Below are 72,089 nucleotides of genomic sequence, written 5' to 3' on the forward strand. Positions count from 1 at the left end.
ACTATGTCTCATTCGAGAGAAGATGATGAGAGGGGAAGCTAAGGTGGTTGTCCTTGATTCTGATGGTATCTTGCAGATTGGAGGCGAGATTTGTGTGCCCAATGGGGGTGAGTTGAATAGACTAGTTCTTGAGGAGGCCCATTTTTCTTGATATCACATCCATCCGGGTGTGGAAAATATGTATCATAACCTAAACCAGCACTATTGGCATTGTTGTATAAAGTGGGATATTGCAGATTTTCTTTTGAGGTGTTTGACTTGTCAACAGGTGTAACGACCCGAGAGCACCCCCTAGCCATTACATGCGTATTCGACCTCTCAGAGGTCTTATACAAGCCTTAGCATTCATTCATTGCATAGATCATAAAAATCACTAAGAATTTAAAACTTTTATTCAATAAAACCATAAGAATTCAAGAGTCATTAACATTTGAAAACATCAATACGCAAGTGGAACTACTAAGTCTCTTTAGCCAATCTTAGACAAGAACTTAAAATGTACTAAGGGACACGGCCCTTTACAAATGAATTGAAACTTAAGTGTCTATTACAATGACTAAGAAACTTCTAAACATAGTCCTCGAATCATGAGGACATACCAAAGACTTGGAAGAGTGAAGCAACTCCAAAGCACAATCTCGTCCTAGTTACCACAACCTACACTTGTAGTAAAATAGAAGAAAGGGGTTAGTACAACATACGTACTAAGCATGAGGGTATGCAAAACATGCTAAAAAGGACATTTGTTTGGAAGTTATTGTTTCATGCCATATTGATAAAATCTCATGAACATCAACATAATAAGCACCTTACAAGTCACAACCAACAATACAAAGTCATACGCTTCACAATACATCATAAACATACATAGCCCATTTACCATTACCTTCTTGCCTTGGACTCCACCTTAAGTAACCCTTAAGCAATACCTTTGTGCAATGTATGGGCAATGTCCCATACAATCACCCACACTAAGGCACTACCTTAAGGTCACATAAAGTGCACTTACCATGCATACCTCAACCTTCACCAATTAATCACATAAGACATATAAGCACATAAGCCAACAATTCACTTCATAAAACTAGAACACTCATCAAATGTCATCCCAAGACTCACCTAAGTAAGACATGGTGAGGCAGCCCATACTACCTCTCCATACCACACCCAAGTGATCCTTAAGGCTACACAAGACAAGCTCCATTAACATCTCAACATAAATTGCTCATTCAACTAAATGCATTTAGACAACTTCATTCATTAACGACATAAGATCATCACATACATTCAATTCACCATAAGCACTTACATTCAATTCTTTATGACTCACTTTCACATTAGCATGCTCAAAGACCTACGCTTTCATTAATTAGACCAATAAGACTCATTCATTCATTATCATTACTAAGACATACCAAGATCTCCCTTAAATGTCTACTTGTGCAATGTCTGGATGATGTCCCATTCCACCACCTATCCTAAGTAGTACACCCTTAAGAGACCTTTAGTTCATTCATTCATTAATGTGGGGGAAGAGCCTTAACCGACATAGACCATGGAGCTTGACATGGAATCCCGGTAGTAACCCTTACCGGATGAAGGATCCCCACTTGCCTAAGGTAGGGTCATTATTTTTGCCTTTACGTGGTTGAGACCACTAACTAGTCCTATGTGGGCACATAGTTAAGGGATAGAAGGATTGCTTCTAAGTACTCTCATCTCAACTCAAGAAGGAGCACCCATCTTAAGGGTTGCTACTAAATACTCACATCTCAACTAACAAAGGAGTATCCACATATCTTCATATCCTCTCGGTGCTAGACATTACTCCCCCACGGAGTTGGACATTTTTTTAATTCATTCATTTAGGGATAAGGATGGCTAATAATTATTCTCATCTCAACTCATGAAGAAGTACCCATCCTTGCCCAACATTCATTCATTTAGGGATAAGGATTGCTACTAAGTACTCTCATCTCAACTCACGAAGGAGTACCCATCCTAGCCCAACATTCATTCATTTAGGAAGCTCTTGGATTCAAAGATGAGAAAACCTTTCATCTAGGAACCCCATTCATTGAAAGGAATACTTTATGAGACTATCCTTACAATAGACCCAACTTTCATTCTTTAACATTAACTCCATTCTTTTCATTCATTCACACATTCTTTCATTCATTCTTCACTAGGTGTGAGAATAGGTAAACATAGTCTATCCTAGCCTCACCTTCATTATAAGTCATTCAAAGAAGACAACAACCAAGCATAACACATAAAGTCTCTACACAAGGTCACCTTTCATGCTCTTAGACCTTTCACAAATTCACATCATATCACACTACCTTCACATAATCAACATTACTCAAAACAACAATCATCCAACTTTGCCTACAAGGCCATGATCACAACATGCTTATAAAGTAAACACCTCCCTGCTTTCAAAGGGATCAAACCTTACAATTCTAACATCTACAATATATATATATATATAATACTACAATAAATAATCTATTCACAACTTCATCATCATCACCATAAACCTTAGGTCACAATTGCCCATTCAAGGACAGCATCCAATATAACACAATTGACCATAAATTCCTTATAATTCAATATAAAACAATACATAAATCAATAGCCCATAAAAATCTACACATTAATATTACATTATTAGCTCATAATCAATAGACCCACTTTAGACCCAAATATTAGGATTTCAAGATATGCAAGGGTTCATGGAGTTTTTGATCTTAAAACCATCAATATTAACATAATCATCATTTGAAATACTTTCATGCAAGAACCCAAGTGTAGAATTGAAATTGGGGTTTTTGGTGTTTTTGAAAAAGCATTGAAATCACTTTGATTTGGCTCTTTGATGGAAAGGACAATCAAAGATAAAAATCCCCATACCTTTGTGATTAATTTCCTTAGGAATTTGAAGGAGAAATCAGTACGAACCTATCCCCTAGCTTGAAGCTTCATCAATGTCTTCCATGGAGTTCTAGAGAGAGAATTTATTTGAGAGGGAAGGTTCAATTTGGATAATGAGGTCTAATTCTAGGTTTTGGGGTTTTAACCAACTTAAAATACCCTAAAATAGGTAGAATAACCGTTTATAATAATTCTCCAAAGTACCCAAACTACCCCTTACTTAGTTCGACCTTTTAAAACAAGTCAAACTTGAGATTTATTTCCGCACGTTTCGTCGGGAAACAAGTCCGCAACGTGGGGGTGTTCCCACAAATTTCTAGAAATTATATTTCGAGACAGTAGAGTCTGCGGTGTCTCCGCAATGCGGAGCCACTTTTTGGCCATTGGTGGAGCAGGTCCGCAATGCGGAGCCACTTTTTGGCCATTGGTGGAGCAGGTCCGCAATGCGGAGCCACTCCCTACATGAACAACTTCAAGCTACCTTGGCAGCTTGTTTGGCCAAGGGTTGGGGTCCTCCTCGGAAACCTTAGGGTGGTCCCGAGGGGTCGTACCCAAACGTTTTGACCCTAAAAACATTTATTAAGACACTAGGGTCACCTCCACTGATTTTGGACTCCAAACAACACATAAAAACATGAACAACATACTAGAACACACCAACACGTAAAAGACTAGTTTATGAACGTCTTGGTCGTCCCATGACGTTTGACTTCCAAACTCTTTAAAACTGACTAAAAAGGCTATTCTTCATTATTTTAACAAGTTATTAATGCATAAAACCCATGTGAGGATCTACTTTATCCTACTTCATTTTGAGGGGTGTTGCAATATCCCCCACTTAGGAACATTCGTCCTCGAATGACACTTAAAACATTTCCGAGGACTCAATGACCCAACTAGCAGCTCACAACAAGCATGTAATATCATTACTACGGCACACATCAAGGAGGAAACATCAACTCCACATAAGAAGCATTACAACAAGACTTTCATGCAAATTCAAGGAAGTAGGAATAACATCTACCACTCAATATGCACCAAACTTTACCATTTCTCATTTCTTTGGAGGAACTTCCTTCTCCAAAGCATATCATGCTCATTACTACATCTATAGGCTCACCATACAATTTCTCTCAAAAGCATAATCATACAACATCAAGATCACATCAAGGCATGCTCAACTAAGAATCTCATGGAGCAATTTAAGCAATTCTTCATAAATGCATATAAATCATGAGGGACATAATCATGAAAGCTCATTTATTTATTTAAACAAGAATTCAACTAAAATATGCTCATCATAAGGAGAATATGGAAACTCAATTCACATAAGACTCCAACATACAACATGCTACTAAGAACTCTTTGTTTCAAGTTTGAATTAGAATAGAAGGAAAAGATAAGGATATCAACAACTTACTACTCAACTCATCATCTCCCACTTGGGGTAAACCCATCTAAGGTTATCATCAAACAACAAAGAAATTTACTTACCTTCATTTGTTCCCTTATCCTTGTTAGGTTGAAGCATATAGAAATGGTTCCTCTTAGGAGCATTTGGATCCGGGCCATCATGAGCAACTTGATTGGTTTCTTTCCCTTTTGCCTTAAGTGTAGGGCAATCTCTCATCTTATGACACTTACTCCAACATCCAAAGCATCCATCCGTACCGGCAAGACACTTGCCCAAATGATGTTTTCCACAAGTAGCACACCTAGGCCTCTCAAAAGTAGAACCACCTCCATTCCCTATTTGAGGTTTAGGGTTAGACACCCTATCATTGTTGACCATTGAAGAATCTTGGTTATAGAACCTCTTCTTAGACCTAGATTGGTTTTGTTCATCCGGCCTAGCCTTCTTCATATCTCTATTCATCTTCCTAAGCTTCGTCTCCTCAAGTTGTTGAGCATAAACCATAAGCCTAGAGATATCCATATCATGATGGAGCATGGTCGTACGACACTCTTCTTCAACCAAACCGGAAACCCCTATCACAAACTTATTCATTCTAGCCCTAGAATTTGCTACCAAGGTAGGAGCATACTTAGAGAGTTGGGTAAACTTGAGAGAGTATTCCTTCACACTCATATTCCCTTGACGTAGGTTCATGAACTCAATCAACTTTTGCTCCCTCAACTCTAAGGGGAAAAACCTATCAAGAAAGGCCATCTTAAACACTACCCAATCTATTGGTTCAGCCCCTATAGGTGTCTCATCCCTCCATTTCTCAAACCACACTTGAGCAACATCCTTGAGTTAGTAGGAAGCCAACTCAGTCTTCTCCCTAGGAGTCACTCCCATTGCATCCACTATCTTAAACACCTCATCTATAAAGTTTTGTGGGTTCTCATCTACCTTAGAACCAAAGAAGGTAGGAGGGTTCATCCTTGTGAAATCTCTTAACCTAGAGGCCACGGTACTCTCAATAGCATTCACCCTAGGCCTCACATCTCTATTTGCTTGAGTAGTCATTGCACGGGCCAGGGAGAGAAAAGCCTCTCTAATCTCCCCATTAGTCATATCCGAGGGAACCACCGGAACCACATTCTCTTGCCCACCTAAGGGAGCTTGGCCACTTTGTACTCCTTGGGGAGGAACTCCCCCATCATCTATATCTTCTTCCGCTGTCCTTCGGTTAGCCCTCGTATCCATATCCTATAAACACAAAAGATGGATTAGGAAAAGGACACTTATAGACCAAACTCTAAGGCACAACATCAAGAATAATGAAAGAAAGTGAAACTTCTATCGTCCTATAGCCTCTCGCTCATAGATGTGTCGCAACTCACACCGATGAACAAAACTCTACTAGCCGTGGCTTTCGAGACTTTGAACCTAAAAGTAATCTTTAAAACCTTATTCTCTGATACCAAGTTTGTAACGACACGAGAGCTCCCCCTAGCTGTTACATGTGTATTCGACCTCTCAGAGGTCTTATACAAGCCTTAGCATTCATTCATTGCATAGATCATAAAAATCACTAAGAATTTAAAACTTTTATTCAATAAAACCATAAGACTTCAAGAGTCATTAACATTTGAAAACATCAATACGCAAGCGGAACTACTAAGTCTTTTTAGCCAATCTTAGACAAGAACTTAAAATGTACTAAGGGACACAGCCCTTTACAAATGAAATGAAACTTAAGTGTCTATTACAATGACTAAGAAACTACTAAACATAGTGCTTGAATCTTGAGAACATACCAAAGACTTGGAAGAGTGAAGCAACTCCAAAGCACAATCTCGTCCTAGTTACCACAACCTACACTTGTAGTAAAATAGAAGAAAGGGGTTAGTACAAACACGTACTAAGCATGAGGGTATGCAAAACATGCTAAAAAGGACATTTGTTTGGAAGCTATACTTTCATGCCATTTTTACAAAATCTCATGAACATCAACATAATAGGCACCTTAAAAGTCACAACCAACAATACAAAGTCATATGCTTCACAATACATCATAAACATACATAACCCATTTACCATTACCTTCTTGCCTTGGACTCCACCTTAAGCAACCCGTAAGCAATACCTTTGTGCAATGTATGGGCACGTCCCATACCATTACCCACACTAAGGCACTACCTTAAGGTCACACAAAGTGCACTTTCCATGCATACCTCAACCTTCACCAATTAATCACATAAGACATATAAGCACATAATCCAACAAGTCACTTCATAAAACTAGAACACTCATCAAATGTCATCCCAAGACTCACCTAAGTAAGACATGGTGAGGCAGCCCATACAAACTCTCCATACCACACCTAACTGATCCTTAAGGCTACACAAGACAAGCTCCATTCACATCTCAACATAAATCGTTCATTCAACTAAATGCATTTAGACAACTTCATTCATTAATGACATAAGATCATAACATACATTCAATTCACCATAAGCACTTACATTCAATTCTTTATGACTCGCTTTCACATTAGCATGCTCAAAGACCAACATTTTCATTAATTAGACCAATAAGACTCATTCATTCATTATCATTACTAAGACATACCAAGATCTCCCTTAATGTCTACTTGTGCAATGTCTAGATGATGTCCCATTCCACCACCTATCCTAAGTAGTACACCTTTAAGAGACCTTAGTTCATTCATTAATTAATGTGGGGGAATAACTTTAACCGACATAGACCATGGAGCTTGACATGTAATCCCGGTAATAACCCTTACTGGATGAGGGATCCTCACTTGCCTAAGGTAGGGTCATTCTTTTAGCCTTTACGTGGTAGAGACCACTAGCTAGTCCTATGTGGGCATATAGTTAAGGGATAGAAGGATTGCTTCTAAGTACTCTCATCTCAACTTACGAAGGAGCACCCATCTTAAGGGTTGCTACTCATCTCTACTAACGAAGGAGTATCCACCTATCTTCATATCCTCTCGGTGCTAGACATTACTCCCCCACAGAGTTGGACGTTTATTTTATTCATTCATTTAGGGATAAAGATTGCTACTAAGTACTCTCATCTCAACTCACAAAGGAGTACCCATCCTAGCCCAACATTCATTCATTTAGGGATAAGGATTGCTACTATGTACTCTCATCTCAACTCACGAAGGAGTACCCATCCTAGCCCAACATTCATTCATTTAGGAAGCTCTTGAATTATAAGATGAGAAAACCTTTCATCTAGGAACCCCATTCATTTAAAGGAGTACTTTATGAGACTATCCTTACAATAGACCCAACTTTCATTCATTAGCATTAACTCCCATTATTTTCATTAATTCACACATTTTTTCATTCATTCTTCACTAGGTGTGAGAGTAGGTAAACATAGTCTATCCTAGCCTCACCTTCATTATAAGTCATTCAAAGAAGACAACAACCAAGCATAACACATAAAGTCTCTACACAAGGTCACCTTTCATGCTCTTAGACCATTCACAAATTCACAACATATCACATTACCATCACATAATCAACATTACTCAAAACAACAATCATCCAACTTTGCCCACAAGGCCATAATCACAACATGCTTATAAAGTAAACACCTCCCCACTTTCAAAGGGATCAAACCTTACAATTCTAATATATAGATATATATATATATATAGATATATATATATATATATAGATATATATAGATATATATATATATATATATAAAATACTAGAATCAATAATCTATTCACAACTTCATCATCTTCATAAACCTTAGGTCACAATTGCCCATTCAAGGACAACATCCAATATAACACAATTGACCATCAATTCCTCATAATTCAATATACAACAATACATAAATCAATAGCCCATAAAAATCTACACATTAATATCACATTATTAGCTCATAATCAATAGACCCACTTTAGACCCAAAAATGAGGATTTCAAGATATGCAAGGGTTCATGGATTTTTTTATCTTAAAACCATCGAACCCAAGCTTAGAATTGAAATTGGGGTTTTTAGTGTTTTTGAAAAGCGTTGAAATCACTTTGATTTGGCTCTTTGATTGAAAGGAGAATCAAAGATAAAATCCTTATACCTTTGTGATTAATTTGCTTAGAAATTTGAAGGAGAAATCAGTAAGAACCCATCCCCTAGCTTGAAGCTTCATCAAGGTCTTCCATGGAGTTCTAGAGAGAGAATTTATTTGAGAGGGAAGGTTCAATTTGGATAATGAGGTCTAATTCTAGGTTTTGGGATATTAACAAACTTAAAATACCCTAAAATAGGTAGAATAACCGTTTAAAAAAATTCCCCAAACTACCCCTCACTTAGTTGGACCTTTTAAAACAAGTCAAAATTGAGTTTTATTTTCGCAGGTTTCGTCGGGAAACAAGTCCGCGACGCGGGGCTGTTCCCACAAGTTTCTGGAAATTAAATTTTGAGACAGTAGAGTCCGCGGTGTCTCCGCGACGCGGAGCCACTTTTTGGCCATAGGTGGAGCAGGTCCACGACGCGCAGCCACTCCCTCCATGAACAACTTCAAGCTGCCTTGGCAGCTTGTTTGGCCAAGGGTTGGGGTCCTCTTCGGGAACCCTTAGGGTGGTCCCGAGGGGTCGTACCCGAACATTTTGACCATAAAAACATTTATTAAGACATTAGCGTCACCTCCACTGATTTTGGAATCCAAACAAGACACAAAAACATGAACAACATACTAGAACACACCAACATGTAAAAGACTAGTTTCCGAACGTCATGGTCGTCCCTTGACGTTTGACTTCCAAACTCTTTAAAACTAACTAAAAAGTTTATTCTTCATTATTTTAACAAGTTATTAATGCATAAAACCCATGTGAAGCTCTACTTTATCCTACTTCATTTTGAGGGGTGTTACAGTAGGTCAAGTGTGACCACCAGCGGCTGGAGGAATATCTCAGATGATGCCTATTCCTTCTTGGAAGTGGGAGCGGATCATTATGGACTTTGTTATGGGACTACCTTCCACTATGGCTGGTTATGACTCTATTTGAGTGGTTGTTGATAAGTTGACCAAGTCTGCCCATTTAATCCCAGTTCGAGTGAAGTATACGGCGGAGAAGTTAGCCGAGCTTTAGATCAGCCAGATTGTGCGACTACATAGGGTCCCTATTACTATTGTATTTGATCGATCTTTCTTGTTCATTTCCCATGCATCACGAAGGTGAGCTGGTGAACGAAGGGTGATTCTCCGAGTGAGTTAGGCGAGCCCAACTAATGTTGCCCAGTTGGTTGTGAAGTGGATTTTTGGGCCAAATTTTGGGAAAATATAAATAGCCCACTGGTTAGAGTTTTAAAGGAGTTGGATAAGAGTGTTGAACAACTGAGTTCAACAAAAAGTTTTGAGAGAGAACATTTTACTTTTTAGAACACGTTTTCTAGTCTTCTTAAGGTTTTACAATTTAGATCTTGAGTTTGATAATTTGAAGTAAAATCCAAATTAGGTTTATTCTTAATTCCTTGATTTCAAGTTACCCATGGTTGTTGTAATGGAAGGTATACTTTCTTTACTTTTTGTGATGGGTGGCTAAACCCTAAGATCTAGGGATGCTCTAATGGGGTTAGGTGTTACTTTAATGTAGTGGGTATTGTGTTATGCTCTGTTTTGTTATTGTTGTTACATGAGTTTGGTCTAATTATCGTGGGGTTAACTTAAGGGTTAAGATTGCAACTTAATTCCTACTTTTGATCTCCTGTTTATCCTCGAAAAAGAATAATTAGAATGGGTAATTAGTTCAATACTAGCCATTTAGCTTTGATGTCCTTGACTTGCTCGAAAGAGAGTTTATCGCACAGATCTATTTGCCTTATTCTTGAAAGAAGAGACAGAGTAAGGTATTGGGTTGTTAAGAATTAGCATTAGATGAGACATAAATGTGATTCTAGGCGTAGACGATTTGAGATCGAAAGATGATTAGCATCATTTAAGATTATTTAGCCTACTCATGTATGAACATTACTATAGAGCAGCACATTTACTCCTTTATGATATTGATTTCAAATCCCCACACCCCTAGATTGCTTGTATATTCTTGATTTCGTTTAAATCTTAGTTTAATTTCTATAATTGATAACAAAAGCTTTATATTAAGTTGGTGGCATTATCCACCCATTCGTTCTTACTATTCCAAATGAGCTAATTTAAAATCCTAACATTTCAATAAAAAATTCTCTATGATACACCAATCCCTGTGGGATTCAACCCGACTCTTCGTTGAGTTTTTTACTAGCTATGATCGCTCACCTTTTTAATTGGTTTTGAAGGGTGATTTGAGTGTTATCACTTATCCTATTCATATTGTTCAACACTATAGAGCACCACGATTATCCATATGTGAGATAGATTTCCAGTCCCCGTACCCCTAGATTGGTTGTTAACTCTTGATCGTCTAATTGGGGTAATCGATAACCAAATCTTCATATTAATTTGGTAGTATCATCCACCCAATTATTCTTACTATTACAAATGAGCGAAATTAAAGTCAAAATTTCTTGATAAAGAATTATCCACGATATATCATTCCCTGTGGGATTCGACCCCAACTCTTCGTTGAGTTTTTTACTGACTACGATCGCTCACCATTTTAATAGGCTTTGGAGGGTGATTTGAGTGTTATCACTTCATGAAAGGTGTGTATCAACGATGAGAACTCGTACTATGATCTATAGGGTACAAAAGCCTAGTATCAGTACCAAACAAGTGGTACTTAGTAGGCATAGGTTAACTGAGCTGTAAAGACAATGTGCATGCATAAACAACATGCACAGGAGGATTATCAAGACAATGCTTGTTATATCCAGCATCCAAACAAAGAGTATCTAACTAACCAAATGAACATAACTGGAATTACTATGCTCCTAGATCATAGTAAACTAACATGGAATCCAACTGGTCCTCGATCAAAGCCTCAAGCCCAACAATATACCAAAATACGCAAAAACAAATATCATAACTGATCACTAAGGCAACAAAGAACCAAATATCATAACTGATCACTAAGGCAACAAAGAACCAAATATAAAGAATCAACAACTGGAAAAGTAACTCAATGATCTCAATCAAAGTACAAATCCCTACAATGAACATCAGAAGTTAATCACAATGCCAAAAGCTAACCTATCATCCCGAAACATGGCATATAGCCACCAATTACACGAAGTATTTTTACCCTATCATCTAGATAAACCTTATAAGCAGATTTTCATTCTCCAACATGGGCTAAAGTTTTGAAGCAGTCAATGAATGCCAAATATCATAACCCAAATCAAAAGGCAAACCTCGCAAGCTATTGACACAAATGTTGAGGAACATAGGCAAAACCAAGGCATAAGAAATAGTCACCACAATTCAAAGTAGTCCTGCTCGTAACGTAAAATATGCTCATATCTTAAATTTTTGAATAACGATTCAAAACACCAAGACCATCATAAAGGACAAATTAAGTAGGCTAAAAGAAAAAAAACCTCAACTTTACTACCATAGAAACTGAGAATAGGATTTAGGCACATGGAAGAATCAACGAGCTGGAACATAAGCAAAATAATAGAAGGCTAAACCTCATTCACACAACGCTCTCATCAACCAACTTCTCACAAACTATCTAAGCCAAGAGAACGAGAATATTATAAACGAATACTTACTAGGTAATACTATTCTAGCCATCTATCAAGCAAGGTTGGACAACTATAGCAAAAGCATGTAGTAAAGGTGGCAAAAGAGAAAGTCAACCAGTCTAACTATATGATCATAACAAAGCTACCAAGTTTAAAGCTATGGGGAGTTACTCAACCACTACTCCCAAAATAGAAACAAAGATAATTCCCTATTAAATGAAATCATCTATGGGGATAAACACATACACATAACCCCAAATAGGCATTTCACAATAACCAAAGATAGACAACAAGGTAACCAGGCACATATAGGTATGAAGACCCTAATCAACACAACATAAGCAATAAAGAATAAAATAATAAAGTCACACGTCTACCAACTATACCTAGAGCCTCGACCCTCTGCCTAATTGTTGAAGTACACAACTACTCGCATATGATCCCAAGTTGTGCATCCAAACTACCACCTGCAATACTAATGGCAGCACTCCGGACTGAAGGTTCCACAAACCCAAGATACTGACCATACTAAGACAACATAATCATGGTCTCACGTTGGGGACACTCTCTAGTCAAGTGCCTAAACTCCCCATGATCATATCAACACATATGGGTTAAGGTTTGGTGTAAAGAATGGGATAACCTGCCCTGGCTACCTCTGCAAGAAAAAAGACTATCTCCAACACCCTAGGAAAACTCCTAGCCAATTTTACTGGAGCCTTAGGGAACTGAACCTACCAAGTATGTCTCATGTGATGTGTGAACGTAGGAAAATATCTAGGAATTTGGCCCCATATGCCACAATAATAATTGACCTACCAGAAGCAACATATTGAGATGACTCGGCTAAAATAGAATTGACCCTAATACTTGAATACCCAGGATGCAAATCATGAGAAGCCTGACCTGAACTGTGTCCACTGTGGAGACCAAACTTGCCTTAGAACCACTTGGAACCAGAGGTGCTACTACTATGGGTCGGATAGGTCAAGAGTGAGGATGAACCCTATTGAGATGATGCCTACCTCAAAGTGACATATTGTCATTGTCATATTGATGGTGAGGCCTCTTACCACTTCCCATGTAAGTCTCAAGACACACCTACTCTATAACCCTCACATGAATAACAACCTTAGGGGAGGTAGACTCACCTTCTATCAAGTGCTTTGATGCTAGACGAAGTGGTAAAGCCAAACCTCTAATGAACCCCTCACTAAAATCATGCTTGATAGAGAACATTGCGGGAGTATGCCTGGCCCACCAGATGAATTGGATTTTGTACTAAGAAACTGATAAGCAACCTTCATGGAGACCTACAAATCCAACTCTGTGTTGAGAACCACTTGACGCACCCAATACTACACCAACCTATGGCATATCCTCGAAGAGATTTAGAACCCCGAATACTAAAATATGAAGAGTCAAGGTAGTCACAAATCCTAACAGAGCATGAGTTGCCCCTAGACCCTCTAGTTGTTGTTGAACATCCCTAGCCTCAAGGTCTACCCATAGTAAAGGCTTTCAATCCTAACAATTCACCAAAATCATATTAATCTGTGATGATCCTGTCCACATCCATTGAATACTTCATGTTATCTATCTACTAGGCACTTGCTCTCGTACCAACTATGTCGGTGACCCTAGGCTCTGAAACAAATTTATCATAACGTAAAATCTTAGGTCATGATGACATGTACTATTATCCCACCAGTAGGTAAGCAAAACACATAGCCTGAAACCAGAGGTAATGGGCTATCACGGGGAAGAGAAGAATGCTAATAGAAAAGAACAAATACTAGAAGTAAGAGAGGAAGAGAGAATCAAAATATATAATCAAACATCCTCAGAACCTGGTATCAGTCGGTAGTCGAATTACTAATCAAAACAGAAGTACAAGGTCAATGCAAATATATATAGAAGTCTTCGAATACAAGGTAAAGATTAGTCCATCCAAATTGAAGGAAATGGAAAACTCTATATGCCAGGAGCTAACCCCAAGTCTTCGATCCACAACTTCTTTGCACAAGGTGCGTGTCAACGAGGAGAACTCATATTATTATATATGGGGTACAAAAGTTTAGTATGAGTGCCAAGCAAGTGGCACTCAATAGGCATCAGATGACTAAGCTCCAATGTAAATGCAAGCATAAACAACATGTAAAAAAGGAGTATGAACGCAATGGATGTCATCACCATCACCAATATACAAACAATGAGTATCTAATCAACCAAATGTACATAATTGGAATTGTTGTGCTCCCAGAGCATAGTAAACTAACCTGGAATCCAACTGGTCCTCGACCAAGGCCTCGGGCCCTACAATATATCAATATACACAACAAAAATATCATAATTGATCACTATTACTCATGCAACGAAGAACCAAATATGAAGAATCAACAACTAGAAGAGTAACTCAAGCATTTCAAACAGAACCCAAATCCCTACAACAAACATCGTAAGTTAATCACAATGCCAAAAGCTAACATTTCATCCTGAAATACGAAATATAGTCCACAAGTAAATTTCCATTCTCTCTCCGGGGCTAATGTTTAGAAAACGTCAACGAATGCCAAAACTCATAATCCAAATCAAAAGTCTAACATCACGAGCAATTGGTACAACTGGTGAGGAACAAATGCAAAACCAAGGCATAAAAAAGAGTCATCGCAAATGAGAGTAGTCCTGCTTTGTAACATAGAACATGCTCACATCTCAAATTTCGAATAACGATAGCAAAACACCATCATAAAGGACAAATCAAGTAGGCTGAAATAGAATAACCTCAACTTTGCAACCTTAGAAACTTAGAATAGTATTTAGGTAAAGGTAAGAATCAATGAGCTGGAACTGTAGCAAAACCATAAAAGGCTAAACCTTCTTTCACACGACGCTCTCATCAACTAACAGAAAGACGATGAGCAATGAAAGTAGTTGTCTAATACAAGCGAACCATAATATCATAAACCAATACTAACCAATTAATACTAGTCTAAGTCGTCTATCAAGCAAGGTTGGACAACTATAGCAACAGTATGTAGTAAAGGTGGCAAAAGAAAAAGTTAACCAACACAACTATATGATCATAATAAAGCCACATAGTCGAAAGATATTGGGAGTTACTCAACCACTACTCCCAAAATACAAACAATGTCAAGGCAATCCACTACTAAAGGAAATCATCTATGGGGGATAAACACATACACATAACCCCAAATAAGGATTTCACAATGACCAGAAGATAGACAACAAAGTAAGCAGGCACACATGGGTATGAAAACCCCAAATCAACACAACATAAGAATAAAGGATAAAAGAATAAAGTCACACCTATACCAGAGATATTTTGAGCCTCGGCCCTAGGCGTGCTTGTTGAAGTACACAACTGCTTGTGTATGATCCCAAGTTGTGCATCTGAACTACCACCTGCAATACTAAGGGCACCACTCCTGAATCTTCCACAATACCAAGAGACTAAACTAACAACTCCTGACTGAATCTTCCACACTCCCAAGAGATTAAACTAACTAAGTTGATTGCACCATGGTCCCACGTCGGGGACACTCTCTAGACAAGTGGCTAATCTCCCCACAATCATATCAACCCATATGGGCTAAGGTCCGGTGTGAAGAATGTGATGAGCTGCCTTGGCTACCTCTTCCAGAAGGAGGACCATCTCCAACACCCTAGGGGACCACTCCGATGACTGAACTATCCGTCTCAGCAAGTCATAAATGACTTGGAGCCGCTACAAAAAAGGTATTAACGCAAACGTTAGAAAACGAAGAAAATGACCTACAGGGTTATTACAAAAAGTGTCCATAACGAAATATGAATGAATCGTATTGCTTTGGACAATCTTTGAATTTATCATTGTCTATTAAGAATACACTATCATTTAATATACTATAACTTCATAAACAAACTAAAAATATAAAAAATTACTTCAATTCAAAGAAAATTTACCTCAGCAATAATCAACACTATTGGGACTTCACGTTAAAGAATCTAAAATATCAGATTCTTTTATAAAATTGTTCATCTCTTTTTTATTGTAAACATTTTTTAATTTCAAATTCAAGTAAATTAATATAAGTAACATTAATTGGTAAAAGAATTCTAAACCTAATGTTATATAATATTGAATTCTAAACCATTTTTTTTCTATGTAGTCTGTGCCACTTTGATGAAAGAATTCTAATTGAACACTAAATCTAAACAAAGAAAGACACAAAGCTAGTGATTATTATTACTAAACCTAAAAAGGAATTTTAAACCTACACAAGTCACAATGTTATTGATATTTATTACTCCGAAAAAAGGAATGCTAAAAATTTACTGTCTCCGTCCACTTTTAGTTGTCATATTTTTCGTTTTTAGTGTCAAACTATAATAACTTTGACTAACATTTTACGATGTATTTTTTCATTATATTAATATGTAAAAAATTGCAAATTATAATACTTTTCGTATGGTTTTTGAATATCTAAATGTTTTGGTTAAAATACCTAATTAATCTAATCCAATTTAACTTTGAAAATTAGTCAATTTGACTTTCGAAAAAATACAACATGACAAATAAAAGTGGACAGAGGGAGTATTGAACTAATTTTAAAAAATAATAACTGACAATTTCATCTATTCTAGAGTTTTTTAACAAAAACAAAAATTTTAATCAATATTTCTAAAGTATGTTATTATTATTGTTGATTTATTTAAATAAAATAATACACGAACTTATGATCAAGCAAGTTCAACCGTTATATAATATATAGTAGATATAGATATAAAGATATAAATAAATGATTTACAGTTTACTTATTAATGCACTTAATGAATAAATTTTAATTTTAAAATGATCATTGGATGATAACTTTAAACTCCCCAATTTTGTCTTACCAGTGACTTTTTGACATGATTGTTTGCATCTTTATGCTCCATTCGTTACTAGTTATATGTCGTTTTTATTAAAAATAAATATTATTTAATACTTGTCATTTTCACAAAATCAATACATAAGTAACATTATTATTTCTATATTATATTTGAGAGTTATTAGAAAGTATGAATTTGACCAACATAAGAAAATTAAATGATTAATTTATGTTTATTGGTTAATTTAATTAATAAAATAAATTAATTTATATTCATTTATTGAAAACATGACTTCAAGGTAACACTAAATAAGGATACAATGTTAAACTTAGATAATTTCTTAAGAAATGTAAAATTGAAAATAATGACATATAAATAGAAATCAAGAGAGTGTTATCCATGTTCGGATGTCGGTGTCGGTGCGGGTGTGTGTGGGGTTGGGAGTCTCTTTGTGCCTTTACTTTTCAACTGCGTGACTCCAAAATAATGCAAGGAAAGATGAGCAGAGTCACTAACATAAAGATAGTCAACCTTGGCGGTTAGACTATTTCAGCCAATGTTTTCTATTTGTCCAACTTGTATTTTTTATGTTAGTGATGAGAAGTAGTCGTGGAGCTAGAAATTTCATGAAGAGTATTTAAAAGCTCAAGTGAATTTGTTCTTTTTAGAAAGTGAAAAAAAAATTGTTATTAGTAAGATTCAAACAAACGAACATTTTAACTTTGTGGGTCTTTATTCTTTTAAGGTGTCTAAAAGCCTACATCATATTGTTATTTCAAGAGTGCCCAAAATAAGTTATTTAGTCATTTTGTTTATCATTTTACTTGTATATATGGTATAATTTTACTACGAAGGATTGGACACCTGACATAAGAATAGCTATGCCACTGGTGAGAAGGCAGATATTTTCGAGCCATGTGTCACTAAGATAAATATGGCACTATCACCATCTCCAATCCAATATTATTTTTTACATCAAATTCTATTTTGATGTAAAATTTAGTGTTTAGGGGCCCCAATCAAACACTATTTTAGTGTGTGAATAGTGCTACATCAAATTTGATGTAATACTATTCATCAACACTAAATAACTTTTTCACTATTTAATTGTTATTTGTATTATATAATATTTTTAAAATATAAATGAAATAAAAACAATGATATAATATTGAAGAGGAAGAAGAATATAAAGAAAATAATGTTTTTTAAGTGTAAAATTTAATGTAGTGAATTAGAGTTGAATTACACTAAAATGATGTTGACACTATTTTAGTGTAAAATTTGATGTTAGACCATCTCGAATCCAACCAACACCAAATCTTGTTTTGATATAAAATTTGATATTTTTGGGGTTCGACTAAACACTATTATAGTGGGTAAATAATGTCACGTCAAATTTAATAGGACACTATAGTCTATTCACAGTAACGTTCACATTTTTTTTGACAGTAGAAAGATATGTATTATTAATTAGAAAAGGAAATGATGACTATAGAGCTTCTTTGACTTTTCTTTAAGACTACAATACAACGTGGCAATAATTGCACATTGGCCTACTCCAAGACTTCACAAGTCAAGACTGCACATTTCCTCTCCCGTCTTAGTGTTACTCTTTTGATTTCAAACTTATATTTTGTTGCTCTTTTGAAAATTAAATTCATTATTTTTTTGCTCTTTTGACTCGAAACTCCAATAATAACTGCACATTGGCCTACTCCAAGACTCAGTATTATTGGGCTTTTATTGTCCAGTTTCGCTGCAATTTCTTTGATGGTTGACAGACTATTCCGCTTCAAAATGTTTGTTTATCGCACTTGTAATTCTAACAATCAATTGAACATGTTTCTCTCTCAGTTATTCATTCTCTTATTGTGTATTCAAACAATCATCATATCTACTGCAACTAACATTCATGAAAACGTTGCCATATCATGTGGTGCCTCTGGCAATTACCCTGCACCAGATGGACGATTATGGATTGGAGATTCAACTTTCACTTCCTCATTTCTACACTTAACTGGAAAATCTATTAATTCAAGAGCACCTCACCAAGCTGCCTTGTCCGATCCAGTTCCTTATAACTCTGCTCGATCGTCTCGCCATCAGTTTACCTACAAATTTTCAGTGAAACCGGGACACAAGCTCATACGCCTGCACTTCAAACCAGCTTTATACAATGGTTTCTACAAGTCCAAAGCCATTTTTACTGTCAAAACTGATCAGCATACCCTGCTCAGTGACTTCATACCTACCCTTGCTGCAGGTATGAACTATTTCAAAAAGGAATTTTGCATCAATGTACAAGAAAGTGAAACATTAAGCATAACATTCATACCATCTCGAAAATCAAGCTTTTCAGAAGACACTTATGCTTTTGTTAATGCAATCGAGATTGTTTCCATGCCCACTGGTCTGTATTTCACACCTGATGGCGATCAGGGAGTCCCTGTTGTTCGACGAAATTACAGATTCTACATTGACAACAGCACAGCACTGGAGACAATTCAGCGAATAAATGTTGGCGGAAACTCTATTTCATCCTTGGAAGATGCAACCATGTTCCGGGAATGGGAAGATGACACTAATTACCTGATTCAAGTAGGAGCCTTTTCGATCAACAGAGCCATTGATATCAGATATGCATCCTCAGCAACTCACGTTGCACCAAAAGAAGTTTACCTGGCGGCCAGGTCAGTGGGTGCGCACTGCCATTTGAATTTCTGTAATCTCACATGGAACATTCCACTTGATTTGGGATTCAGATACCTTGTTAGGCTTCACTTTTGTGAAATTGAACCTATGATCACATATGAGGGCCAAAGGAATTTCACTATTGTTATAAACAATCAGAATGCTGAAGATGATGCTAATGTGATCAAATGGAGTGGGGGGAATGGAATTTCTGTATACAGGGACTATGTTGCCATTATGGAGGGTGATAGAAGGGAAGGGAAGCGTAACCTTACTATAGTTTTGCAGCCAAAGTTTCCTTCAATCAGTAAACATGCTAATGCCATCTTAAATGGGATAGAAGTCTTCAAGATAAGCAATCCTGACAACAATCTTGGTAGTGTGAGCCCTGTGCATCCTGCTACTAGTTCAACACCAGAAAAATCAGAGGAATCTGTGCTGTTCTATACAAAGAATCAAATTGCAACTGTACTGACATTTATGGTCACTTTGGTCAATGTTGCTGTTTATTACATTAGGTGTATTTCAGAGATGAACTCTGGAAAGACGAACAATAGAATATCTTCAGGAGAGCATCAGTGTCGTCAATTCTCATTGGATGAGATGGAAAGATCAACGAACAATTTTGATCCTCAGCTTGTCATTGGTAGCGGTGGATATGGCCCAGTATATAAAGGAGATATTGATGGTGGAAAAACCACTGTAGCAGTTAAGCGATTGAAACGAGGATCTAGCCAGGGGGAGAAAGAGTTTTGGATGGAAATCAATATGTTATCTACGCACCGCCATGAGAACCTTCTCTCCCTAATTGGTTACTGCACTGAAGGTCATGAGATGTTATTAGTTTATGATTATATGCCTCGGGGATCACTTGCTGACAACCTCTACAAAATGGACAGAAATAGCTCATCTCTCTCTTGGGAACGGAGACTCAAGATTGCTATAGGTGCTGCACGTGGACTGGATTTCCTTCATACATCTCAAAATAGGGTGATACATCGTGATATCAAAAGCTCAAACATTCTGCTGGATGAAAACTGGGAAAGTAAGATTTCAGATTTTGGGTTGTCCAAAATGGGGCCTGGAAATGAATCAGCTACTCATGTTAGTACACAAGTCAAAGGCACAATTGGGTACCTCGATCCTGAGTACTTCCAGACTAATAGATTGACATGGAAAGCTGATGTGTATGCTTTTGGAGTAGTACTATTTGAATTGCTCTCAGGAAGACCTGCAGTCGATATGGGCCTGCCTGAGGAGCAGCATGGACTTGTAGCATGGGCCAAGCAATGCATCAGGGAAGGAGAAGTTAATAAGCTTATTGACCTGAATCTGGCAGGGCCTATCTCAGCAACTTGTTTGAAGGTGTTCGTAGGAATTGCAGAAAAATGCTTGGATGATAATCCATGTGAACGGCCTCCAATGTCTAAAGTGGTGAAAAGTCTGGAATTAGCATTAGTATTTCAGCAGAGTGCAGGTGAAGGCATCATTTCATTTGATGACACATCAACATCTCTGTCAAAGGCTGAAGCAGAAAGGGCATCCATCAAAGAGGGTTGTAATGGCATTGATATAGCAAAAAGGAGTGTCATTTCACGGAGATGGTGGGATTTTTTTGGTCTTTTTCCAAAAACACCACCAAAGCCAATAGCTTTACCAACACCGCCACAAGTACTTTACCACTTCCCCCTCAATGAGATGCTAAAGGCTACAAAAGATTTCAATGAGAGCCTGAAAATAGGTTTTCTAGGATCGGACAATGCATACGTTGGCTTCATAAATGGTCGACGTGTTGCCATCAGACGTTCACACACTGCAGAGTCAAGACTTCACATGGTTAGTGAGTTGCAAGCTAAAAGAGAAATGAGTCCCTTGCCTAGCCACATCAACATGGTGTCACTGATTGGGTTTTGCAGAAATGTTACAGAGATGATCCTTGTGTATGATTATGCAGCTAGAGGGACCCTACATGATTATCTCCGTGACCCTGATAGGAATCCTCTCTCATGGAAGAAGAGGCTTGAGATCTGCATTGGTGCTGCAGAGGGTTTGAACTATCTTCGGTCCATACTGAAGATAACAGTTCTCCATTGCATTTTCAACTCCTCCTATATTTTTTTGGATGAGAATTTGGTAGCCAAAGTTTCAGAAGTTAGCTGGTCAAAAACAAAAGGGATCAATACAGCGGGGGTAATTCATGAAGGGGGATATTTGGATTCAGACTACTTACGAGATAAAAGTGTGACAGAAAAATCATACGCATACTCATTTGGCTTGGTGTTATTTGAGATGCTATGTGCCAATGAAGCATTGAAACATTGGCTGAATCAGGGACAGGTCAGTCTAGCCAAATGGATTAAAACATGTTTTATGACTGTGACGTCCCATTCGATTCACCCATGCTTGGTTGGAAGAATATCACCTGACTGCTTTGAGCTGTTTGTAGATACTGCAATTAACTGCCTGCACGATGAGGGCAACAAACGTCCATCAATGAATGATATAATCACAAGTCTCAAGGAAGCACTCAAGCTGCAAGAGGCAGCTAATATTACATAGGAACTGTTGTTTTAGTACTAATAATGTCTTTCAGATTTTGTGCTGTACCAATTGAAAATAATGCATGTTTTTCTCATTTCACTCTTAAGGTCAGGGGTGTTGTTGTGCGGGTGGGGGATGTTGATATCAGAAAATACATATATAAAGACTGAGAAGGTGCATAACAACAAGTGCATCCAACTAGCTAAAGCAATAGTTTAGGTAGAACCAATTAGTTATTGTTATGATGATTTACAGCAAATTACGCGGTCGTTTCATTCACATGAGATAGATTCTTCCCAGAAAAGCAGGATTATACAAAGCAGGATAGGTACCAGGTAGCTAGACAAGCTTCTTGCTTTGAGCTTCATAGTCCCACATTGCCTCGTATGTTTATTGGCTGAGACTATCAATGTTTTTGATATCCCGGCAATGAATTCGCTTCTACGTGCGTATGCTATGACCATCTTCTCCAAGTATTCCACCATATGAAACAACCACTAACTTTAGGTTTCCTTTGTACATGATTTCATTTGAATTCTTAAAGCATAAACATGATAATTTCATAACTTGTTAAATTATCAAAACTTTGCCATTTTGTTGTACAAATTTATCAAATTAGCAAATTATAGTTTATAAATAAGTTATCTAAATATACTAAGGCGACGGATTAATATATCACATACTTTCTTATTGCTTTTATAAATAAATATTTGCAATTACATGTTATTATGATTTTTCAAATACACATAATTTTACAAAAATTCACTGGTCGAATAAATCAATATAATAGTAACTAAAAACTCTTTGATAAAATTCTACCACATGGTACAACAATCTTTTCACATTGAGAATGAGTCTCTTTTTGTAAAATATAAATTTATGGGTCAAATTTTTATGTTAAAAATAATATTTAGAAGAGCAACTTTCAAATATAGCAAACACAAAATTCATATTTGTATGTTATAGCAAAGTTTTCATAATTGCGCTCCATAGCAAACATATATATGTATAATTCGCTATACATATACAAAAAAACAGTTGTATAATCTGCTTTGGTATACATATACAAAAAGATCAATTGTATAAAGTGAGAGAGGCGAGTGAGCGAGCGAGATCTGGGAGAGTGGCGAGCGAGATCTGGGAGAGGGGAGCGAGGGGAACGAAACTATATGTATATATACAATTTTCACGCATTTTATACATTTGCTTTTTTGTATAAAGTGAGAGAGGCGAGTGAGAGAGCAAGATCTGGGAGAGTGGCGAGCGAGATCTGGGAGAGGGGAGAGATGGGAACGAAAATATATGTATATATACAATTTTCTCTCGCTTTATACAAACACAAATGCATTTTATACAATTTGCGTTTTTTGTATAAAGTGAGAGAGACGAGTGAGAGAGCGAGATCTGGGAGAAGGGAGAGAGGGGAAGAAAATATATGTATATATACAATTTTCTCTCGCTTTATACAAACACAAACGCACTTTATACACTTGCGTTTGTATAAAAAACGAGAGAGGCGAGGGAGAGAATGAGAGTGGCGAGCGAGATTCACCAGGAGAGAGGTGAAATAGCAACAGTTTGTTATGAGGTACAATTAAATCAAACTATATTTATAGCATTTAATTTGAATTAATAGTTTGCTATTATATACAATTTTCCCTATTTAGAATCACACTTCTGTTAATTAGACCACTATTCAATCCGTGGAGGAAACCTCAACAACAATAGCCTGAATTTCTTTTCCATCACTTCCACCAAATATTTTTTGGGAAGGAAACAATGTTTTCTCTAGCAACAATGATTTATAATTCATTACATACAGGATAATATGACCATCAAGAATCAGAACAGACCAAGCTATGCAAGATTGGAAGTTGAAGTAGATCTGGTGGGCGAGTTTCCAATGCGCATCAACATAGGATGAAACAACAAAATGGAGAGATAGTTGAGAAGTGTATCTGAATCAAGTTGACAATGTCCCAAATATTGTGAAACATGTATGATTTAGAGACATAACTAGGAGGAATGTTATGTTGAACACCCACAGCTATATCCGAAGGACACGGAAGAACAAAACTTCAAGAGGAGATACCACAAAAACAATGTAGTAGCAACAGAGAAACATATACAAATGAGAAAGGATGTGGAGAAGGATGATAGTGTGGAGGAGAATATTCATCAAATCAACAAAGATGGGGACTTTGTGCCCTAGACACATACATAACCTGAAGAGTAGGATCAGAAAAGGCAAATCTGTGATCCCTCTTCAGGTTAGAACAAGGAGCAGTAAAGATAAGACCCAATCCATTGATCAATGATTGCAAAAAAAAATCATATTCTAGAATTTTATGTCTGTTAACTCTCAGAATTCTTTTGAGAGACTAATAGAACTACATAGAAGGCATCATTACTGATTTATAGCAGTCATGAAACCTTTCCAGGATCCACAGGAGCTATAGTAATATAGAAGGAAATGGGGACACAAATATGCTCCGATAAACAATTCTGCCAAGATTTGGATTTTCTAGACAAAGGAATGAGTTTCAACCATGGAGGATGTCATTGATGAGTGGTAGATTTACACATATTTGTGACCTACTTAGTTCAACAATTAGTGTCATCAATGCCTAATTATGTTCTATTCTAATGATATTTTCATGATTTGCAGCTATGTAGGCTAAGGGACAAGGCAAGAATGAATACTTGAAAGAAAGGCCAAAAACATGGAAAGAACTGTAAACTCCACCCACACTGTTGATCGCCTAACCAAAAGGGCGGATCGTCCAACTGGCACGATCTCGCCTAAAGTGACAGTACTCACAGTTGAAAATTTTAACAATATTGTAGCTTCTTCATATTGTAAAAAGTAGTATCATATTCACTCTGCTCTTCTAAGGAGTGGATAGGCCCGGTTCCTTGGATTAGAAGGAGAAGCATGGTCCTTGGATCTTTCATTGGTAACTTCAATCTGTTCTAGTTTCTCCACTATTTCCTTCATCGATGGTCTGCTTTTAGGTTCATTTCCAAGACATGATAGTGCCAGTTGTGCTATTTGTACTGCAGCTCTGGATGGATATTTTCCTCCCAGCCGTGAATCGATTCTGTCCTTCAACTTCCTTCTGTCAGATAAATGAGGCTTAATCCAGTCAATTAGATTATGCTGGTTGCTTGGACGGTTTAAGTCTATTACTCGTAGACCTGTTAGCATTTCCACTAAAAAGACACCAAAAGCATAGACATCGCTCTTCAAGTACAAAAATCCTGTAGAAAACAAATAATACACTTGACTATATGTTTAAACTTGTAAGCACAAGATGCATGTGATTCAAGAGAAGTAGAATTTCCAAGTGCAGAAGCCCAACAGACTCCAAGTTTACCTGTTGCAATATACTCAGGAGCAGCATAACCGTACGTTCCAAGTATCTGTGTTGTCACATGTGATTGACTAGCCGAAATACCTTGTTTTGCAATGCCAAAATCTGCTATCTTCGCATTGTAAGACTGAAACATTAAAGAAATAAAGAATGTCATGGAACAGTTATATTAATAACAACCTTTCTCTAATGTTTTCACTGTTATACGTCAGGTGTTGTCTCTCTGTGATAAATAGGTCCAAAACTTTAGGCAAAACAGTGTGTGTAAACCAAAAAGGGACCCAGTAAGAAAAGGGCTTGTGATACCTTTATTACTTGCGCTAATAAAGGTATATTCCTAGGGAGAAGTAAAGAGAACATACGCCATCAAGTAATATATTTGAGGCTTTGAAGTCTCTGTAAATGACTTGCTTTTCTGATGCATGTAGGAATGCCAAGCCTCGAGCTGCGCCAATCATAATTTGAACCCTTACATTCCATGTAAGTGACAAAGCAACAGAGTGCCCTAAGCAAACAAAGATAACAAATATGTTTAGGTGGAGCATGAAGTAGCTAGGCACATTCCTTGCTGCTTTGATCTACAATATGTTATATATTATTGACGGAACGTATAGATAATCTCTTACTTCCAAAAAGATGGTTGTTCAAGCTGCCCTTTGGCATAAACTCATAGACAAGCAGTAGTTTTTTATCTTCCTGGCAGTAACCCAAGAGTTTGATGAGGTTAGGATGAGAAAGTCTTCCAAGAATGCTCACCTCAGACTGCATAATTAACAAATGAAATGAAATTTGCAAGAGATATATAACCAACATTTACCTAGAATGTGTTACTACTAAGTAATAAATCAATTTCAAGTGCTTCTACGTAAATCTATATTTCTCGCAGACAGACAATAAAGAAGAGAGCAATTGCAGCATCATTAAAATTTAGCAAGCTAGTGCCAGGCATAAACTAGAAATAGCTTCAATTAGAAAACTTAAACTAGAAGTTCACATATTTAGCACAGAGGAATCACCTGCCACTCTTGAAATCTTTCAGAACTCAATTGCTTAACAGCAATTACTGTCCGGCCACTCTTGGAAGAAAGCGACTCAGCAAGGTAACCCTTGTAAACTTTACCAAAACCACCTTCTCCCAGCACCGTGTCATTGCTAAATTTTCTGGTGGCGGCCTTGAGTTCAGAGAAAGAAAATATCCTTAAATTTGGGTGCTGTGATATTTGGCTATCTGGATAAACAAAATTCCCTGGCTTTGGTGGTGCTTTTCTGAAATGGCTACGAACATCCCACCATCTTGGTGAAGCAGTGTAGGGACTTTTATCCTCAGATTTTACCTTTTCCCTTGAGATGGCACTCCTTTCTGTTGTATCACCGCCATTACAATCCTCTTTAATGGATGCCCTCTCTCCTTCAATCTGTAACTGAGATGACGTTGATGTGTCATCAAATGAAATGATACCTTCACCTTCGTTCTTCTGAAATACTAATGCTAATTCCAGGCTTTTCATCACTTCAGACATCGCAGGCCGTTCTTGCGGACGACCATCGAAGCATTTAGCAGAAATTCCTATAAACGCCTTTAGACAAGTTGATGAGATGGACCCCAACAGATTCTGATCAATAAGCTTATTAATTTCTCCTTCCTTGATGCATTGTTTGGCCCATGCTACAAGTCCATGTTGTTCCTCAGTCAGGCTCATATCGACTGCAGGTCTTCCTGAGAGCAATTCAAATAGTACTACTCCAAAAGCATATACATCAGTTTTCCATGTCAATCTATTAGTCAGGAAGTACTCAGGATCGAGGTACCCAAATGTGCCTTTGACTTGTGTACTAACATGAGTAGCTGATTCATTTCCAGGCCCCATTTTGGACAACCCAAAATCTGAGATCTTACTTTCCCAGTTTTCATCCAATAGAATGTTTGAGCTTTTGATATCACGATGTATCACCCTATTTTGAGATGTATGAAGGAAATCCAGTCCACGTGCAGCACCCATAGCAATCTTGAGTCTCCGTTCCCAAGAGAGAGATGAGCTATTTCTGTCCATTTTGTACAGATTGTCAGCAAGTGATCCTCGAGGCATATAATCATAAACTAATAACATCTCATGACCTTCAATGCAGTAACCAATGAGGGAGAGAAGGTTCTCATGGCGGTGTGTAGATAACATATTGATTTCCGTCCAAAACTCTTTCTCCCCCTGGCTAGATCCTGGTTTCGATCGCTTAACTGCTACAGTGGTCTCTCCACCATCAATATCCCCTTTGTATACTGTACCATATCCACCGCTACCAATGACAAGCTGAGGATCAAAATTGTTCGTTGATCTTTCCATCTCATCCAGTGAAAATTGACGACACTGATGCACTCCTGAAGATATTCCATTGTACGTCTTGCCAGACTTTATTTCTGCATTACGCCTAATGTAATAAACAGCAACGTTAATCAAAGTGACTATAAATGTCAGTGCAGTTGCAATTTGATTCTTTGTATAGAACAGCACAGTTTCCTCTGATTTTTCTGGTGTTGAACTTGTCACAGGATGCACTGGGCTCACACTACCAAGATTGTTGTCAGGGTTGCTTATCTTGAAGACTTCTAGCCCATTTAAGATGGCATTAGCATGTTTACCGATTGAAGCAAAGTTTGGCTGCAAAACTATAGTAAGGTTACGCTTCCCTTCCCTTCTATCACCCTCCATAATGGCAACATAGTCCCTGTATACAGAAATTCCATGCCCCCCACTCCATTTGATCACATCAGCATCATCTTCAGCATTCTGATTGTTTATGACAATAGTGAAATTCCTTTGGCCTTCATTTATCATTGTAGGTTCAATTTCACAAAAGTGAAGCCTAACAAGGTATCTGAATCCCAAATCAAGTGGAATGTTCCATGTGAGATTACAGAAATTCGAATGGCAGTGAACATCCACTGACCTGGCCGTTTGGTAAACCTCTTTTGGTGCAATGTGAGTTGCTGAGGATGCATATCTGATATCAACGGCTCTGTTGATCGAAAAGGCACCAACTTGAATCAGGTAATTAGTGTCATCTTCCCAGTCCCGAAACATGGTTGCATCTTCCAAGGATGAAATAGAGTTTCCGCCAACATTTATTCGCTGAATTGTCTCCAGTGCTGTGCTGTTGTCAATGTAGAATCTGTAATTTCGTCGAACAACAGGGACTCTCTGATCGCCATCAGGTGTGAAATACAGACCAGTGGGCATGGAAACAATCTCGATTGCATTAACAAAAGCATAAGTGTCTTCTGAAAAGCTTGATTTTCGAGATGGTATGAATGTTATGCTTAATGTTTCACTTTCTTGTACATTGATGCAAAATTCCTTTTTGAAATAGTTCATACCTGCAGCAAGGGTAGGTATGAAGTCACTGAGCAGGGTATGCTGATCAGTTTTGACAGTAAAAATGGCTTTGGACTTGTAGAAACCATTGTATAAAGCTGGTTTGAAGTGCAGGCGTATGAGCTTGTGTCCCGGTTTCACTGAAAATTTGTAGGTAAACTGATGGCGAGACGATCGAGCAGAGTTATAAGGAACTGGATCGGACAAGGCAGCTTGGTGAGGTACTCTTGAATTAATAGATTTTCCAGTTAAGTGTAGAAATGAGGAAGTGAAAGTTGAATCTCCAATCCATAGTCGTCCATCTGGTGCAGGGGAATTAGCAGAGTCACCACATGATATGGCAACGTTTTCATGAATGTTAGTTGCAGTAGATATGATGATTATTTGAATACACAATAAGAGAATGAATAACTGAGAGAGAAACATGTTCAATTGATTGTTAGAATTACAAGTGCGATAAACAAACATTTTGAAGCGGAATAGTGTGCCTACCATCAAAGAAATTGCAGCACCGAAACTGAACAGTAAAATCCCAACACTACTCAAGTCTTCCACTTCAAGTCTTGGAGTGGGCCAATGTGCAATTATTTCCTTTTCTAATTGATAATAAACCATACTGTTAGTTGTAATTTTGATGATTTGACAAACCCAGGGACCTTGTGAAGGGACCTGATCCCGGGCGCAAATACACACACAACTGCCAGGCTGAAAAAAAGTACAATTAGTTGGTGGCAGAAACCTCAACCAACGGCATGACCTCGAAAGTTGTGACTATTCTTCATAAAGATTATGTCCAATAGTCATAACTTTAGTTTTTGTAACTTGAAAACTCTCAAGAACTCTTGCAAAGGCTAACAAACGTGAAGAATCATCCTCAAGAACAACAGGGACCTGATAGAGCTGTAAGGTTAGTTGTCTTAGTATTATTTCTTCTGCACGTACATTGTAAATCTGTTCCTAAATCTATAGAGGATTCAGATATTGTGTTTTGGTTGAAAAGTCTAAATCGGTTAAGGGTAATTGATTTAGTGAGCAGCATCGTTTTGTTGCTTAGTCAAAGTCTAAGTCATCTAGAGTGGGTGGTTTAGTGGACAACCAGTGTGTTGCTTAGTTGAATCCTAAGTTGTCTAGTGGTGATAGCTTAGTGGGCAGTGTGGCATCTGCTTAGGCTCTTCAAGTAATAAAGTTATTACTTGGTTGTGAGATTAATAGCTTTTTCTCAATTTGATTGTAACTGGATTTCACTTTTGCTTAAAGAAGATTAGTGGAAATAGTTGAAAATCATGTGTAACAGGTCGTGGTTTTACTCCCTTGAGCAAGGAAGTTTCCACGTAAACTGTTTGTGTTGTGTTCTTGTTATTATTTACTCTTCGTTATTGTTCTTGTTGAGTCAAGGGACCTGGTCCATTGACTGAGAGTGGACGCACGCATTCTATCACATACATAGCTTTCTACGGTCAAAAAAATATGAACGTTACTGTGAATAGACTATAGTGTCATATTAAATTTGGTGTGACACTATTTATACACTAAAATAGTGTTTGGTTGAAGCCCAAAAGTATCAAATTTTACCTCAAAATAAGATTTGTTGTTGGATTTGAGATGGTCTAACATCAAATTTTACACTAAAATAGTGTCACATCATTTTAGTGTAATTCAACTCTAATTCACTACATTAAATTTTGCACTAAAAGTGCATTATTCTTTTTATATTCTTCTCCCTCTTCAATATTAAATTATTATTTTATTTCATTTATATTTTTTAAAAATATTATATAATACAAATAACAATAAAATAATAAAAAAAATATTTAGTGTTGATGAATAGTATTACATCAAATTTAGTGTGACACACTATTCACACAATAAAATAGTGTTCGGTTGGCCCCTAAACACTATATTTTACATCAAAATAGGAATGGCTGATTCCCTTCTCACTCACATAAAAAACACAAGTTGGACAAATAGAAAACATTGGCTGAAATAGTCTACCGCCAAGGTTGACCCATCTTTATGTTAGTGACTCTCTGCTCACCATTCCATGCATTATTTTGGAGTCACGCAGTTGAAAAGTAAAGGCACAAAGAGACTCACCAAACCCCAACCCCACACACCCACACCCTAACATGGATAATACTCTCTTGGTTTCTTGGTTTCTATTTATATGTCAGCATTTTCAATTTTACGTTTCTTAAGAAATTATATAAATTTATAATTGTATTTTTATTTTGTATTATCTTGAAGTCAAATTTTCAATAAATGAACATAAATTAGTTTATTTTATTAATTAAATTGGATAATGAACATGAATTAATCATTTAATTTTCTTATGTTGGTCAAATTTATACGTTCAAGGCTAATAACTCTCAAATTTAATATAGAATTAATAATGTTATTTATATAATGGTTTTTATAAAATAACAAATATTAAACAACATTTATTGAATGTTGTTTCCAATTGCACACGCAAGTGTACGCGGTCGCACAAGTAATATAATGGTTCTTAAAAAAATCGGATTATCGAACCCAAAGGACTTGTCAATTAATTATTCTTACTAAATTATATTAATTCTAATTATTTATTTAAGGGGAGGATTTCAAAAGATAAATATATTAACTAAACTAAAAATAAAGATAAAATAACTAAAAAGCAATTAACTAAGAAAATATAGATGTTTACACAATCAATGAATGAATCGATCAACTATTATAATTTAACTAACAATCATGTTTAGCATCAATTTCATCAACTTATTTGATTATCTAGTTATTGATTCACAGGGTTAAATGTATGATCATGGTCTCCCGCCCTCTAATTGCCTACGATAAATGACTACATAACTACATCGTTGAGTAGGGATAGGTTGGACCAATACTGAGCATTACGATTTCTTCCTGTATAGTGACCAAGCATGGTTTCTAGGTATATCTCTATCCTAGATACAAATTAAACCTAATTATTAAGAGAAAATCATGCTCCTTATATTCCACGTTCTATCCTCTTATTCCTCTCGTGAGTTCAATTCGGACAATATGTTTATTTCAATGGTGATCAAGCATCAAAATAGTAATCACAAGAATATAAGAACAACTAATATGATAAACAAATCATGCCGAATCAAAATCACTAAACAATCATATTGTAAGTAAATATAATCCAAGAACGAAAAGTTTAACTCCACATAGACATAGAGCAATTACAACCCATCATTCAAAGAAAAGATGTAAAATAAATAAAAGAGAAGAAAAGATAAAATCTTAGATCAAAAGTTAATTTTTACATTTTATCTCCCTCCTAATAATTATTCTTATGAACTATTTATAGATGTAGGAAACCCTGAATAAAATAATTGAGTCCAAAACAAATTGAAAATACAAAACCAAACAGAATTGGATTTCGATTGAAACACTGCTTCGTCCGCCGACAAATTTGGATTTCTTGATATGCTGCCACGTGGACAACTCCAATTAGCACTTCTTTGCTTTCTCGCCACCTTCTTTATATATATTAATATTACTAATATAATATTCACTTTAATCCATTAAGCAGCTTGATTGATTTCCTTCTTCTATTTTTCATTTTTAATTCGTTTTAGCTTCAAATTCCTTCATCTTCACACCAATTTAATCCTATAAATAAAATATATTATTAAGCACAAGTCATAAAATCCATGTTCAAAAAGGACAAATATATATATATAAAGGAGAATCATAGAGAAGGTGATGTGGCACCTCTCTATGGCCTCCATTCCCATTTATATTTTTTCCTTCTTTTTTTGTTTTTTTTTCTTCATTTTCTCAATAAATAATTATTTATTAATTTAAAAATTCAATAATATTTACTATTCTAATTATGTCTAATAAGTTACAAAAAACCTCCATCTATTTATCTTCTCTACTTAAATAATATGCCTCTTCAACTTCTTTCTAACTATTGTTATGATTTACCCAATCTATAAATAACAATCATCTTTAGAGATGTTCAATGTCCATTTCCATTTTTTCATTCTTTCTTTTTCTTTCATCTTTCATGTACTTAATAATGTCATGATATGGTCTTCACTTTGATAAAAAAGCATATATATATTCTTCAAAAATTCATCATAGAGATGTTAACATTAGTTTGGTACAACTTCATCAAAATGAAGAAGGAAATTTAATTATCTTGGAAGATTCATCAAAAGAGATGGTCATATTAGTATAAAAGTTTGAATGGTTTCCAAATATTTTGAAGAATCATTAATGTATTATTTTGATTTCAATTAATATTATTGTATTTTTTTGATTTTATTTTGATTAGATATCTACTAACATTGTTATTATGCGAATGAATGAAGATGAAAAGTATCACATTTTTGTTTTTGTTTTTGTCTGTATCTGTTTGTTAATTTCTAATTAATATTCTAAATTTTTTTGTCATTGTTGAAAGGTTTAATTTTACCTATGGTACATTTCTCATAGCTATTAGATATTGTTATCCCTAAAAATATATTATATGGTCGATCATATTAGACATCAATCATAAAATAAATAAGTAAACCGTCTTTTTAGTATTTTAAAAACTTTTAATTAATAAATAAATTATTTAATGAAAAGAATGAAGAAAAAATGTTCAAAGTTATTTTATAGTTATGCTATAATAAAAGTGCATTTGTGATTAATATATATTTAACTTATAATTATTTAAAGCAAATATTATCTATCTTATTTTTCACATTAAAGAAGGAGTTATCTTTTGAATAGTTATTATCATTTTTTTTAGTGATGACTACAATGATAATCAAATTAATATTATAAAACTCTTCCACTCTGTTATATGTGTGTATCTATTTGTCAATTTTTAACTAATATTCTATTTTTTTGTCACTGTTGGAAGGTATAATATTACCTATGGTACATTTCTTATAGCAATTAGATAGTATTGCCCCTAAAAATATATGATATGATCTATCATATTAGAAATCAATCACAAAATAAATAAATCATCTTTTTACTATTTTTAAAACTTTTAATTAATAAATAAATTATTTAATGAAAAGAATTCTCATTTATGTGTACATATATAATAAAAAAGTTATTTTATAGTTATGCTATATACAATAAATGTGTATTTGTGATTAGTATGTATTTAACTTGTAATTATTTAAAGTAAAAATTATCTATCTTAATTTTTCACATTAAAGGAGTTGTTTTTTAAATAGTTATTATCATATATTAATTTTTTTAGTGATGACTACAATAAGAATCTATATATAATGATGTAGCACCTCTCATAGCTCAAGCATTGTATTTATCTTTTTTGTATTTTTTTGGTTATTTTAATTACTTTCTTAATCAATAATTTAATATAATAATATCCACACATTAATAGAAAAATTATTGTCAAAGACATTACAACCTGTTCAATTCCACATTTATGGAATGACACGATATTAATCTTTCATATATCACATTAAGAATTCCTACAAACTCTTACCATTCATGTAAATTTGTTCCTCCTTTGGATAATCGATTTATAATTTTTTTGTTGTCATCCGAAGCTAACGTTTTTCTTCTTCTTTCAGAACTTGATTTTTAGGTTTCTTCAGAGTGTAAGTTTTTTCCCATTTGTTTATGCTCTTAGTTTTTTTCATCTTATATTACTTGATGAGCAATGTAAGTTCGGATTTGGAATTCCTATGTTGTCACTTGACACTAACATTTTAAATGACGTATTTTTTGCTTTTCAAAACCTGATTTATAGAGTTTAATTTCTTCAGAGGGTAAGTTTTCCCCCCTTTGCTTATGCTTAGTTTTTTTATCTTCTATTATTTGATGAGCCGTCACATTTTAAAAATTGAGGTGCAAATTATATATAAAAAAAACTCCCATTTAAATGTATATAGATTTATGCATTTCACATGTTTTTTTCTTCTTCTTTTTTTCCTTTTCCCCAAAATTTGAATTAAGTTATATATGTTATAATTGTCAATTGTAATTTATTAGGTGATGTGATACATTTCAGTGACCGATAATTTTATTTATTTGTTATTTCTCACTGTAGTTTTTCAATTCACTCTTCTCATTTTGTTTTTTAAAAACTTTTCTCTTATTATTTAATTATTACTAGGGAATAAATTACAACGATTATTATTAAAATTACAATTCAAATTAATTTTTCAAGAGTTCTTTTCAAATTAAGACATATGTGTATATTAATTTCCTATAATATTTAAGAACTTGGAACTTGAAAAGGCAATAATATGGACCATAATTTTTTTGTCCTTAACTTCTTAAAGATACAGTAATATTATGAAGCTATTGACATTACTTTTGAAGTTATGATTTACACAGTGATTGCTCTTAAGGGAAGATAACTTTGTAAAATTTAGCTTTATCCATTTTGTCCATTCTGTATGTCACACTATTTTTTCATAATTTACCTTTCTTTTTTCATTTTGTGCTTATGGAATTGTAAGTTCTTAAAAAATTGATGTTTTCAAAATTTATCATTGTGTTTGACTTGTAATGTCTAAAAAAAATTGATATCCTCAATTTTATTTGACATATGCTTATGGGTTATAAAGTGTTAGTATGTTATTTTAATATTATAACAATATGCATCTTTACGTTGTCACTTTGATAATATTTTTTATCATATGCCATTCTTTACTCTCATTTAGAGAGTCTCATTATATTGGCATAATTAGTGTCATTATGTTGCATTACTCCATTTAGAGTTAGTGCTTATGTAAGCAACATATTTTTGTCTGCTTCAGTTTTTTGTAGACGTTAGTGCACATTGGCTAATTGGCAAGAATGGTTTTATACTTTTATTTTTCATTAAAAGCATTGTAACCTCTATCTTATTATTTATTTATTTATTTATTTATTATTTTACCTCTTTATGTTTGTCACTCATGTAACATCTAGATCATTTATCTATTTAATTTACTATTCCATTATTATTATGCTCTTTGCAGGAAATAATTTATTAGCTATAAATAATAATGGTCTTCCTTTGTTTTGAGAACAAAAAAATATAGTGTATAAAATAAGTTCAAAGAAAGTTCTTATTAATTGAAGGGAGGTGTTCTTTTTGTGAAACTTTGAACTCAACTCTTGTCCAAAATTTATTGAGTTATACTTTGTGATTGAGTTGTTGTATCTTGAAGGGGACAAGCCAAGAAGATGACTATTGGACCGATGAAAACATTTGTTGCAATGGGCTTAAAGAGAGCGAGATATCCGCGCCTCGAAATTTTTTTAATATTTTGGATTTTAATTTTTTAAATATTGTTGACTATCATGAGGACAGTGATGCGTGGAGCAGCATGTATCTCTGCTAAGTCGAATTATCATTTCTTGGGAACAAAGTCTATTTCTGTTGACTAAACATATTTAGGCTTCGCCAAAAAGCACCCTAAATTTCACTCTCGGCCTAAAAAGAATTGGATGAGTGGCTTAGTATCTTGTGTATTGTGTTGTGTGTCTCCTAGCTTTGTACTCCAAAACATAGAGAAAACAAAAGAAAAATAAAAACATTTTTGTTTGATTTATTGAATTAGGGTAGATGGATCCTGTTTAATTTGTGCTTTATTCATTCTTAAGAAATAAATGATAAAAGTACAAAAATATAACTCAACAATGACAAGATATATATTATAAATTATATACATTGCATTAATTCTTCTTCAAGTTTATTTCTCTCTTTACATGGTCTTTTTAAAAGTCTAATTTTTTCTCACCTTACTTTATTAATTTAATAAAAACTCAAAAATAGATAAACACATTCAATTAAGTGTACGTTAATCTAACCCATTTAAATTTAGAAAAGGATAAAGTGTTTCAAGTATTCAAAATTATAAAAGATCCTTACTCTAATCATATAAAAATATATTTGATAAAGTTTTTATTACCGCGCGAAGCGCGGACCTATTAACTAGTATAAATAATAAATGTGAGGCAAATAATGATTAAAAATATGTATTCTGGCCTCACATCAACACCCCACACTTAAACTTTTGTTCGTTCTCGAGCAAACATTAAAGCTCATCTTAAAAAAATCATTGCTACAAACACTTAGGCCAAATACCAATTTCAAAGCATCAAGTACACTTCTCAATCATTATGCAAGATATACAAATAACAACAAACATCTAACCTCCTAACCTCAAAGAAGGACTTTGAACTCATTAAATTTAGGGAAAATTGTTTATAATAGCAAACTATTAATTCAAATTAAATGCTATAAATATAGTTTGATTTAATTGTACCTCATAGCAAACTGTTGTTATTTCACCTCTCTCCTGGTGAATCTCGCCCGCCACTCTCGTTTTTTATACAAACGCAAGTGTATAAAGTGCATTTGTGTTTGTATAAAGCGAGAGAAAATTGTATATATACATATATTTTCGTTCCCCTCTCTCCCCTCTCCCAGATCTCGCTCTCTCACTCGCCTCTCTCACTTTATACAAAAAACGCAAATTGTATAAAATGCGTTTGTGTTTGTATAAAGCGAGAGAAAATTGTATATATACATATATTTTCGTTCCCCTCTCTTTCCTCTCCCAGATCTCGCTCTCTCACTCGCCTCTTTCACTTTATACAAAAACGCAAATGTATAAAATGCTTGAAAATTGTATATGTACATATATTTTCGTTCCCCTCTCTCCCCTCTCCCAGATCTCGCTCGCCACTCTCCCAAATCTCGCTCGCTCACTCGTCTCTCTCATTTTATACAATTGATCTTTTTGTATATGTATACCAAAGCAGATTATACAACTGCTTTCTTTTGTATATGTATAGCGAAATATACATATTTATGTTTGCTATGGAGCGCAATTATGCAAACTTTGCTATAACATACAAATATAAATTTTGTGTTTGCTATATGTGAAAGTTGCTCTTAAATTTAAGCTTGCTCACCTATTCTCATCAAAGAAAGTTAATAAAATCACTTATCCATCATGAAACAAGTGCCCTCACAAGAAGAAAAAGTCCACACACTCAATTCAAAAGATTAAATATAAATTAAGGACTTAGCATCAAAGAACAACTCACACTTACAAATAAAATTCACATGTATGCACAAAGAACCATAGGTTTGCCCATTATGTACATCTCCACTAATTAATCATGTTTGAATAGAATCAAATAGGACTTTAACGGTTTGTAATGTAGGCTAGGGGACGGGTAGGAAACTATATAATAGTGACTTACACTTCCTTAAGCACTTTGCAATTTTAGACTTCATCACCCATTATTTTCTTCTCTTTATTTTCAGCCCTCTCTTCAACAATTATTTCACAAGTAATTCTCGTCATCTCAAGAATGTCATTTTTTTTAAGTTTTCCTTCATAATAGCCACCCTCAACTTATGTATTTTACATGCGTTAAGGTGCACGATGTCTTTGGAAGGACCAGGGCCATCATAAAGGTAACTTCTTTTGTTCATCTTTTTTTTTCACATCACATTCTTTCAAAGAGGGCTTTTTAAGCACTTTGTAGCTATCACTGATTACCTCTTTCACTCAACCATCCCCTTTTCTCAGAATTGATAATTAGAATAAGTTTATGTGATAATGTTCAAAGAAGCAAGGTGCAAAAACTAGGGATTCAACAAAATAGTCAAGGGAAAAATATGGCTACCAACAAAAGGCTACAGGCTCAAAAGGGCTAACTAGTGATATAATATCTGAAAATGCTAAAATTTACCAGACAAATCAAAGAAAGCTTATTATCATCTCCTAAACAAAGCAACACTTTTTATTTCGCTTCAATAACATGCAGGGCAAGTTCTAGACTAAGATGTAAAATATGGAATAAACAAAATCTTACCACACATGACACAAGTATCAATCAAGATGGATCAATTCCACTTCTATAAGAGACAGGATCATAACAAACTACAAAATAAAATAAGCTATATACAAAGTCACAACCATGAACCTAGAGGTCAAAGAGTTTGCAATTTCACTAGCAATCAAACATTCACAAGAAAGTACTACTCAAAATTAGGCCCAAATAGTAAGTATCACATAACTCAAAAGGGTCTTTTTTCTCTCCAATTTTTTTTTTTAAAAAAAATTATTCCTAAAAATAATAAAAGACACTCGGTTCAAAGGGACTGTCCTCAAAAAAAGAACCGAAAAAAAAAGCCAAGGAACCCATCCTAAAAAAAAGAAAAGACTCAATAAAACGGTAAAAACTAAGAATTCATTCCTCCACCCCACACTTAAAAAGATGTTATGTCCCCAAAGCATCAAATAATATTTAAAACAAGGGTTAGGAAAACTCCCTGGGGCCTCTAGGCCTAGCTAGTAGCATGTTCTCTTAATTTTCATCAAGGGTCGTCACCCTACACTTAAGCTCAAATGTGCTCCTTAGCTCCAAATTTCGGATACTCAGACTTCTCCAAAACCTGTAAAAACCTCACAAAAAATGACACTAAAAATAAAAAAATAAAAAAATAAGAAGTTACACTATAAATTGGGTTGCCTCCCAATAAGCGCTCAATTTAACGTCGCGGCACGACACAAGTAAGTTCACCACTTTTCTTTCCACTTTGAACTTATGAATTGTACCCTAACTTTACATCTATTTTTCTGCTCCTCTCAATGAGTGGTGGTATAAACATAAAAGACTCAAGTAATATATGTCGCATCTTGCACTTCTTTGCCCTTATGTGAGGAATATTTGTTTGTCTACGTGGACTAGAAAACCTTAGGATGTAGGGGCCTGTTCCTCATCTATACAGTTCTCCATTAGTTCAGATGACTCGAATGACAACATCTAAACATAATGTTGAAAAGTGATTTGAATAGGGTCCAATACGTCCCTCTTCCAAACTTACACCAATTGCAACATGCTCAGTTTTATACTCTTTCCCAAATGTGGCGTCTTCAAGAAAAGTCTGATTGCATTGCATCTCCTTCCGTTTTAGATCATCAATTTAACTTTTGAGTGCCTTTTCAGTAGCACAAAACTCATAATTGAATTGTTGAGCGTCAAACGCAGCAACCTTTGCATTCAATTCATTGCTTAAGTTATGAGTATGCAAGAAAAACATATTAACATCTTGAAAGTGCTTCGTTTTTCTATCTATAAGGCGTGACATCGCATATATGATTCTCCTACGGTGCTCTTCATATTCCTCTATTAATTTCCTGCAAGATTTCATACTATCAAAGGAACAAAGATTATTAGCATCATCATGAGAGGTTTTTGAAGTAGGGTAACAACACATGGTGCAACCGACCCACAACCCCCTACAAAATTTACAGGATAGAGATGGTGCATACAATTATCCCTTGGAAATATAATTACTTTGTTGCCATAAGTGTGCTCTTTTGCAATAAGGACAAGGTCTTACCGCTTGTGAATAATCCTCATTCCCGTTCATCCCACGAAAAGTATTAATCAGTAGAAAAAAATATGTATAAAAATAAATAAACATATAAATAAACAAATAAAAAGAAAAAGTACAACCTAGAAGAATAGTTAATTTTTAAGTCCCCGGCAGCGGCACCAAAAACTTGTTGCTTCCAATTGCAAACGCAAGTGTACGCGGTCGCACAAATAATATAGTGTCTCTTAAAAGAACCGGATTATCGAACCCAAAGGACTTGTCAATTAATTATTCTTACTAAATTATATTAATTCTAATTATTTATTTAAGGGGAGGATTTCAAAAGATGAATATATTAACTAAACTAAAAATAAAGATAAAGCACCTAAAGAGCAATTAACTAATAAAAGATAGATGTTTACACAATCAATCAATGAATCGATCTAGGATTATAATTTAACTAACAATCATGTTTAGCATCAATTTCATCAACTTATTTGATTATCTAGTTATTGATTCACAGGGTTAAATGTATGATCATGGTCTCCCAACCTTTAATCGCCTACGATAAATGACAACCTAACTACATAGTTGAGCGGGGATAGGCTGGATCAAGTACCAAGCATTACAATTTATTCCTAAATAGTGACCAAGCATGGTTTCCAGGTATATCCTTATCCTAGATATAAATTAACCCTAATTATTAAGAGAAAATCATGCTCCTTATATTCCACGTTCTATCCTCTTATTCCTCTCTTGAGTTCAATTCGAACAATATGTTTATTTCAATGGTGATCAAGCATCAAAATAGTAATCACAAGAATATAAGAAGAACTAATATGATAAACAAATCATGCCGAATAGTAACATACTTTAGAAATATTGATCGACCTTTTTGTCTTTTGTTAAAAGACTTTAGAATAAACGAAATTGTCATTTATTATTTTTTAAAATTAGTTCAATACTCCCTTTGTCCACTTTTATTTGTCATGTTACGCTTTTCGAAAGTTAAATTGACTAATTTTTCAAGTTAAATTAGATTACATTAATTGATATTTTAACCAAAAAAAAATAGATATTCAAAAACTATACGAAAAATATTATAAGTTGCAATATTTTAATATTAATATTATGAAAAAATACTTCGTAATTTATTATTGCAAAATATTAAATGATACTAATATATCTAAGATAAAATTGTAAGTATGGTAACTCTTAACGGGTTAACGGTTTATCCGATAAGGAAATTGAATAAACCGCCCCACACCAATAAGCCGTTAATTATAAAATTCCAATCCGTTCACCAACCGTTTATTCGATAATCCAATATCAATAAGCTAATTTTGTAGTTGGCTTATCGGTTACAGATTGATTTTGAACACCCCTATTATCAGCCGATTTTGCTAATGAGTGGTCAAACCCTTAAAAAACACTTAAAAAGAATTGGACTAAGTAAATTGCAATGTGTTTGAATTAAAAAAAAAAAATTGTTTGTCCCAATTTGTTTGACACACTTTCTTCTTTAGTCAACTCCAAAAAGAATGACATATTTCCTTTTTTTTTAAATATTTAACAACACTATCAATATTTTATCTATGTTGGATCCCACTTTTTTGGCAAAAAAATGTGTACTCTTCTATTTAAAAATTCATTTAGTTTAAGAGAATTTTAGAACATTATAAAGTCTCCCCATATTTTGAACATTGTTCCCCGTAATACTATATCACATAAATTGAAACAGGGGAATAAAATTTTAAGAAAAGTGTAAGTTCTTAGAAATGATGATTGTAATTAGCTATGTGATGTAGTTTAACGGACAATTAGGTAATTAAAATCATCATTTTTAGAGTATATAATTTCATTGAAAAGTTAATATATACCTTAGTCACTTATAAATTGAAGCCTTGTCCCACCTTGATTTTGCAAGTGCAAGTGTCTAAGGCTTTTCAATTACGAAACATCGCTTCTCTTCCAGGGCCATGGTATGGGGCTTGTTTATAGCAAAACTAGTGCATGTGTACTATGTGCTTCCAATTTCTAAGTTATAGCGGCATCTCCCTACTAATTGATATCCATAACAAGTTACTAACTCAAAATCTAAATGTAGAACTCTTTATGTATCACTAAAATCATCAAAACCTAACGCCAGACAGAGTGTTATATCTATTTGTAATAGGAACAAAATTGTGTATTTGTTAATAGTAGCGGAAAATCAACAATAACTTTGTTGAGGAATTGCTCCAAATCGGACTTTGAATCTTAAGGAAACAGAGTACAATGCCACAAACTAAATATTCTTTTTGGGTTGTTTAATGTCAAATGTTGATAAATAAAGATTCTGCCTTTTCACTTTTTTTTTTTTTTTTCTCTTTATTTAATTTCACACCTTTTCCTAAGGGTGAAGCACCATTTTAAAAAGAGAGTGGATGTTATGGTTTAGTAGTTACAATGTAACCGTTCCCACTCTTTTTTCAAAATTGTGTTAATCTCTTTTTTTAGAAACTATATTGGGTCGGGTCTACATGGACGACCCATGACCCAAAAGCTTACACAGAGACTTACCACTTCTTCTCACAAGCTAAGACTACAGGACCAACTAGACATACTCAACAAAAGAAGAAGAAATTGTCTGTATTTGGACCATTAAGTTATTGTAGCTTCTTCATATTGTTAAAAGGAGTATCATATTCACTCTACCCTTCTAAGGAGTGGATAGGCCCGGTTCCTTGTATTAGGTGGAGAAGGATGGTCCTTGGGTCTTTCATAGGTAGCCTCAATCTGTTCTAGTTTCTCCACTACTTCCTTCATCGACGGCCTGCTTTTAGGTTCATTTCCAAGACATGATAGTGCCAGTTGTGCTATTTGTACTGCAGCTCTGGATGGATATTTTCCTCCCAAACGCGAATCCATCTTCTCCTTCAACTTTCTTTTATCGGATAAATGAGGCTTAATCCAGTCAACCAGATAATGCTGGTTGCTTGGCCGGTTTGTGTCTAGTGCTCGTAGACCTGTTAGCATTTCCACTAAAAAGACACCAAAAGAATACACATCGCTCTTCACGTACAGGTGTCCTGTAGAAAAATGACAATACAAGTATGAACAAACATTGACTACATGTTTAAGCACAAAATGTGACTCAAGAGAAGTAGAATTTCCAACAGACTCCAAGTTTACCTGTTGCAACATACTCGGGAGCAGCATAACCATCTGTTCCAATTATCTGTGTTGACACATGTGACTGGCCATCCGAAGTACCTTGTCTTGCCAAGCCAAAACCTGCTATCTTTGCATTGTAAGACTGAAACATAAGGGAAATAAAGAATGTCATGAAACAGTTTTATTAATAACAACCTTTTGTCACTCTGTGATCAATTAATAGCTCCAAAACTTTAGGCCAAACAGTGTGTGTAAAACATAAAGGTGCCCAGTATGAAAAGGGCTCGTGACACCTGTATTACTTGCGCTAAACCACTATATGACAATATTCCAAGGGAAGAAGTAAAGGAAACATACGCCATCAAGTAATATATTTGAGGCTTTGAAGTTTCTGTAAATGATTTGCTTCTCTGATGCATGTAGGAATGCCAAGCCTCGACCTGCGGCGATCACAATTTGAACCCTTACATTCCATGGAAGTGACAAAGCAGCAGAGCGGCCTAAGAAAACAAAGAGAAAATATATGTTTAGGTGGAGCATGAAGTAGCTAGACACATTCCTTGCTGCTTTGATCTAGAATATGTTACATATTATTGAGAACATATAGATAAATCTCTTACTTCCAAAAAGATGGTTGTTCAAGCTGCCCTTTCGCATAAACTCATAGACAAGCATTAGTTCTTTATCTTCCTGGAAGTATCCCAAGAGTTTGACGAGGTTAGGATGAGAAAGTCTTCCAAGAATGCTCACCTCGGACTGCATAATTAACAAATGAAATGAAATTACTTGGAAAATGTTTAGCAGATACAAGCAACAAAAACTCACTGTATCAGAGCAATGGAATAATCTTCACATTTAAATATGTAGAACAACTCCAGATCAATCAACTAAAATTGAGTTACTTAGTAGAAAGCAAAACTTGTGCCCAGAGATGTTGATAATGGTTGCAATTGATCTGCTAAACCTAGCAGAAGACATAAGATCACAAGTTTCGGTATACAAATTAAAAAAGTGAGACATTCAAATGCAAAGGGACCGATGGTAGAGAGTTGCCTGCATCCAAAATTGATTATTCACTATAACTGCCAAAGAGCAAGTACAAAAGGCTGCACAACAAAACTAAGACTGCAAAAAGAAAATCCTAGACCATTCACCCAACTGAATATTAGCATAATCATACTGGTGACTGTTCTATTTATAGTGAACGACAATAAGCACCAAAGAGTTCAAGGAATTGCTATTTGCCAAAGTTTAGAGCAAACACAGTGCGCCAATAAGCATACATAATATATCTTACTCTCTTAATTCTGACTTCCCCACCGGAAGTAGTCAAAGAGATTCAACTCAATGGGACAATAAACGCCTTGGACAGCCAACATTTACCAAGAATGAGTTACTACTATGCAAATTGATATGTCTCTCACACAGACAATAAAGAAGAGAGCAATTGCAGCTTAATTAAAATGAAGCAAGCTAGTGCCAGGCATAAACTAGGCTCCAATTAGAAGACTTAAAGGAGTTCACATACATAGGGCAGAGGAATCACCTGCAACACTTTAAATCCTTCGAAGCTTTCAGAATTCAATTTATAAACAGCAATTAGAGTCCGGTCATTCTTGGAAGAAGGCGACTCAGCAAGACAACCCTTGTAAACTTTTCCAAAACTACCTTCTCCCAGCACTGTGTCATTGCTAAATTTTCTGGTGGCGGCCTTGAGTTCAGAGAAAGAAAATATCCTTAAATTTGGGTGCTGTGATATTTGGCTATCTGGATAAACAAGATTCCCTGGTTTTGGTGGTGCTTTTCTGAAATGGCTACGAAAATCCCACCATCTTGGTGAAGCAGTGTGGGGACATTTATCCTCAGATTTTACCTTTTCCCTTGAGATGGCACTCCTTTCTGTTCTATCACTGCCATTACAATCCTCTTTAATGGATGCCCTCTCTGCTTCAATCCTTGACTGAGATGACGTTGATGTGTCATCAAATGAAATGATACCTTCACCTTCATTCTTCTGAAATACTAATGCTAATTCCAGGATTTTCACCACTTCAGACATCGCAGGTCGTTCTTGTGGATGACCATAGAAGCATTTAGCAGAAATTCCTATAAACGCCTTTAGACTAGTTGATGAGATGGACCCCAACAGATTCTGATCAATAAGCTTATTAATTTCTCCTTCCTTGATGCATTGTTTGGCCCATGCTACAAGTCCATGTTGTTCCTCAGGCAGTCTCATATCGACTGCCGGTCTTCCTGAGAGCAATTCAAATAGTACTACTCCAAAAGCATACACATCAGTTTTCCATGTCAATCTATTAGTCAGAAAGTACTCAGGATCGAGGTACCCAAATGTGCCTTTGACTTGTGTACTAACATGAGTAGCTGATTCATTTCCAGGCCCCATTTTGGACAACCCAAAATCTGAGATCTTACTTTCCCAGTTTTCATCCAACAAAATGTTTGAGCTTTTGATATCACGATGTATCACCCTATTTTGAGATGTATGAAGGAAATCCAGTCCACGTGCAGTACCTATAGCAATCTTGAGTCTCCGTTCCCAAGAGAGAGATGAGCTATTTATGTCCATTTTGTACAGGTTGTCAGCAAGTGATCCCCGAGGCATATAATCATAAACTAATAACATCTCGTGACCTTCAGTGCAGTAACCAATTAGGGAGAGAAGGTTCTCATGGCGGTGCGTAGATAACATATTGATTTCCGTCCAAAACTCTTTCTCCCCCTGGCTAGATCCTGGTTTCGATCGCTTAACTGCTATAGTGGTCTCTCCACCATCAATATCCCCTTTGTATACTGTACCATATCCACCGCTACCAATGACAAGCTGAGGATCAAAATTGTTCGTTGATCTTTCCATCTCATCCAGTGAAAATTGACGACACTGATGCTCTCCTGAAGATATTCCATTGTTCGTCTTGCCAGACTTTATTTCTGCATTACACCTAATGTAATAAACAGCAACATTAATCAAAGTGACTATAAATGTCAGTACAGTCGCAATTTGATTCTTTGTATACAACAGCACAGGTTCCTCTGATTTTTCTGGTGTTGAACTTGTAACAGGATGCACAGGGCTCACACTACCAAGATTGTTGTCAGGATTGCTTATCTTGAAGACTTCTATCCCATTTAAGATGGCATTAGCATGTTTACTGATTGAAGGAAACTTTGGCTGCAAAACTATTGTAAGGTTACGCTTCCCTTCCCTTCTATCACCCTCCATAATGGAAACATAGTCCCTGTATACAGAAATTCCATTCCCCCCACTCCATTTGATCACATTAGCATCATCTTCAGCATTCTGATTGTTTATAACAATAGTGAAATTCCTTTGGCCTTCATTTGTCATCGTAGGTTCAATTTCACAAAAGTGGAGCCTAACAAGGTATCTGAATCCCAAATCAAGTGGAATGTTCCATGTGAGATTACAGAAATTTGAATGGCAGTGAACACCCACTGACCTGGCCGTTTGGTAAACTTCTTTTGGTGCAATGTGAGTTGCTGAGGATGCATATCTGATATCAACAGCTCTGTTGATCGAAAAGGCACCAACTTGAATCAGGTAATTAGTGTCATCTTCCCAGTCCCGAAACATGGTTGCATCTTCCAAGGATGAAATAGAGTTTCCGCCAACATTTATTCGCTGAATTGTCTCCAGTGCTGTGCTATTGTCAATGTAGAATCTGTAATTTCGTCCAACAACAGGGACTCCCTGATCGCCATCTGGTGTGAAATACAGACCAGACGGTATGGAAACAATCTCGATTGCATTAACAAAAGCATAAGTGTCTTCTGAAAAGCCTGATTTTCGAGATGGTATGAATGTTATGCTTAATGTTTCACTTTCTTTTACATTGATGCAAAATTCCTTTTTGAAATAGTTGATGCCTGCAGCAAGGGTAGGCATGAAGTCACTGAGCAGGGTATGCTGATCAGTTTTGACAGTAAAAATGGGTTTGGATTTGATGAAACCTTTGTATGAAGCTGGTTTGAAGTGCAGGCGTAAGAACTTGTGTCCTGGTTTCACTGAAAATTTGTAGGTAAACTGATGGCGAGACGTTCGAGCAGACTTATAAGGAACTGGATCCAACAAGGCAGCTTGGCAAGGTACTCTTGAATTAATAGATTTTCCAGTTAAGTGTAGAAATGAGGAAGTGAAAGTTGAATCTCCAATCCATAATCGTCCATCTGGTGCAGGGGAATTGCCAGAGGCACCACATGATATGGCAATGTTTTCATGAATGTTAGTGGCAGCAGCAGATATGATGATTGTTTGAATACACAATAAGAGAATGAATAGCTGAGAGAGAAACATGTTCAGTTGCTATAAACAAACAAGTTGAAGAGGAATAGTTTGCCTACAATAAAAAAAACTGGACAATAAAAGCCCAATAGTAACTCATTCTTGGAGTAGGCCAATGTCCAGTTATTGTTGTATTCTTACAGAAAAGTCAAAGAACCTCTATAGTCAATCATTTCCTTTTCTAATTAATCATACATATCCATTCGAGTTAGTTCTGAACCTAAATGATGACTTTTAAGTCCAATTTTGATCTTTCTTCGGTCCAAATTGGATAGCACATATATAACGTACGCTATGCGCTCTCCTCACATTCACTCTACTTCTATTCATTTACCTTCTGCCATCATATTATTATTATTATTTGCTGGACAGGTGCATTTTTCGTTTATTCAATGTTAATTAGTGTAATTTTTTTTAATTACTATAGTTTTATTCGTTTAACTCTTCCAAATAGATCATTGTTCTCTGTTGCATTTTCTGACTCATTTGGCTAAACACAAGTGCATTTTTTTGTCAAAGATAGTAAAATGAAAGATGATATGAGACCAAAAATATATATTTTTAATCATTATTCGCCTCACATTTAGTATTTTTATTTGTCCCTTTTGAACATAAATTTTATGGATTGTGCATAATAGGATATTTTATTTGTAGATAAAATTGGGGGAAAAAGGTCAAAAATACCCCTCAACTTTAGTTTATTAGTTGACTATGCCCCTACCGTTAAAACAAAGTTATTTATACCCTTGCCGTTACTAATTTCACCATTTATACACTCAATTGACGGAAATCCCCAAATTGATTCAAATTAACAAATTTTTACTTAAATTGCCCAATTTAAACCCGACCCAACCCACCTAATAATATAACCCATTTTTGTTCTATCTTCATTTTCTTCATCTTCATCCTTAAACTTGTGTTCCTTTTCAAAAACAATAAAATCATCCAACACAGCGCAACAATATCGAAAATAATGTAATAATGGCTATGAAACCAAAAACACAAGAACACAACAATGATTAAATACAGATAATCGAAGCATTATTTTTCAGTCAGATCTAAAAAATTGTCGGAATTACTGGAGCTTGGAGCTCTAAATCATCGTTGCTGATTTCCTCCGGTCTATTGGAGTTAAGATTTCACGGTGGTGGCTGGACACTGTTAGCGATGTGGGTCTGGATGAGAGAGCAGAGAGCAGAGTCAGTTTTCCATGTTTGACCCGTTCTTGGAATCAGAGAGGAAGACCTAGCTCTATCAATCAAAATAAAATAAAAAGGCCACTAGACTGAAGTTAGAGATACAGTTCATGTTTCAAGTAATTAAAATGAAATTTTCAGTTGGGAATGGTTGTATCAGGGATATTAATATATACCAAAAACTATACTAAATTATTAGTACTAAAAGAAAGGAACACATACCTCTTTGGAAACTTCTTATGCCTCCTTCGAAGATCTCGCATAGTTCACAAGGAACCAGCCACCAACATTGAACTTTATATCAAGCAGGTATGGGAAAAATTATAAATTGATGAATAGTAATGCCTATGTATCAACCTATGTCAGCTTAAGAACATTATTGGAATTTTTCGGAAGAACTTAAAGCTACGGAATCCACAAGTTTAAAGATGAAGATGAAGATGAAGATGAACAAGAATGAAGATAGAACAAAAATGGGTTATATTATTGGGTGGATCGGGTCGGGTTAAAATTGAGTAATTTAAGTAAAATTGGCTAATTTGAGTCAATTTGGGATTTCCGTCAATTGAGGGGTATAAATGGTGAAATTAGTAACGGCAAGGGTATAAATAACTTTGTTTTAACGGTAGGAATATAGTTAACTAATAAACCAAAGTTGAGGGGTATTTTTGACCCTTTTCCCTAAAATTGGTGTGAAGATGAAGTAGTTTGGAGCTAAAACGAATTAAAAATGGAAGATTATAGAAGAAAATCAAGCAGACATTTTAATAGATTAAATTGAATATAATAATATATTATAGGGAAAAAGTGTCAAAAATGTCCTTAAACTATGTGTAAGGAACAAAAATGCCCTCCGTTCATAGTTTGACTCAAAAATGTATTTGTCGTAAATACTTTGGTTCAAAAATGTCCTTGCAGTCACTACTTTTGTTCAAAAATGCTCTTGCAGTCAATACTTTGATCCAGAAATGTCCATATAGTTATTAAATGGGTCAAAAATGTCATTTTCTGAATACATATATTATTATTTTTCTTTTTAAACACATCTTCTTTCTAATTAAAATATTATCAAAGAACCATGTTCTTGTCTTCTTTCTTTTAAAATCACTTTAACAAATGAAAATGTAAGAAATATTTTTTTTCTTCTTAATCTCATTTTATCAATTAAAATAGAATAACTTCATGTACCCTTTCGACAGATAATATATGTCATATATATAAGATCGTAGTATATCCATTATTAATTTATATTTATATAACGATAAAAAATAATTATAATAAAATAAGAAATATTTTCATTTTTTATTTTGTTTTCTGAATTGAAGTAAGATAAACATTTGCTAATTTAAAAAAATATTATTAGAAAAAAAATGTGTTAAAAAAAATAATCAATATATTTATTTGAAAAATGAGTATTTTTGACCCATTAAATAACAACAAGAGCATTTTTGGACCAAAATATTGACAGTAAGGGCATTTTTTAATCAAACTAGAAGCATAGGGCATTTTTGTTCCTTTCGCATAGTTTAAGGGTATTTTCAACCTTTTTCCCTATATTATATATAAAAGTACACGTGAAGAAAGTATACAAATTGAAGTATGAAAGTTGACACGTGGCAGTGTATGAAGACACACCTTGACACAGCTTCACACGGAAGACTTGATTACGTTTGGTTTTGGGTTACTAATTTGTTTTGGACTCGATTATTTTATTTAGAATTTCCTACATCAATAAATAATTCATAAAAATAATTATTAAGGTAGGAGAACACAATGTAGAAAATAACTTTTGACTATGAGCCAACGTGGAGGCCGGAGAACTTGAATTTCATCTTTTCTTTCCTATATCAATTATTTTTACATCTTCTCTTTATATAATTTGTTGTAATTGTTCTATGTCTATGTGGAGTTAAACTTCTTATTCTAGGATTATGTCAACTTATAAAATGATTGTTTAGTGACTTTTGATTTGGCATACTTGTTTATCATATTGGTTGTTCTTATATTCTTGTTCTTACTATTTTGATGCTTGATCACCATTGAAATAAATTTATTGTTTTCTTTTGAACTCAGAAGAGTAATAGAGGGATAGAACATGGAATATAAGGAGTATGATTTTTTCTTGCATATATGGAATTGATTTGTGTTTAAGATAGTGATATACCTAGATGTCGTGTTTGGTCCAAATACAGGTAGACAACTCTTCTAAATATATTATTGTTCTCTATTGCATTTTCTTAATCATTTGGCTAAACACAAGTGCATATTTTTTTTGTCAAAGATAATAAAATGAAAGATGATATGAGGCCAAAAATATATATTTCTAATCATTATTTGCCTCACATTTATTATTTTTATTTGTCTTTTTTTAGCATGAATTTTACGGATTGTGCATAGTAGTATATTTTATTTGTAGATAAAATTGGTGTGAAGATGAAGAAGTTTGGAATTAAAATGAATTAAAAATTGAAGATTATAGAAGAAAATCAAGCTGGCGTTTTAATGGAGTAAATTGAATATAATAATATATGATATATTAAGTGCAGTTGAAGAAAGTATACAATTTGAGGTATGAAAGTTGACACGTGGCAGTGTATGAAGACACGTCCAGGATTAAATTGAATATAATAATATATGATATATAAAAGTGCAATTGAAGAAAGTATACAAAATTGAAGTATGAAAGCTGACACGCGGAAGTGTATGAAGACACCCAAATTGAAACTAACACAACTTCACGGGGAAGATCCGATTACGTTTGGTTTTGGGTTCCTAATTTTTTTTTGGACTCGATTATTTTATTTAGAATATCCTACATCTATAAATAGTCCATAAAAATAATTATTAAGGAAGGAGGACATAATGTAGAAAATAACTTTTGACTATGAGCCGACCTGGAGGCCGAAGAACTTGAATATCATCTTTTGTCTCCTTTATCAATTATTTTTACATCTTCTCTTTGAATGATTTGTTGATTGAGCTATTTCTATGTGGAGTTAAGCTTCTTGTTCTAGGATTATGTTAACTTATAAAATGATTGTTTAGTGACTTTTGATTTGACATACTTGTTTATCATATTGGTTGTTCTTATATTCTTATGCTTTTTATTTTGATGCTTGATCACCATTGAAATAAATTTATTGTCTTATTTTGAACTCAGAAGAGGAATAGATGGATAGAACGTAACATATAAGGAGTATGATTTTTTCTTGCATATCTTGAATTGATTTGTGTTTAGGATAGAGATATACCTAGATGTCGTGCTTGGTCCAAATACAGGAAGACAACGTAATGCTCCATAGTTGGTTCAGTCTATTCCCGTTCAACGATGTAGTTAGACTGTCAATTGTGGTAGACGTTTAGAGGTTGGGAAATCATGACCATATTATCAATCATGTGAATCAACAACTAGATAATCAAATAAGTTGATGAAATTGATGCTAAACATGATTGATAGTTAAAGGATAATCCTAGATCGATTTAGTTCATTGATTGTGTTAAAAATCTATATTTTCTTGGTTAATTGTTTCATAGTTATTTTATCTTTATTTTTAGTTTAGTTAATTTATATTCATCTTTGAAATCCTCCCCTTACATAAATAATTAAAATTAGTATAATTTAGTAAATAATTATTTGACAAGTCTATGTGGGTTCGACATTCGATTTCTAAAATGAGCCACTTTATTACTTGCACGACCGCGTACACTTGCTTGTGCAATTGGGAGCAACAAAAGACACAATTGTGCTATTTCGAATAGATCATGCATCATATATATATATATATATATATATATATTATTGAATTATAATTGGTCATGATCTTAAAATTTCTAATATAATCTTGGAAAATCTTTCTATTGAGGCTTTAGACACTTCTCCGAAAAATAACAAATACCTTCTAATTAAAAAAAGAATGAAAGACACATCAATATTCACTTTACAAAACTAAAGAAAAAATACTATCTTTGATGTTATCACATATATATTGTTCTTTGATTTGATAATGACGTGTAATTTTAACTTTATAGAGGCTTTATAGACTAGTGTACTTAAGTCATGCTTATGTTTTAAAATCAAATCATCTTGTCTTTAATATGAATTTGTAATTGTATACAGGTTTAAATGATTTATTTTATTATGTTAATATATGAGAATAAGGTTTTTAATATACTCGTACTTCTATGTTTTCACAATATGATTGAAAATTGTTTTTTATGTGACTCACAGTTATTATTCCAATTATAAATATGATGTCATTGAAACATGTTATATTCGTGTTCATATAAAAGGGTTTGAAAAATAAAAAAAATAATGCATGAAATTTGGATTTAAACTTACATGATAACAATAAGCAAATTTTAAAAAATATTGATCAAACATGCTATTAGTCATATAATTAATGGTTATTGATGATTTACTTTAGTAGCTTAAACTTCAAGCCTAATTTATGAGCACATCGGTCGGCGGGCTACTACCTCCAGTGGGGGGGCTGCAAATTACTACTATTGATTTTCCTTGCTTACCTTCAGCCAAGAACGCTGAACCGATTGTAAATGCTAGTTTGGCTTTTACTTTTGCAGATTCGATAAATCAAAACACTGCACAAGTCCAGGAAAATGCATCGTCATATATATACATAGGATTTAATTATAACTGGGCATGATCTTATAAATTCCAATATAACCTTAGGAAATCTTTTTGTTGAAGCTTTAGACACTTCTGATGAGTGGTAGATTTGCACTCATTAAAGAGTTATTTAGCTTAATAATTAGTGTCTTCAATGCCTAACTTTGTCCTTTTCTAATCAAACGATTTGCAGCTATGAAGGGAATTGGACAAGATAAGGACGAAAGTTTGAAAGACTAGCCAAAAATACAAAAAGAAGGGCAAAGTGACCATTATTGATCACCTAACATGAAGGGCGGATCGCCAATTGAGCACGACCTCACCCATATTGACAATGCATAGCACTTGTGTTTTAGTTCGCCAAGGGAGTTAGGCGAGCTTGTCTTAATTCGCCAAGGGAGTTAGGCGAGCTTGTCTTAATTCGCCAAGGGAGTTAGGCGAATCACCGAGTAAGACCTAGCTCAACTTTTTTAGCATGCGCATGACCTTGGGTACTATTCCATTCGGCAGGCTTGTCTTAGTCCCCCAAACCAACTTGGAAAATCGCCGAGTGGGAATGGATATCACCTTTGATACTTGTTACTTTCGCATTTGCATTGTCATTTTCAGCGGACTTGTCTTAGATTGACGAAGCTAACTTGGTGAATCGCCGAGTTGGCATTGACTTCACCTTTTGTGCCTAAGACCTAAATAATTTGATACTATCTAATTCGGCGAGCTCATCAGATCTCACCAATCTTGTTTGGCGCATCGCCCTCTCGTTAGGCGAGCCTCAAAAATGTTTTTGAAACATGTTTCGATTCACGTTCGAATTCAACTAACCTTTACTAACCCATAGTTTGAATGTGTGTGTTGTAGGTAATGGAAAGAACTAAAGGTAAGCAGGTGGAGTCCTGTAATAAGGAATGAGATAGAGTCATCTTCTCCTCCTCCTTCGAAAATGCAAAAAAAGAGTTCTAATCAATGAGTCTTCTGGGCTTCTCAGACAAAACACTCCAATCCTCAGACCCCTACCAACGGGGGTAATAAATTAAGGAAGCACATAGTTACAAATAATGTGAACATCCGATCAAAGATGGTATCACCCCTTAATAGATCCAAATTATGTTTCTCACGTTCTCCCGATTATAGCTCCAAGGGCTTTAAATAAGCTCAAGGCAGAAGGGGAACAAACCATTTTGGAGGAACGATGACTCTCGACTAACAAAGTCATGAGTGAGTATCCGTAAATATAGGTGGCAATCAAATTTCATAAGTTGGAACAGTTCACAAGAGCTGAGAAACCATATATACCCAAGTGGGTACAAGAGTTTTAGGATGCCTATGCCAATGCATTACTGAAAAAGAGAAAAGGGATTATCTGGAAGACAGTGGATGAAGTGGAAGTATGGGGTAAGATGGTGCAGTGTCATGCCACTGCAATTAACACAGTACTATGCACCTCGGATAATCAGACTGACGAGTACAAGACCCAGATTACAAAGGCATTAGATACACTAAAAGAGTGGCTGGCCCCTATAATAACTGATGAGTCTGCACCTTCTTGGATGGCTAAAGGTGCCAAGATAGAAAAGAAACATATGAGCATAGTGGCGAGATACTGGTTCGAATTTATTAGAAGCAATGTGATGTTGTCCCAAAATGAATCTACACTCCAACATCCAAAGGTTGTGTCAGTGGATTCTATAATTGAGAGGGAGAAAATCAATGTAGGAGTAATAATTATGGAGGAGATATTACTTCAAGCCGGATAGAGCAAACCTCTCTTCCCTTCCTGGTGCTCATTACTCAGGTATGCGAGAGAGATAGAGTTCCCTTTCGAGGGAAAACTGATGTCAAGATTACTCCAATCTCCTCTAGTGATATTTGGAGGATCGAGACTGAGTATTTGAGAGATGATACAGCTCGAAGGAAGCCACCACCACCAGACTCCACTCCAGTGGTCGACCCTCTTACCCTGGCACCCGAGACCAGTACATCTGCTCCTTCTGTGGATCATGAATGTATTCCCACATTTCCCTCTATTATTGGCTCTTTTGCTAGTGCATTTGTACAACGTGTTGTTGCTGCCACTACTGTTGTGAGGCCTCCTCTTCTCTAATTTCATGTCCCCCTTTAACCCAGGCTTTGATATATCAGATGGACAACCTTGCCCGGTCAGCTGATGTGAAAGATACCCGAGTTGAGAAGGACTTTCCCCAGCTTATTGACCAGGCCATTTAGAAGGATCTGGCACCTGTGATTGACAGAGTGAGCAAGTGTGAGGGGATGGTAGCGAGCCATACTTTGAGGCTCAGGAGAAAACTGGGGGTAGTTCTAGTATTGTTGATACCCCGAGGGAGAAGGTGTCTACTTTGAAGGTGGAGGTGGTCCAAATACAGTCTATGGACATCTCCACACTTTGGGGCGAGGTTGCCCTTTCAGATGCACCTGAGATGCCTAGTGTTGAGCCTTCCACTTTGGTGCCTGAGGCTTTTGTGGATGTTGAGACTGTTGATGATAAGAAATGTGAGAGGGAAAAGAAAGAGTTGGCCAAGGAAACTGATGAGGATGAGCTGCGAGATAAGGAGCACGGGATTTCTGAGACATTGACTGAGCTGCATGAAACCAATGAGGTCATTCTCCAGGTTGCGATGGAGAGGTCTCTTCGATAGACTATAGAGGTAGGGTCTAGTGGAATCACTCCTGACTCTCTCATACCTCTTATTGCTTAGACGGGCACTAATGCCCTAGTTGTACATCTCATGCTACCTCGATTCCCCTTTTGAGGCTTCTCCACCCAAGACTCTAGATGAAAGTGCTCCACACGCATAGCCTGTCAAGGAGACCTTTTCACTCATCCTCCTAGTACTTTTATTTATTTTTCATTGAGGACACTACATATTCTATTTTTAGTGGGAAGAGGGCCTTCGTGCCAATATTCCTCTTTTGCTTGTATTTTGTAATTTCGTATTTTGAACAATTGTAGTTTGTTAATTGTTTATATAAAAGTGCTCTTTTTTGGAAATTATGTGTTTCTTTACTTCTATCTCGTTCTCCCTTGATGTTGCAACCCCCAATGAGTTCAAATTGTGAAATGCTTGAAGTTTACATTAATAACAATTTGAGAATCAATTTTTTCAATATTGATGTCTTGAATAGTACTCATGATGAGCATGATGTGTAATGTTGGTGTTGCGAGAACGAAATTGATATGGTTACACCTTTGATCGGTCTTTTTAAATCTTTTGTTGACTAGCTATATCTTGATGTGAGCCTTGCAATGAACATCACACGTACGCTTTTGATCTTTTTGGGATGTACTAAATGAGTGTATTTCGAAGTGCCATGTGTGGTGAGGTTTTACTTAAAAGCATGCATGTGGAGTCCTAGAATTTGCCTTGTAATCTTGGTGAATGTGGGACATGATCTTGGGAATAAAGTTAGTGAGGGAACCAAATTATCCATAAAGACTTTTGTGACTACCTTGTGAGGGTGTGAATCCATATTGACACCATTTGAGCCTAACTTTTTTGTTGACGGCCAAAAGAAGCCTCTTGAGCCAAATTATCTCTACCTTCTCACCAAAAAGCCTTTTTGAAGTATTACAATATTGAATAGCCAAATTTTGCCAAAAGCCTAAGTTTGATGTGTGGAAAGGGAGGATGAATGAAAGTCAAGTGAAGGGTAAAAGGAAGAAGAAATGAGACTCAAATATGAAAGTTTTGCAAAAAGAAGGAACCCTTCCTTATAAAAAAAATGTGTGTTGTGTCATCATTGTGTTAGAAACGGCTTGGAAAAATTAAAATGAAAAAGAGAAGTTAATGAAATGAAAAGGAATTTCAAATGAATTGAGTGGAAAGTCAAGATTTGAGTTCTCAAATGAAAAGAAGAAAAAGAACTTGAGAAGAGATGATGATGATTGCAACAATGTTTTGAAAAGGTATAATTTACCAATCCAAATTTACCATGCCTTAGCCCTCAACCCTATTACAAGCCTAAAAGACCCTTGAGATCTTACATGAATTAGGTTGTGCGATCATTGGAAAATATGGGCAAACATATGGGACAAAGCTTGCGTGTGTTTCTCTTTTGAGAGAGTGAGAGTTGCATTGATTCCTATTACCTTTGTTGATTTACTTTGTGAGAGCATGGAATCGTTCTTGATGTGAGGGCACTTGAATGCATTTGTTGAAAAATGTTATTGTATTAGAAAATAAGCTAAAGTGAGCTTGAGCTTGTGTTGAGACTAGATAGTCATTATTTAAAGCTTTTTTTTTTTATCATGATTTAGGGTAACATGCTATAGAAAGTAGTCTTTCCATGACACTTGCATGTTAGCTCTCATTGAGTACTGGTGTAGACACCCTCATTGAGCTTATTGTGTTCTTGCTTTACTTGAGGACAAGAAAAAGTTTAAACTAAGGGTGTTGATGAGTGATAGATTTGCACTCATTTAAGGTTCATTTAGCTCAATAATTAGTGTCCTCAAGCCAAACTTTGTCCTTTTCTAATCAAATATTGATGATTTGCAGCTATGAAAGCAATTGGACAAGGCAATAAACTGAAGTTTGAAAGAATGACCAAAAATACAAAAAGAAGTGCAAAGTGAACATTGTTTATCACATAACATGACATATGGATCACCAACTGAGCACGATGTCTCCCAAATGGATAGTGCATAGAACTTGTGTCTATCAAAGAAGGTCGGCGAACAACAGTAGAGAAGGCGATGCGCCGAGTTAAAATGACACATCGCTCAAAGTGACAGTGTGCAAGACAAATATTTAATGCTCGAAAGGTGGACTAAGTTGGTATTGAGAGATTCCCCAAAAGTGAAAGACTAACTTGATCGAGTCCACCAACTGAGGGTCAAGCATCTAAAGTCTGGAGAATCACAAGGCAAGCTGAGGAGTGAAGGGCGATTTGGCGAGCGAGTTTGGCGAGCCCGACTAATGTCACTGAATTGGTTATTAAGTGGATTTTGGGCCAAATTTGGGAAAGTATAAATAGCCCAAAGGATATAGTTTTTAGAGAGTTCGAGGAGAGAGTTGGACTTCTGAGTTGAAAGGAGAGAACACTTTACTTTTGAAAGAACACTTTTTTAGTTCTTGGGGTTTTACAATTTGAGACTTGAATTTGATAAATTGAAGTAAAATTCAGAGTGGGTTTACTCTTAAATGCTTGATTTCAAGTTACCCATGACTACTTTCATGGAAGATATATTTTCTTTACTTTTTGTGATGGGTGGCTAAAACCCCATGATTTAGGGGTTCTACTTTGTTACTGCTCATGCATGAATTTGGTCTAATTACCATGGGGTTAAATTATGGGTTAAGGTTGTAAACTTAATTCCTACTTCCGATCTCCGGTTGATGTTTGAAAGAGATTAATTAGAGTGAGTAATTAGTTCAATACTAGCAATTTAGGTTTCATGTCTATGACTTGCTTTTGGAAATTAGATGAAGCCGAAAGGAGATTCTATGCATAGATTCTTTGAGATCGAAAGAAGATTAGTGTCATTGAAGATGACTTAGCCTATTCATGCATGTACATCACTATAGAGCAGCACAATCACCCCTATGTTATGTCGATTTCCAATCCCCACATCCCTAGATTGCTGGTTAACTCTTGATTTCGTTGCGAATTTAGTTTAATTGTGATAATTGATAACCAAGGCTTTATATTAAGTTGGTGGTACTATCCACCTAAATTTTCTAACTAGTACAAATGAGCTGATTTAAAGTTCAAATTTCTTGATAAGAAATTCTCTACGATATATCATTCTCTGTGGGATTCGACCCCAACTCTTCGTTGGATTTTTACTGACGACAATCGCTCACTCTTTTAATTGGTTTTGGAGGGTGATTTGAGTGTTATCAACTCCTCTGAAAAAATAACAAATACCTTCTAATTAAAAACAAAATGAAAGACACATCAATATTATCTTTGCAATATTAAAAAAGTAATACTCTTTGTTATTATCACATATATGGGTGTTAGTGGGACGGTTCGATCGGTTATTTTAAGAAAATTATACAATAAAAATTTTCCAGATATTTTATAATATATAACCAAAATTAGAATTTTAAAATCATCTTAATCATATCAGTTTTTCATCGGTATCAATACGGTTCGGTTAATTTTTGATTATTTTCACTTTTAAAGTATCACTTATTAAAATATTTCTTTTGCAAATATGTTCTTTATGAAGCATGATTTAACGTTTCAAGCACACCTCATCCAATTCTAGATGTTCAACGATCGTAAATCAGTATAAAACCCAACTAAATGAGTTGGGGTCGATCCCACAGAGAGTAGTCTTATTTTAAATTTGACTATGAAGTTATAATAGTGACTTTTGTAGCTGAAGGAATAAAAGTTTTAGGAAAACTATGAACTAAACTCGAAGTCGTAGTCACTATTCCAATCAAATAGTTTTTAAACTACAAAACCACGTCAACAATCAACAAGGAACAATCAAATAAGGAGACAATGCTTGGGGGATTGACTAACCAACTGCCTAGTTCAACTCAACGGGTGCAAATCACCAACCAATAATGTTAATTCGTCATGGGTAGGATGGACTTTAGGTAAGGCACTTTTCTCTCGAAGAATTGCCTTGTTTCCACTGAGTTCTTTTGAAACTCAACGCACTCCATAAGAAGACCAGCTCACAATCTCATCAAATCTACTCTCTCGAGCTAGATACAAAAGATGAATCTTTAGTTTCACTTTCTCAAGTTGAAACCGTCATGACCTACTAGCTATTAATGCCAAGTTACTACCTTAGCTCTACACTTCTCTCTCAAGCAAGCATAAAATCCTGAGGTATATTGCACTAAACATTTAATATAGGAGTTAAACCATAGTAATAACTCAGACCCATTTCAGATTAACACCAAAATTCGATAAATACTAACACCCATTAAGTCAAATGTAGCAATTGGTTACATTATCAAACCCCCATGATTAGGGTTTTAGACAATCATCCTAAAAGGACGAAATTTGATACCTGCTACATGCTCCATAACTGGGTATTTGAAAAACAAAAATCTAAAATGAATAATATCTTCTCTATTACAAGACCCAATTGAAAAATCTTGCTAAAATTAGTCAAAATCCATATTAGCAGTGTTTTTTCTCTTTTTCTTTTGTTCCTCACAATTTCTGAATGCTTTCTCTCTCTTCCAAAAATCAATTTATACTAATCTGAGGTGTGGCTTTTTGGGGCCTATTGGCGAGATGAGTCGAGCTTCGCCAACCATTCAACGATTCACCTATCGTCCTTTCCTCTCACCTTCTTTCTTTACATTTTCCTCCTTCAAACACTATACTTTTAGGCGATCTAAATCTAGATCACCGTTCATTTTTGCGATGCGCCCTTTAGTCTTTTAGCTCGCCAATTTGAATTCACCTTGGTCTCAATCAATACTTTCGGTGACATGATCGTCCTTCGATGATGCAGTCAGCGATACGCCGAAGTTCTTCTTGTTTCAGGCTCAGTGTTCTGTAAATTTAGGCGATCAAGAGTAATTCGGCGATTCGTCGAGTTCTCTTGGCGATCGCATGCTTGGTTTTCTCTCTCTTTTTCAGCTTGTGTTGTCCTTTTTCCCTATTAGTGTCCTTGCTTTGCTCCTCGATCCATATACCTGAAAATCAAGGATTTAACATTAGTTATTGGCACAAGTTAAGCATTTGAGGACACTAAATCAATATAAATAAATTCCTAAATGAGTCCAACTCCAGGACTCATTAACACCCCCAACTTAAACTTTTGTTTGTCCTCAAGTAAAACTCAAGTTCATCAGTTCAAAAAGGATGTCTCAAACAGTGCTATATAAGACTCAATCATGAATGCACACAACAAGACTCAACTTACTCATGCAAAGATCAATTGTGCACTTACCATTATCAAAGATGCTCAAGTTCATAATACCATTATCAAAGATGCTCAAGTTCAAAGATTCAAGTTGTGACTTACCATTATCAAAGATGCTCAAGTTCATAATACTTGCTTCAAATGCAAGTGCAAGCTCAACAAAGGTACTCAAATGCCCTTACAACAAAGATAATTTCATATTCACACACAATTCTTCAACAATTTATAGTTTCAGAATCACATGCAATTCTCACACTCACAAAGATGAACACATGCATGACTTCATTCATAGGTTTACCCTTATTTTTTCAATCAACACTCGTTTCAGCTCACTCAAGATCACAAAGGTCTTTCAAGGCTTGTAACGGGGCTGAGTGTAAATGTACGGTCATTTAGGCTCAGTGGCTTCTACCCTCATGAAATGTTCACAAATCACCCCATTATTCACTTTCACATGGACTACCGGATATCCCATTTCTTTTTGCATTTTTCATTACTTATTTCGCAACTTTTTCAATCTTTTTTTTATAAATGGAGGGGTTCCATATTTTATAAAACCATTGTTCAAAGGGGGAATTTTTTTACACTTTTTGATTTACCTTCTCTTTTCACCACACCCCTAACTTAGGTTTTTGGCCTAAGTTGACTATTCAAACAAACCACACTTCATGAGGATTATGGGTGAATGGATAAAGAGGGGTCACAATTTCTCAAGTTTCTTCCAAGAAAAAAGGATAAGGCTCAAAGGGGTTCAAGAAAGGTTCAAACATCTCACAAGGTTGGCCACAAAAAGAGGTATATTATCAAGTTGTTTCACTCATCAAAATTTTTGCCTAAGATCATTTCAAGAACTTGCATCACTTAGTCAATCGAACCAATGGAACAAATTCTAGGTGTTATCACACACAATGTTCAAGGTAAACTCATCAAACAAGGCATCAACACCAATATCAAACGAGACTCATTTGAGCTAGTGTGCAGTGTTCATCACAAGAAACACCATTCGATAACCGACTAGTCACCACGAGATGCAAAAAGTCCACATATTGTCTATGCAACTTTATTTGGCCTCATCGAAGCCGCACATTCATTTCGTTCAATTATTATCACTATTCAAGTCATCGGTATTGATCATAACTGATACTTAAATACCTTTTGAAAGAACAAAGGACTCAGTAACCAACCACCTACCACCCCCACCAAAAGCATCTGACATTGTCCCCAATGTGAATAGAGAACAAACAATAACAAAAAAAAGGTAAACTATTGGCACTTAAACAAGCAGAGTAGGGTGACCAGGAATCTTCACTAGGCGCCCATTTGGAGAAAACTTGTTGGAGTCGCCGAGCTGCTTGGCGATTTGCCAAATGGTCTGGAGCTCGCCAAAATTTCCAGTATGTAGCCAGTCCATGTAGAGGCAAAAAGGCAGACAAGAGGGAGTCCGTCGAATACATTGGCGCATCACCTAATGGATTTGAAACCTCGTTGAATGATCCAAAAGGCCGGGCTATCAGGGCTAATACAAAAAAGCGGTGAAAGTCGGGTCGCCCAATCACTTCGGCGAGTCGCCGAGTAGTGCAAGCATTCTACCTAATGTTCCAGTGTCTCAGCCCATTGTTGACTCCAGAAAGGCGAACAATTTTGTAATCGCCGATCGGGCTGGCGACTCGCCAATGGAGTCTTACCTCATAAAATCGCCTACACCTGTACATTCAGCACACATTATTCAAAACACTAACACATGGGTTGCCTCCCAAGAAGCGCCTTATTTAACGTCGTGGCACGACGTGGAAATGCTCTCATGCATCTTCCAGATACACCATTTCAATCACAGAAATTTCATGGCATTCTCCAAAGTATAGTTTCAAGCGTTGCCAATTCACTTTGAAGGGAGGGACTTCTTTACCTTTGACTTCAATTGCTCCATTAGTGAACACCCATGCTACAATAAATGGGGCTGACCATTTAGACTTGAGCTTTCCTGGAAAGAGTCTTAGTCGAGAATTATATAGCAACACCCAATCTCCAACTCAGAATTCCCTCTTAAGGATTCTAGAATCATGTCATTTCTTCATCTTTTCCTTATAAAGTGCTGAAATTTCATAGGCCCTAAACCTGAATTCATCCAATTCATTGAGCTGATCTACTATTCCTTTTGAAGTCCTTGCCCAGTCCAGATTCAGAGCATTCAATGCCCACAATTTTTTGTGTTCCAATTCAATCGGTAAATGACAAGATTTCCCAAAGACTAGTTGATATGTAGTCATACCGATTGGTGTCTTGTAGGAGGTGCGATATGCCCACAGAGCATCATCTAACTTTCGAGACCAATCAGTCCTATTTGCATTTACGTTCTTAGCCAATATATTCTTGCTCTTCCGATTTGAAACTTCTACTTGGCCACTCGTTTGAGGATTATATGATGTTTTTACTTTATGTCTCACCCCATATTTTCTCAATGCAGACGCAAAAATCCTATTGCAAAAATGGGATCCGCCATCACTAATAATATATCGATGAGTGACGAACCTAGCAAAGATGTAGTATTTCAGGAACTGAACAACACTTCTCCCTTCATTGTTTGGTAGTGCCACAACTTCTACCCATTTAGAAACATAATCTACTGCCACCAAAATGTACTTATTACCAAACGAACTCACAAATGGTCCCATGAAATCTATTCCCCAAACATCAAATAGCTCAACTTCCAAAATAGGTTTAGGAGAAAGCTCATGTCTTCTGGATACTCCGCATTGTCTTTGACATTGCGTACATTTATTAACAAATTCATGAGTATATTTACAAAGGAATGCCCAATAGTAACCACTTTGGAGGATTTTGGCAGTTGTACGCACTCCACCATGATGACCTCCAACCGGTGAAGAATGACAAGCATGGAGAATTTCATTAAATTCCTCTTCCGGTACACATCTCCGAATGATATGGTCTGCACACTCTCTGAATAAGTACGGTTCATCCCAAAAGTATTTCTTGACATCGTACAAAAACCTCTTTTGTTGATATAAGTTCAGTTCTTCCGGTATCAGCCCACACACTACATAGTTAGCAAAATCAGTATACCAAGGAGTTTTGTTGTAGAGTTACTGTGAATACCTGCTCATCGGGGAAGACACCATTTATGTCTACCTCCAGCTCGTCATTCTCCTTGCCTTCTAATCTTAATAAGTGGTTAGCCACTTGATTTTCACAACCTTTTCTATCTTTGACTTCAAAGTCAAATTCTTGCAACAATAGCATCAACCTTATCAATCTTAGCTTGGCATCCTTCTTTGCCATCAAATAACGCAGAGCAACATGATCAGTGTGAACAACCATTTTAGTGCCTAGCAAATATACCCAAAATTTCTCAAACGCATATACCACCGCAAGTAATTTTTGCTCTGTAACTGTATAGTAACATTGAGCACCATTCAGAGATTTGCTTACGTAGTAAATGGGATGAAATAGTTTGTTGCATTTTTGCCCCAACACGACACCTAATGTTGTACCACTTGCATCACACATCACTTCGAAGGTGCTGACCAATCGGGACTAATGATAATCGGGGTGGAGATCAATTTTTCTTTCAAACACTTAAAGGCCACCATACATGCATCATTAAAGTTGAATCTCACCTTTTTCTTCAAAAGTTTGCATAAGGGGTGTGCAATTTTTGAGAAGTGTTTGATTAACCTCCGGTAAATGCCGGCATGCCCCAAGGAACTACGAACACCCTTCACCGAGATTGGTGGTGGTAAATTCTCAATCACTTCAATCTTTGCTTTATCAACCTTTAGCCCTTTTTGTGACATTTTGTGACCAAGAACTATACTTTCCCTAACAATGAACTCACATTTTTTCCAATTTAGGACCAAATTTGTCTCCACACATCTTTGAAGGACCTGCCCCAAGCGTGTTAAACATGCTTCAAAAGTATCACTCACAACTGAGAAGTCATCCATGAAGACTTCCATTAAATCTTTTACCATGTTAGCGAAAATAGATAGCATGCAACGTTGAAACTTTGCCGGAGCATTACATAATCCGAACGACATTTGTTTGTAAGCAAAAGTTCCATATGGGCAAGTGAAGGTAGTTTTCTCTTGGTCTTCCAGAGCAATAGAGATTTGATTATAAGCGAAGTACCCATCCAAAAAGCAATACCATCCTCTTTCTGAAAGTCGATCAAGCATTTGATCCATGAAAGACATGGGAAAGTGATCTTTTTCGATCCACGAGTTTAACTTCATGTAATCCATGTATACTCGCCATTCGGTTACCGGTCTCATAGACACAAGCTCCCCCTTTTCATTTGGGATCATTGTGATGCCTCTTTTTTTCGGTACACATTGTACCGGACTCACTCACTTGCTATCTGCAATATGGTAGATCACACCTACATCCAACCACTTTATTATCTCCTTTTTACCACCTCTTGCATTAGTGGGTTTAATCTCCACTGATGTTCAACACTCGGTTTACATTCACTATCAAGCTGAATCTTGTGAGTGCAAATACCGGGAGGAATGCCCACTATGTCAGCGATAGTCCATCCTATAGCTTTGATGTCTTCTCAACACCTCAAGAAGCAACTTTACTTGCCATTCAAGAAAAACAGCTGCAATGATTACGGGTAAGGTGTTATTTTCGCCCAAGAATGCATATCGGAGATGGGAATGAAGCACTTTCAACTCAAGCTTTGGTGGTTCCTCCGTTGATGGCTTTGCGGGAGGACTTTCTCAAATTTTTAGATTAATATCCAGCTTCAATGGAGTCTTTGAATATTCCAATAAACCCGAAAGGGCAGCTACTACCTCATCGTAGCCTTGGACTTCTGTAACGACCCTTAAAATGAACTAGTGAAACTAGAGCCTCACATGTGAGTTTGGAGTTGAGAACTTGATGAAATGATGAGAAATGACCGTGACGTCCGGAAACTAGTCATTTGAACTAGTGAGTTGTAAGGGTCAACTTTAAATGGTCATATCTTTTAGCTCAAAATGAATTAGGTGGACATTTACCTATCCAATTAAAGGTCTTTGAGTCCTCTTTCCAACGTCACCGAGTTTGCCCAATTCCGACCTTGGAGTAAAAAGTTATTCCCGAAATATTAAAGCACTGTCAGGCTGGAAAAAAAAGGGCGAACTAAGACGGGAAGGGGTAGAATTTTTTTAGTTAAGACTTTATGGGTCCTTAGTCCTTTTCCAAAATTGACCCTATGTTATTTTATTCTTTTCCTAGAAACTATAAGACCTTTTTATGACTTAATTCTTTTCATTTAAGCCACTCCTCTTAGGATTAAAAAGAAACCCATCTCCTTTCATATATTTCTCTCTAACTCAAGGAAGAAGAGGAGTTGGAGCTAGGATTGAAGATTTCGAGTGCTTCTTCTTCAATTTTCGTGGGTTTTCAACTTAGAGGTATGGGGATCCTTATCCTTGATTATTCTTTCTTTCAAGGAACCCAATCAAAAGGTTTTCAAGGTTTTTCAAATACACACAAAAACCTATTTCGATTCTAGCATGGGTTCTTGCATAAAAAGGTTTTAAATGATGATTTATATGGTTATTAATGATTATTAATGGTTTTTAGAAAGAAATTCCCATGAACCCATGTCTTCTCAAATTCTCTAAATTTGGCCTAAAGTGGGTGTATTGATTTTGTGTAATTGATGGACGATTATTGTGTAGATTGTTGTGGACTGTTCATATATGTATTTATCTATGTGGAATTGTTAAGAATTGTTAGTGAATTGAAGGATGTGGGATGTTAGCCTTGAATGGACAAAATTGTGAATTGGTCTTCATGTTGATTATTGGCTTATGCTTAGCTTAGCTTGTATAGTTGAATGTTGTTATTATCATTGTTATTGTATTTTTAATTGTTGGAATATGAGGATGATGAAGATAGCCATGGAAAGAGGGTAAGTTGATCAAACTTGATAAATATTGTATAATTGGCATGGAATTGAGTATTGTGGCTTATGGCCTTTGAAAAGGGTGGTAAGATGGCTTGATCTCTTAGTATTAATATAATTGTTATTGGTTGGTTTGATCCACCTTTGGTGGAGGTGGTTATTTGTTGTATTATTGTGAATTGAGGTCATGAAGGGCATTATGTGAATGTTATTATATTGTTGTATTATTATACACATATGAGGCTATATGTAAAGTCCTATATGAAGCTATATGTAAAGTTTTATGTGAAGCTATATGTGAAGGTATGATGTGAATGAGTTTTATGTGAAGCTATATGTGAAGGTATGATGTGAATGAGTTTTATATGAAGCTATATGTGAAGGTATGATGTGAATGATTTTTATGTGATCTTGTGATGATCCTATGTAAAGTGGATAGCATTGTGAGTTAAAGTATAATTTTTCATGATGTATATATGAAATGATGTTGGATTATGAAGTATCCTTAAATGAAAATGTTGTGACTTGGTTGGTAGACTAAAGTGTCCCTCCTTGTTACTTAAAGTCTTGAATGCATGAATGTGTGAAGTGGGCTAGAACTAAGAAATGGTGCCCTTTCTATAAATGCTAAAAGATGAATTCTAGGCCAAGACTTGAATCGGCAAAACTAAGAAATGGTGCCCTTTCATAAGTCTAGCTTTCCTAAGTAAATGTAAAACCATGAAATCGGTAGACCTAATGGTGGTAGCCCTTCTCATGTGTGAAATGATGAAACTTGGACCGGTAGGCTTAAGGCACCCTTAATGAAAAATCGGTAGGCCTAAGGCACCCTTCCAGGGGGATTTAATGAGCTATCCTTAATGAACCTTGATCGGTAGATCTTTGTGGTGCCCTTCTTGGTAGATGTGCTATGGGTCGGTAGACCTAATGATGGTGCCCTCTCTAGCACATACATGTGAATGAAATTACTTTATGGGAACTAAGGCTAAGCACCGAGTGGATATGGTTAAGATGGTAGCTCTCCCGAGTATGAGGCAAGAGTACAATGAATATCTTTGGATATCCCCTAAACCATGTGCCTACATGGGATGTGTCCTAGTTCTACCCTTGGCAAGTAGAACACCTTCCATGGTGTAGGGTTTTATGACACCGGATTCCATGTCTAGCTCTCATGGTCTATGTCGGTTAATGCCTATTCCCATCATGTGGGATGTGCACTCTAGTTATTGGATAGGTTCTACAACGTGTAGGTAGTAGTATGGGATGCTATCTACACATGGCACGAGTAGGCTTTGAAGATACTAAAGTGAGTTCCCTAAGTCTAACGACTATTATGTGAAAGTCCCCTTATGTGCTTGAATGTCTCCAAAATGGTTTCTTAAAGAATGTTGGTCTATTGATGTTATGTTGTAAAGGAAATGTCCTTATCTAAGGTAATCTTGGGGAACACTTAAGTGTGCTTGAATAGGTTGTATGGGCGGTCACTTCTTGTCTCACTCAAGTGTGTCTTAAGATTATATTAGGTAGAGGTCCTATGGTAATGAAATGACATGTGTTCTTTTAAAGTTAAGCATGGGTTGTATATGGACATATGTTGAGTATATGTATGGTTGGCTATGGTCTTATATGTTAATGTTGGCTTGTATTATGTCTCTTATACTTGTAAATGAAAGGTTTTATCAAATGATATGAAAGCATTTACTTCCTTGAAAATGTCCTTTTTGGCATGTTTTTGCATGGTCTCCATACTTAGTACTTAATTGTGCTAACCCCTTTCTTTCCCTTTTTGGACTAAAGTGTAGGGATTTGGAGATGATGACATGTCATGGCTATTTGATAGGTTTCTAAGTGTTGAAGATGAAGACTTGGTGAGTCCTCATATATTCGAGGACAATACCCTATATGTTCTTTTATGTCTTTTTAGTATTGTTTAAGTTGTGTATGGGATTGGTCTCGAATTTTGTACTCTAAAGTATTAGATGGTTTTGAGACATCATATATAAAGTCTAGAAAGTCTTCCGCTTGCTATATTTTTTTTTTTTATGAAATGTTTTCTTGGTAAAGAAAGTTTTAAATTCCTTATGTTTTTTTTTAGTTTTATGCGATGAATGAATGCTAAGAGGCTTGTATTAGACCTCCGAGAGGTCGAGTACGCCGGTTACGACTAGGGGGTGCTCTCGGGTCGTGACAATTTCGAACTCATCATAGTTAGCAAGCACAACCTCAAGTGGTTCACTCATACACATTAAATGGATCACACTAGCCACCGCTTAAAAAATAACATCAATAGTCGAGACCACGTGAATATCGCTTGGGTGTTTCATTGACTTACACACATTGAAGGTGACTTCATTTTCGTTCACCCGGAACTTCAATTCTCCACTTTCAACATCCACCAACGCTCTCCCGGTTGCCAAGAATGGTTTTCCTAAAAATAATGCGAATTTCAGCATCAATCTCGCAATCGAGAATGACAAAATCATCTGGAAAAATGAATCAGTCAACCTTTACCAAGATGTCATATAGTATCCCCACGGGGTGTTTAATCGACCGGTCTGCCAAGAGTCCCATTGTCGTGGATTTCGGTTCACCCAACCCAAGTTTTTTATAGATTGTGTATGACATTAGGTTGATGCTTGCTCCTAAATCACATAGGGCCTTGGCAAATCGGAGCATGCCGATAGTGCAAGGGATAGTGAAAGCTCCCGGATCTTCTTTCTTTTAAATCATCTCATTAGTCATAATTGCACTACAACTATGAGAAACTTCGATTGTTTCGAAGTCCAAGCTTATTTTTTTTTACTAACTCCTTCATAAAGTTGGCATAACCCGGCATCTCCAACAATGCCTCCACTAGATGGAGATTAATCTATAATGTCTTGAACACCGATAAGAACTTCTTGAACTTCTCATCCTCGTTTTTCTTCTTGAGACGTTGGGGAAATGGAGGAGGTATTTTGGGTAGAGGTTGCACCACTTTTGAGATTGGATTGCTTTTTTCCACATCTCTTTGTGACCCTTTGGCAATGCTTTGTTGGATGAGTATTTCTTCTTCCTCAATACCTTTATCTTCTTCATGAGCTTGAGCTTCATCATTGCCTTTCATAACACCTATCACCACCTTTTCACTTCGAGTAACCACAGCCAAATCTCTATCACCATCCTCCACCAGAGTTGTCATGTGTGTGGTGTTGCCGTCCCCATTGCTTTTGGTCCCAATTGTGCCAAAAGTTGACTCAACTGACCTTCAAGTAGCTTGATTGCATCAGCATGAGAATTCACTCTATTGTTTAATAACGAGAAATCGGCTTTCATCCCTTTTAGCAAATCATCCGAACCCTCAACTTTATCAAGGATGCGAGACAACAAATCATTCATTCGGGGACTACTTGTACTCACCTTTGAATTTGGACTCTCACTCGATTGTGTGTGGTTCTCTTCATGATCATCCTCTCTTTTCAAAGGATCACCTTGCTCAGCCCATTCTTGATAGTGTCTTCTCCGTCTTCTTCTTTGTAAGAGTTCCAACCTTGACTTTCACCTCGCTGCAAGTAACGTGGGTGGAAACCCTCCTCGATTCTGTGAAAGCTCCAACCTTGATTCTCCCCCGGCTTGGAATAGCTCGAAGAAGAACCTTCCTCAACTCTAAATACTCCACTTGTTCCTTTAGGCTTTTTCACATTCTCTAACACATGTGCTTGTAGTAGTTCCATTTGGGCTAACATTTTCTTAATGTTCTCATCCCTCTCTTTCCTTATCAAGTTGCTCTTGAGTCATTCTAAAGCAAAAAGGCGATACTTGATCTTCTTGAGTGACCCAAGCTTGGTTTATTTTCGTCATGTCATCAAGAAGAAATGAAGCCACTTCAAACAATTGTAACATTATTCCCCCTCGGACCAATTGATCAGCCACTCCTTTATTTACTGAATCAAGACTCCGGTAGAAGTATTGGAGCAACAAATTGTTTGGAAGTCTGTGAGTTGGGCATTGAAGTAGAAGTTTCTTGAATCTCGGCCACGTTTCATGGATAGGTTCACCCTCCAATCGCTTGAAACCTTGAATTTTATCTATGAGTTTCATCATTCTCGACGGGGAAAAGAACCTCGCCTTGAATGTCGTGGTAAGCTCATCCCACGATGTGATAGAATTCTTTCGTAACTCAGCCAACCATTTGCTATCCTCCCCCGTCAGATATAATGGAAATAACCTGAGCCTAATTGATTCTTGCGACACATTATTGAATGAAAATGGGCTGCAAACATCTATAAAATTCCTCACATTCTCATGTGGGTCTTCATGAGTCAACCCTCCATAGAGTCCCTTCATTTGAAGGAGATGAAGGGTTGTACTCGTGATATCAAACATAGCATCCTTTTCGGCTGACGGTAGGCAGATGGCACCAATTCCACCCAATTGGATTGAGTTGTGCACAGTATTAACATCATCAACATCATCTCGGTGATCTGCTTGGCCACCATTCATCTCTGTCTCACTCATTCTCTTTTCTGCTCAGCACAACTGACACAAACACAATACAATCTAAATTAATTCAACTATAGCCGATAATTTCACAAGTTAAACTTCGAAAAAAGAACTCTAAATAACGCTACTCCTCGGCAGCGAAGCCATTTGATTTAACGTTTCAAGCACACCTCATCCAATTCTAGGTGTTCAATGATCGTAAATTAGTATAAAACCCAACTAAATGAGTTGGGGTCGATCCCACAGAGAGTAGTCCTATTTTGAATTCGACTATGAAGTTATAACAGTGACTTTTACAACTGAAGAAATAAAAGTTTTAGGAAAACTATGAACTAAACTCGA

General features: G+C 35.8%; 3 protein-coding genes across 4 annotated transcripts; 1 reads left to right on the forward strand and 2 right to left on the reverse strand.

Moving 5' to 3' along the window:
• Positions 1–4,420: 4,420 nt before the first annotated feature.
• LOC125821605 (uncharacterized) lies at positions 4,421–5,104 on the reverse strand. Its single transcript, XM_049501023.1, has 2 exons — positions 4,761–5,104; positions 4,421–4,709 (listed from the first exon to the last, which is right to left on the reverse strand). The coding sequence occupies exons 1-2, from the start codon at positions 5,102–5,104 to the stop codon at positions 4,421–4,423; spliced, it is 633 nt and encodes a 210-aa protein (XP_049356980.1).
• Positions 5,105–18,630: 13,526 nt separating this feature from the next.
• LOC125821593 (receptor-like protein kinase FERONIA) lies at positions 18,631–22,212 on the forward strand. The gene has a single exon (XM_049501011.1). The coding sequence runs from the start codon at positions 18,652–18,654 to the stop codon at positions 22,129–22,131; it is 3,480 nt and encodes a 1,159-aa protein (XP_049356968.1). The 5' UTR covers positions 18,631–18,651; the 3' UTR covers positions 22,132–22,212.
• Positions 22,213–24,794: 2,582 nt separating this feature from the next.
• Positions 24,795–47,694, reverse strand: LOC125821592 (receptor-like protein kinase FERONIA). Of its 2 annotated transcripts, XM_049501009.1 has the most exons (6): positions 47,163–47,694; positions 26,504–28,761; positions 26,114–26,249; positions 25,850–25,992; positions 25,491–25,614; positions 24,795–25,374 (listed from the first exon to the last, which is right to left on the reverse strand). In XM_049501009.1, exons 1-6 carry the CDS (start codon positions 47,674–47,676, stop codon positions 24,992–24,994), a joined length of 3,558 nt encoding a protein of 1,185 aa, XP_049356966.1. In that variant the 5' UTR covers positions 47,677–47,694; the 3' UTR covers positions 24,795–24,991. The 2 variants fall into 2 exon arrangements, with proteins under 2 accessions (XP_049356966.1, XP_049356965.1); XM_049501008.1 differs by lacking the exon at positions 47,163–47,694 and having other exon boundaries at positions 26,504–29,350.
• Positions 47,695–72,089: the final 24,395 nt, after the last annotated feature.

The sequence above is a fragment of the Solanum verrucosum genome, unplaced genomic scaffold, assembly GCF_900185275.1.
Source record: "Solanum verrucosum unplaced genomic scaffold, falcon-dt-bn FXZP01000126.1, whole genome shotgun sequence".
Lineage (NCBI taxonomy): Eukaryota > Viridiplantae > Streptophyta > Magnoliopsida > Solanales > Solanaceae > Solanum > Solanum verrucosum.

Excerpts from the sequence above, each read along its gene's own strand:
- LOC125821605 (XM_049501023.1), bottom strand. The coding sequence starts at position 5,104 with ATGGCCTTTCTTGATAGGTTTTTCCCCTTAGAGTTGAGGGAGCAAAAG. Across the intron at positions 4,710-4,760 it reads GATGAACAAAACCAATCTAG|GGTGTCTAACCCTAAACCTC; the intron begins GTCTAAGAAGAG and ends CAACAATGATAG.
- LOC125821593 (XM_049501011.1), top strand. The coding sequence starts at position 18,652 with ATGGTTGACAGACTATTCCGCTTCAAAATGTTTGTTTATCGCACTTGT.
- LOC125821592 (XM_049501008.1), bottom strand. The coding sequence starts at position 29,350 with ATGGTAGGCACACTATTCCGCTTCAAAATGTTTGTTTATCGCACTTGT. Across the intron at positions 25,993-26,113 it reads GAACAACCATCTTTTTGGAA|GGCACTCTGTTGCTTTGTCA; the intron begins GTAAGAGATTAT and ends TTGTTTGCTTAG. Across the intron at positions 25,615-25,849 it reads CAAATATATTACTTGATGGC|TCTTACAATGCGAAGATAGC; the intron begins GTATGTTCTCTT and ends TTAATGTTTCAG.